We start from the raw sequence: 72,089 nt of genomic DNA, 5'->3' as shown, positions 1-72,089 counted from the left end.
GCTTGCAAGTTGCCTTCTGCCCTGGGAATGGAGTCCTCAAAGCTGGTCTTCTGTGCCACTAGCCTGCTGAGCCAGGACTATGAGGCCCCAGTTGCTGATCTGTGCTGTTTCTAAGAGCCTCCTGCTGCCTTGCCGGGACACTGTCTTGGCTCGGCTGTCTTCCCCTTTTACCCAAGTGAGACAGACCTTTCCTGAAGTCCTTCTAAGTTATCTTAAACTGCAAAATTGTTTCACTCCATCTTTTTATAGATTCTGTCACTCCAGAATCAGCTTAGAGGCTTGATTTAATGTTATTTATGAAGGAAACTGAGGACAGCTGAAGCAACATCCTGGCTTCTCTTTGCCTTCTTGGCTCTGCCTCCCAATCATATATTTCTTTTTTTAAACATATAGATTGCAGAAAGTGAAAAGACCTATTTAAAGAAATAAAGAGTGGGTTATTATTTCAGGAAGAGAATCAAGGTGAGGTAAGAAACTTGAAAGGACACTGCAATTCTCCATAAAACAGGAATCTTACAAATCTCTTGCCAATGAGGCTGCTCTTGGTCCTGGAGTCTTTTTTCTCTTACCTGTCACTCAACTTTGGTTGAAACTAATTAGGTGAAGGCAGTGGCAGGATTTAGGACAATCCCTTTCCCTTTTCATCTGTACAGTATTGAAGCTACAATTTTTCTTTTTCTTTTTCTTCTTTTTTTAAAATTTAATCTATTTATTTTTAGTTTTCAACATTCACTTCCATAAGATTTCAAGTTTTAAATTTTCTCCCACTCTTACTTCCCCTTGATGGTGTACAATCCAATATAGTCTCTACATATACATTCATGTTAAGCACATTTTCTTATTAGTCATGATGTAAAGAACAATTAGAACTTATGAGAGGAACCATGAGAATGAAACAATAAAAAAAAAACAACAACAACAGCAAAGGAAAAGGAGAGCAAATAGTATGCTTCTATATGCATTCAGACTTCATATTTCTTTCTCTGGGTGTGGATAGCAATTTCCATCATGAACCTTTTGGAGTTATCTTAGATTCTTGCATTGCTGTGAAAAGCCAAGTCTATCAAAGTCAGTCGTCACATAATGTGGCTGTTACTGTACATAATGTTCTCCTGGTTCTGTTCAATTCACTCTGCATTAGTTGACATAAATCTTACCAAGTTTTTTTGAAGTCTTCCTGCTCATCACTTCTTATAGTACAATACTATTCCATTACATTCATATACCACAACTTGTTCAGCCATTCCTCAATTGATGGGCATCCTCTTAATTTCTAATTCTTTGCTACCACAAAAAGAGCTGCTAAAAATATTTTTGTACATGTGAGTCTTTTTCCCGTTTTTATGATCTCTTTGGGATACAGACCTAGAAGTGCTATTGCTGGGCCAAAGGGTATGCACAATTTTATAGACCTTTGGGCATAGTTGCAAATTGCTTTCCAAAATGGTTGGATCATTTCACAACTCCACCAACAGTGTATTAGTGTTCCAATTTTCCCACATCTTCTCCAACATTTATCATTGTCCAGTTTCGTCATGTCAGCCAATCTGATAGGTTTGATGTGGTACCTCAGAGTCATTTTGATTTGCATTTCTCTAATCAATAGTGATTTAGAACATTTTTTATATGAGTACAGATAGCTTTAGTTTCTTCCACTGAGAACTGCCTGTTCATATCCTTTGACCATATATCAATTGGGGAATGATGCAATATTTGTAATTAAAATGGCAATGATCTGGTGTCCTTATCAACCATGATTTGGCTTTGCACATCTCTTGTTTCTCACAATATCTCAGCTCCTTCTCCCAGCGTGAGAACACACTGACCATTTCTGTTTCATCCTGCCATCTTATCTTTCTAGTCTATCTATCTCAGCTTCATTAAAATTTCTTGGGTAAAAAAGGGCTATATATAAAATTAGGAGATTGTCTCCTACCATTTTTACATCATGGGCCCCACTAGCAATCTGGTGAAGTCTATAGAATTCTCAGAATGATGGTTAAAAATATAATTAAAGGAAATGCTAAATTTCAGTTAAAGATTAGTAGAAATGAAAAATATATTTTCTCTGTCCAAGTTCATGGACTCCCTTGAAATCTAACTATATTCCTCTTTGGAACCTTAGATTAAGAAGTCCTGGCTCACATAATTTCTAAGATCTCTTCCAATTCTAATTTTATGCTCTTATCTATCGATTCAAGGGGAAAACGTTATATTTCTTCCTGAAAAATGGTGTGGGTCAATTTCCTTTCTCTTTCCATCTCTTTTCCAAGCATATTTCATTCATTCCTACAGAGTGAAAAATTTGAAAGTAAGTCATCTGGCATTTTCAGACTAGTCAGGATAACTATTTTTAATGACTAATTCCTGAAACTTAATATAGTATATTCCATTGAGGCTAGTGGTAATTTTTTTTTTTCGGTGGGGGAGGTCAGAGGAGAGGTTGGGGCAGATGCTGATATAGTAATAGGAGTATTTTTATTGATATAATCACCTTCATGATTTTATATATAACACATGCATACATATATATATATATATATATACATATATACACATATACATACACATATACATTTATACATACATACACACACACATACACGTGTGTGTGTATGCGTGTGTGTGTGTGTGTATCCCCAGGAAATGGGTAGGTAAGCTTCTCATTATAAAATGTTTTGAATTTGGCTCAATTGTTTTCCCTTAAAAACCAATCTACAGTTTATTCAGAATCTTCTATAGGCATTATGCTTTGATTGTTGCAATGTTTATTCTGAATATCTTATAAAGACATTTACTCTGTAGGATAACGTTTCTTTTCTTAAATGGCCTAGATATCTAATGTTATAATGAAGATAACATTTTTAACTAGTTACTATAATGTTAGCCCTCGAGCCAGGAAGATCTAGGTTCAATTTCTATTTGTTACGCATAATATTAGGTGACCTTCAGTAAGTCAGTAAATCTCTCAGTGTTCCAGATAACTCTCCAAGACTAAGTTACAGAGAAGATGCTGACCTTTATTAGTAGAGGGAGTTAACTCATCTTGGAGTTCCTTATATGATGAGATTCAGTCTGTAGCCCTTATATTTTAATTCCCCAAATTTATTTCCTTCCATTTTTATTAGAAATATAAGCACTTATCTGATACATGTGTATATATGTGTGTGTGTATCTATCTATCTATCTATCTGTAGACAGATAGATAGATAGATAGATAGATAGATAGATAAATAGATACACACACACAGACACACAGACACAAACACACACATCTATATGCTTATTTTTTATCGGGGGCAGCTGGGTGGTGAAGTCAGGAAGATTTATTTTCCTGTGTTCAAATCTAACCTCAGATACTTACTGCATGAGTGACTCTGGGCAAGTCAACTAACCCTGTTTGCCTCAGTTTCCTCTTCTATCAAATGAGCTGGAGAAGGAAATGGCAAACCACTCCAGTACCTCTGCCAAGAAAACCCCAAATGGGGTCATGAAGAGTTGGACAGAATTGAAAAACAACTGAACAAATTCTTATGACAATATTACTTTCCTTCCTGTGGAGATTTTTAAAAGGTATAATAGTTCTCTTTGAGCAAATCCTATAAAAACTTTAGCAGTTTCCTAGAGAATTATTGAACTTGAAATGACATCAATAAAGCTTTCAAGAAAAATAAAAATGAAGTCTACTTGCCTAAAGGAAAAACAAAAAAACAAACAAACAAACTTGGAATTCTATGGAAGGTAGATTGCTTGGAACACATACAAATACTAAGATAAACTAAGTAATGGAAATAGACTAGTTTATTAAAAATAAAGGATGGGGATAAAAATCTTCTCACAAACTCTCTCTGTCTCTCAGTCTCTGCTTCTCTCACTTTCTGTCTCTGTCTGTGTGTGTGTGTGTGTGTGTGTATGTCTGTGTGTGTGTGTGTGATCTTGTCTATATTGTTCTTTCAATTCTTCCCTTTTCTTTGTTACTCTAATGTATTATTGAATTTTTGTGGGAAATGAAATATATTTCTATTTTAATACAGTGAATGTTGAAGCTGATTAGAAAATTTGTTTCCTGGCTAGAGCCAGACACTAAATGTCTGAAAGGGAAAAATACAGAAGAAAAAATAAGATATGCTTTTGTAAATAGTTCTGACACCAATCAATAGTATTTTTCCTGAAATTTTGCTCAAAATAATTTCCTTTATACAATAAGATGATCATCACATCATTATATTACAAAGCACTGACTGATTTTCTTGTGGTTTCGAAAAGGACATACACATTCATTCATTCATCAGCATTTCAGGCCCTTCAGTTACCAAAAATGACTATCCTGTGGTCCTCCAGCACTTTATAACTATTTCTCATATTTAACTATTTGATGATTAATATTTTGTGGCAGGTCACTCATATAGTTGAAATTCAGTAATTCTTTTTTTCCCCCTTTTTTTTAGGCAATTGGGGTTAAGTGACTTGCCCAAGGTCACACAGCTGGGAAGTGTCAAGTGTTTGATTTGAGGCCTGATTCGAACTCAGGTCCTCCTGACTTTAGGGCTGGTGCTGTATTCACTGCACCACCTAGCTGCCCCTAATAATACAGTTCTCAAGGGTTACAAGTATCATCTTCCTTTGCAGGGATGTAAACAGTTGGCCTTATTAATAATATGTTGTTTCCTTCTGTCCCATTTACCTTTTTTGTCTCTCTTGAATCTTGTATTTGAAGATAAAATTTTCTGTTGAGCTCTTGTCTTTTTATCAGGAAGGTTTGGAAGTCCCCTGCTTCATTGAATATCCATCTCCTCTCCTGAAAGATCATGCTCATTTTCTCTGGGTAGTTGATCCTTGATTGTAATCCAAACTCCTTTGCCTTACAGAATATCATATTCTATGCCCTACCACCTTTTAATGTAGAAGCTGCAAGGCCCTGTGCAATCCTGACTGTGGTTCTGTGATACTTAAATTGCTTCTTTCTGGCTCCTTGCAGTATTTTCCCTTTGACCTGGTAATTTTTGGAATTTGGCTACTATATTCCTTAGTGTCTTCAGGTTGGGATCTCTTTCGAGAGGTGATCTGTGGATTCTTTGCATTTTACCCTCTAGTATGTTGCAGGATGTTTATCCACCTAGGGCCCCTTGGAGTGCTTCCTACAGTTTTGCTGAGGCACAGGGAGACCTGGTCACAGTAGAATGTCAAGGCACCTAGTGGTTTTCCAAGCTGGTTTCCACCAGTTCCTCTGCCCTCACTGAGGCACTTGGGGGTCCAGGTGTTGGTATTTGCCTGAAACCACCTGGGTTTCAGGATCTCCTCCTGTTGTGCTGATGTGGGACTTCCTGCTAGCTTGCTGAGACCTCTGCTTCAGTACTGCTCCCTTTATCCAGGGGAAGAGGGGCCTTTCCCATTAGTCAATCAAGCTACCTGGGCTACTAGACTGCTGCACCCCATCTTCCTTCTGGCTCAGCTATTCCAGAGTTTTTTCCTGGAGTGATATTTTCTGGGCTTTTACAGGTTAATAAGGGAGGGTAAGAGTGACTTACTTCTTACTCTGACATTTTGGCTCTCTTGTCTGTTTTATGTGAGATAATTTGCCCCATTTTACCTTTCCCTTTCTCCTTTTCCCAATATAATCCTCTCTCATCCCTTAATTTTATTGTCCAGATATCATTTTTTCATCTTCAACTCACCCTCTGCCATCTATTATCTATCTATCTATCTATCTATCTATCTATCTATCTATCTATCTATCCACATATTTTTTCCCCCTCCAACTACTCTAATACTGACAAAGGTCTCATGAGTTACAAATATCATCTTTCCATGCAGGAATGCAAGCAGTTCAACCTTAATAAGTCCTTTATGATTTCCCTTTCCTGTTTACCTCTTCATGCTTCTCTTGAGTCTTGTATTTGTCAAATTTTCTATTCAGCTCTAGTCTTTTCATCAAGAATGCTTCAAAGTCCTCTATTTCACTATATCCATTTTTTTTCCACTGAATGATTATATTCAGTTTTGCTGCACAGATGTCTCTTGGCTGGAATCCTATCTCCATTGACCTCTGGAATATTATATTCCAAGCCCTCTGGTCCCTTGATGTAGGAGCTGCTAAATCTTGTGTTATCCTGATTGTGTTGCCACAGTACTTGAATTTTTCTTTCTGGCTGCTTGTACCACTTTCTCCTTGACCTGGAAACTCTGGAATTTGGCTATAATATTCCTAGGAGTTTCCCTTTGGGGATCTCTTTCAGGAGGTGATCAGTGGATTCTTTCAATTTCTATTTTGTCCTCTGGTTCTAAAATATCAGGGCAGTTTTCCTTGATAGTTTCTTGAAAGATGATGTGTTGGCTTGTTTTTTTGATCATGGCTTTCAGATAGTCCAATAATTTTTGAATTACTTCTCCTGGATCCTTTTTCCAGGTCGGTTGTTCTTCCAATGTGATATTTCACATTGTCTTCTATTTTTTTCATTCTTTTAGTTTTGTTTTACAATGTCTTGATTTCTCATAAAGTCACTAGCTTCCATTTGCTGCATTCTAATTTTTAAGGAAGTATTTTCTTCAGTGTACTTTTGGACTTCCTTTTCCATTTGGCCAACTCTGCTTTTTAAGGCATTCTTCTCCTCATTGGCTTTTTGGACCTTTTTTTTTTTATTATTTGAGTTAGGCTATTTTTTTAAGGTGTTATTTTCTTCAGGATTTTTTGGTTCTCCTTTAGCAAGCTGTTGACTTGTTTTTCATGATTTTCTTGCATCACTCTTATTTTTCTTTTCAGTTTTTCCTGTACTTCTCTTACTTGCTTCTCAAAATCCTTTTTGAGCTCTTCCATGGCCTGGGACCAATTCATATTTTTCTTGGAGGCTTTGGATTTAGGAGCTTTGACTTTGTGGTCTTCTTCTTCTTGTATGTTTTGATCTTCTTTGTTACCAAAGTAAAATTCTATGGTCTTACTTTCTTTGCACAGTTTGCTCATGATCCCAGCCAAGTAATTGAGTTTTCAACTCTTTGGTAAGGTAGGGGTCTGCTTCCAATGTGGAGGATGTACTCTCCCAAGCTTTGGGGGTTTTGTGCTGCCGTTTTCAGAGATACTTCTAGGGAACAGTAAATTTTCAGTTATTCCAAGTTGGAATGATCAAGCATGAGGTGTTTACTCCTTTCCTGGCCTGTGTTGTGTTCTATGAGTGACCCCAAGCACTCTTTTCTGCCTGGTAGCTGTGAGGAGGATTCGCTCTTTACTACCACTACAAGTTCCACCACACCAGTGCTCCTCTTCACCCCAGGAACACCACCCAGAACTGTGACCCAAATACAAGAAAGGGCAAAGCAAGAGATTCCTGCCTCAGCACAAGCAAGAGATTTCTGCAATCCCCCTTTGATCAATCACTTGATTCCCCCTCAGTCTGTGGGCCAATAGCTCTGGAAGTAGCCACCAACCCAAAGTTGCGCTGGAACTGGGGCTGGGACTGAGCTTTTCTCCCACTGTGGTCACAGATCTTTCCTACTGACCTTCTAAGTTATCTTTGGTGTTTATGGGTTGAGAAGTCTGGAAATTGCCACAGCTCCCCTTTATTCAATCTCCTGAGGACTGCTCCAGGTTCACTGAGGCCAGTCTTTGCTGGTGTAGCCCAGGCTGAACTAAGCTCCTCTCCCAGCTTGGCTCAACAGACCTTTCCAAACAACCATCCAGGTTGTCTTGGGCTAGAAATTTGTTTCACTCTGTCTTTTTGTGGGTCCTGCTGCTCTAGAATTTGTTTAGAGCCATTTTTTATGTTATTTGGAGGGCTTTGGGGAGAGCTCAAGCAAGTTACTTTTACTCTGCCATCTTGGCTCCACCACCTGACCTCTAGTTTTGTGCTATCTATCCATCTCATAACATAGATTAGCATAGACATAGAATTATAATTTCCCCTGATTACTCTTTTTTTTTTTTGCAATTGGGGTTAAGTGACTTGCCCAGGGTCACATAGCTAGTGTATCTGAGGCTGGATTTGAACTCAGGTCCTCCTGACTCCAGGATCAGTGATGTATTCACTGGACCACCTAGCTGCCCCTTCCCTAATTACTCTTGAAGAATCATGACTGATTGGGATAAACAAAGGTTGCAGGCCAAAGACACCACTTGCCAAGTGTTTAGATATATTCATAGGAAACATTCACATTTAGTAAATAATTTCTTATCTCTCCACTTTGAGTAAATTCCATACCATTTTTTGATCTCTCCAATAAAAATTATTTATGAGGAAAGATAAAATCTTGATGAATTATACCTGACATTTTCCTTTATGGTTATCAATTTTTTTTTAATATAGAAGTAATGCTTTCTATAATTTATGTTGATTATTTAGTTTTTCCTAAAATATTTCTTCATACTATTTCAATGAGAGTTATCTAAAATGGCAGCATATTATGATGTTATTAATATCAGGGAAAATGCAAAAGGGCAGGTATATGCACTAGAAATTATCGTTACATTTTGTTTTTCAATTGGTAGCCACTCTACTAGAATGAGTGGGTAATTGAATATAAAATAACACTAAGCAGTCACTTTTACTCATGAACAGTAGCATCAAGAAAATCAAAGTACATTTGGATATGCAGCATGTGTGTATTTAATGGGCCCAAAGAGGTCATAGTATACAACCTGATTTTTCACTGACAATGATGGAAATGTAAATAACCTTCTTGGGATGGAAAAGGAGCTTTCTTTCAATTACAAAGGGCCCATTTATAGGTTAAGTGGATTTTTTTTTACGTTAGCAGATATTTTGTGGATCACAAATTGCCCGTCATATTCCACCCTCTCCCACTTATGTTATCTTCTATTATTTATAGGAAGGGTATAAGTTTACCATATGCTCATAAACATTACAGTCTAAAATCAGTCTCATCTTCCAAATTAGAATATATGTGCAAGAAAGTAAGCATTTTTAATAGCAATGTTCCAGTTTTCACTCCATTTCTTTGGGTGAAAGTGAATCAAACACTAAAAACCATTACTATTAACAAATATCAGGTAGAACAAAAATATTATCCCTTTTGAGAGCCTGTTGTGGCAGAAATATGGTCATAACTTTATATTAAAAGTATTAAATGACCTAGACATTTCCTATGATTAGACATCTCCTGTTGTATAAATATGTTATTCTCATCATGGCAGTGACACTTAAATGTTACTCTTCTTGAACAACTTCTTAAAGATTTCAGTTTCTTTTTAGGTAATAAGTGAAATAAATCCGTGTTTAATACTCTTCTTTCTGGACTTAATGTTTGATCTCATGATAAGTAACACATAAATGGCACAGGAAAAAGTCATGTTAAATTTTACATAATCTAGTAAACAGACATTAAACCTATTTTAGGACACAGCCTCTTTTTGTCTTCTTTATGTGGTACTATTGCTGTTAGTGTCTATTTCAGATGTATTAGGAAGTGTTTTTATTTTCTTAGATGGGCCTAATTGGATGCTGTTTATATTTGCTTTTTTTCATAGATTTAAAGAGCAAAAGGTGTTTAAAAGCCATCTAGTTCAAATTCATTATTTTAGATTTGAGGAAACAAGACTCATAGAGATTAAATAATTTGCCCAATGCTACATACATCCAAGCATTGGCAGAGAAATGATTGGAACCCAGGTCCTCCACTTCAAAAATCCATCACTCTTTTGATACCATCACATTTTCTCCTTTCAATTGAGTTCACCACTTTTTTTCTTTCTAAGCTTATAATGTTAGCTGCATAATGCTAGATATTTTATTCTTTCTACCTTATGCTATATAATGATCATTTTCAAATAAAAGTAGACTGGTAAAAAAAAAAATCCATACCATGGCCATGTGTTTCTGCCTGCAACCTAGATTGCAGGTGCAAAAAAATGAAATGTCTTTGTTCAAAGTGGCTTCTGTTCCTGAGAAATATGTAATAGGGACAATCTACATAAATAATGTACATTTGGCTCGAGTCTCTATATTGCCACAGTTTAAATGTGTACTTTCAGCTGTATTTGAATATGCACTTGAAAAAATATATGTACAATGTTGTAGATAAACAGAAGCACAACTGCTTTTCAATAAAAATTCTAGTTAATCCCAATGCACCTGACTTACTAAAATGCTTATGTTTATACTTCTAAGTTTGTATTTTTAAGGGAGCAATTTAAATACACTATTTCTTTGAAACAATACTTATCCATTATATGTAGGGTTGGGGAAGGAAACAGTCTTTGGAATATAGGATCACACTATGTAATTTCATTTCCTGGCTGTTCTAGATTTTTTTTCTTTAACTTTTATGACCTTGCTTTTAAATAACTGGTATGAATACATTGTTGGTGGAATTGTGAACTGATCCAACCATTCTGGAGAGCAATTTGGAACTATGTCCAAAGGGTAATCAAACTGTGCATACCCTCTGATACAGCAATACCATTGTTAGGTCTGTATCCCAAAGAGATCATAAGGGAAAAGGATCCACATATATAAAAAGATTTATAGTAGCAATTTTTGTGGTCACAAAGAATCAGAAATTGAGGAGATACCCATCAGTTTGGGAATGGATGAACAAGTTGTAGTATGTGAATACAGTGGAATAGTATTGTGCTATAAGAAATGATGACCAGGCAGGCTTCAAAAAAAAATTTGGAATGACTTACATGAACTGATGCAGAGTGAAGTGAGCAGAATGAGGAGAACATTGTACACAGTAGCAACATTCCACATCCAGAGAAAGAACTAAGGAGTCTGAAGGCAGATTGAAGCATACTATCTTCAGTTTTTTTTTTTACCTTTTCCCTTTTATTCTGTTTCTTCTTTTACAACATGACTAATGTGGGAAATACATGTACGTGATTATACATGTATAACCTGTATCAGATTGCTTACCATCTTGGGGAGAGAGGATGAAAGCAAAGAGAGAAAAAATTTGAAACTCAAAATCTTACAAAAAATGTTGAAAACTATCTTTACATGTAATTAGAAAAAAATGCTATTTAACCAAAAAAAAGAAAAATAGCTAAAAATAGATAGATAAATGCATAAACAAATAAATAACGTGTGTAATATAACAGACCCAGCTGTTTGATTGAACTGAGAGGACTGTTTCAATCCAACCCATGCACTATCACTTTCTACCTCTGTGATCTTGCTCTGTAAGCAAGACATTTCCTTGCTCTAAGCCTCAGTTTCTCATATTTAAAAAGAAAAAGGAGGTTGGACTAGGGTCCTAGACTATAAACTAGAAGGGACCTTAGAGGCCACATTGCCCAGATCCATCATTTAGAAATAGAAAAATCTGATAAACAGAATTATTAAGGAATTTGCTCAAGGTCACACAGGTTAGAAATAGGAAGCATCTACTTTCAAATTTATTGGTTTTTTCCGCTACATAATACAGGCTAGATGGTGTTTAAATTACAATTCAAGCCCTACAGCCAACACTCTTTTATGCACCGCGTCTATGGTGAGGAGAAGTTAAACAGTACATCTTTTGGTAAAAATGTTAATGATATCCCATAATTTAACCTCACAATAAAATGTGGTGGATGAAATTTGCACTTTCAAAAATTTTAATATATTCATTCAATTCAATCCAACTTAACAAGCATCAACTATGAGCAAATCACAGTGGTAGGTGCTAGGAATATCAAAGCAAGACCAAACTAGTCCTCAGGCTTGCATAACCTATATAAAGGCTGTATTGCAAATACTTAGGCACATGTTAGAGCTAGCTTATAAGATGATCTTCAAATTTTCACTATGATTATTAATACCTCAGAAATTGGCAAACCCTACAAGTGTGGTTTAATTTATTGTTTTTTTGATTATCTAGACTTAGAGTTATGGAACATATATTAATAAAGCGTATTAAACTTAAAAACTTGTAATGGGCACATTCTCTACCTCCCCCCATATGGTTGTTAAGCATCAGTTTCACAACATCTGATTGTTATTGCTATACCCTTGCCTTGTTCTGACATATACTCACAATGATCAGTCAGATTGGGTTCTAAGAAATAGGTTAATTAAGCTCCCCATCATGGTTCAGGGCAGCACTCCTGTAGGACAGGGGTAGTATCTGTTTTTAATGCTGTTGGCTCAAGCCCCCGTTATGGAATGCCTACTCCAATATCAATCATAAGTTAAAATTAATATCTCCCTTTCATCATGAATAGATTCTTGTGATTACAGGCTCAGTATTATTTAACCAATTAACATTAGTTAGCTTTTACAAAAGAATATTTTTTGAGATGATTATAGCAAAAACCAGAAGTTATAATTATCTATCCCTCTCCCTCACACACACCCAGGGACAGATTCTCTCCTATACTACTCCAAGCAATAGAAAGAGTGGGCTGAAACATAAAGCAGTTTCTATAAGTCATTTGCTCCCACCATGATTCCTTCCAAATGCAACATAATCTCAGCAACTAATGGACAGGGTAACTCAGGATTTCACTTCTCACTTTCTCAGCTTGCCAAAAAATCCATTACAAACTTGTCCTGGACTCTTGGTACCTTGCTTATCTTACCTTTTGAAGCTCACAAGCTTGCAACTGTCTCCGATAATCCTTTACATAAAGGAATCTATGAGGGGAAAAACAGGTTGGAGGTCAGCACGTAAGAAATGAGCTTTAAGGCCTACCCCATGAAGAACTTTGACAGGGACTCATCCAACAGGGATACCTCACTTGTCTATGAACTTTGTGGGATCAATGCTATGTCTGAATCCACTCTCCCTAGAAATTGAAGTATTAGGGTAGGGAAAGGTGATCCCCTAAGGTATTTGGGGGAAGTGTTACTGACTTCTATTCTTGCTATAAATTTGGAGTGGTTTTGTGGTTTTGTGGTTTTGTGGCAGCTAATCTATGTTAATTGGTTAAATGGAACTGGGATGTTAATCAATGGCAACTAACAGGGGTTTGAAACATGAGAGCAGAATCACCCCAACCACTCAGGAATGAGGGGAAGATTTGGTCACCTTTTCTCAGGGAAAGTGAGACTAGAGCTTAATCCACAGGAAAGACTAATTACAATAAAGACAGAAGCAACACCAGGGCCTTGTGTTTATGTGCCATATTGGCAGTGACACAAGTAGAGAGATAAATGCTGCAGTTCCTGTACCTGGTCAGGGGCTTACTGCTTTTCTTGCCTATTTCCTAGAACAAAGGCAAGCTGGAAAGAGAAAGAGGCTTGCTTTGGTCAGTTAGTGCCTTTTGAATGCATCACAGTTCAGGATCAACAGTCTATCAAAACTCCACATGTTGCAGTCTGGAGCCATTTACTAATTATTAACTAGAGTCACTATAGAGATTGCATATACCACACAAACTATACATCCTCATAAGGGCTAGGGCCCAGAGCTTCTTAAACTTTTTTCCACTGGTGACCCCTTCAGCTCTTCTTAAATCGTGGGTCACAACTCACAGTTTAAGAACCACAGTCAACTCTCTCTCTCTCTCTCTCTCTCTCTCTCTCTCTCTCTCTCTCTCTCTCTCTCACACACACACACACACACACACACACACACACACACATGCACTCACACACATTGTCAACTCTGAAAATAAATGACCAAAGAGTCACAGAAGTGACTCTTTAACAGCAATTGCTGTTCACTCTGAAAATACCAAAGAGCTCACACTGGTTACTACAACCACAGCTAACTCTGAAAATTAAAATAAAATAAAAACAAAATAAAATCAAAGAGCTAACACTGTTAGTAAGCAAAGAGCTTTCTTTATTCTATTGGAGGAGGGAAACTACACACATGTGCCAGGGCCTCCTCTGATACTGAGGACAGCAGCTTTAGGGTGGACAAATCTCAATACATGTATTCGTGGCTATGCAGTGAGCTGTAGCCCTGTACCCCTGACAGGGGTAACAGCAACAATGAGACAAATCTGATTCATAGCAAGGCTTCATGACCAGAACATGGGTACTACAGATGCTTGTCCAAGCTCAGAGATTAGCTGGTGCCGGTGTGAAACAATTTTGGTGTGGCTAAGTCCATCTAGAGGTGTAGGTGCAAAGGATTATTTTTATGCCAAGCTCGGGGCACAGCTTGCTTGCTTGACTTCAGCTTTGGGAAATGGCATTTTCTAATAGTAAAAAAAGAGTGGGAGTCTTGGCATAGGGATCCTGATATTTCCTCCTTTTGGCCAATACACACACACATACACACACACATACACATACATATATAGATACATGCATATATACATGGAGAGAGAGAGAGAGAGAGAGAGAGAGAGAGAGAGAGAGAGAGAGAGAGAGAGAGAGAAACTAAGACTGAACCAAAGGGCACATGCAGAAATACGCTAGAGAAAGCTTAATCTGCTCTTGAGAATCAATTGTGAAATTTACAGTGTGAGCATTTATTCCTGGGAAATCTGCAAATTATGCAAATCAAGGCTTGATTTATTGCTTAGTTGAATGTATAGACTTTTAAAAGTGATGGAGAAATTGTTAAAATTGTAAATTTACCCTAAAAGTGTGTATTTACAGAGCCAGTTGTTGAACATTCACCAGCACACCACTAGTGCATATCTAAACTTGAGGGCAGAATCTAGATAATGATCCATCAAGAGAGCTTATGAAGGACTAGTCCAAAAAATCGGAGAATCATTAGGAGAAATCAATGCTATGCAAAGCAAAGAAGAAATATTTTTCCAGAAGAAAATATTGTGGGATAGTCAGCCTTATCGAAAGCTATAAATAAGGAAAGAAGGATAAAGGGTAAAAAGATGTTATTTGGATATATCAGTCTTTAGGTGATAGGTAATCTTGGAGACAACAGTTTCTATGGAAAGGTGGAATCAAAAGAGAGACTTCAAGAGTCTGAGAAGAGAGTAAGAAGTGAGACAGTTGAGCCAGGGTCATTTTCAGATGTTTCATATGAAAAGAAAGTTAATATAAGATCATGGCTTGAGAAGATATCCAGGCTAAGTGAAGACTTTAAAGGGCATTGGATTTAGAGTCAGATAATTCCACAGCTAGGTTTGAGCTCTGCTTATTACCTATATAAATTTGTGCAAGTAATTTGCTCCCACCACCCCCAACACACATATACCTTGGACTTCAGTTTCCCCAGCTATATAAAGTAAGGGGGTTTAAGTGTCCTTGAGCCCTTACATTATGATCTTAAGATAAGAGAGGTCAGGATAGTGTAGACAACAAGGAAAGAGCCCATATATAAGGAGATAATAAAGAATAGAGAAAGGATACCAAGGACCTCTCAAAGGAAACAGAAAGAAATGGAATAGAGGGATGGAAAGGGAAATGACCACTTCTTTCTGAAAGAATGGAGTAAAAGAAGATTTATTGAAAATAATTAAGTAGCTTAAAATCTTGGCACCTGTATTGGAGAAGTCTTGTTTTGCCTAATGCTCTGCTTTCATTATCAGTGTAATAATAGTCCATATTTACATAGTTCTTTAAGGTTTACAAAACACTCTTTCTTCAATCAAGTAAATCAAATACTGTAAGTACCTTTAGCATTGGTATTTTACAAAAGCAGAAAGGAGAAGGTTTGGAAGGGTTAAGCAACTGGTGTGTGTCAGTTAGCTAACACTTGTCAGAGGCAAGATTTAATCCAGAATCTGTTTCTATCTTCCTGCTTTCAAAAAGATCGATTTCTTTAAAATTCCCCAACCTTGCAAGATCATTCAAAAGCTGAAAGACAAATAGAAGTCCCTACAACATCACCTCTAAATACAGTGAAGCAGTGCTCTCATCACTTACTAGTTATCTATGGATGGGTTCTCCAGTTCCTTTTGTACTCTAATATAAAGGTTATACCTGGAACTTGCCTGTCAAGGTTGTCTGCCAGCCACCTTCCCGGACTGCACATGATGCTTTCATCTCAGGAAAGAAGTTTGACAGCTGAGGTGAATCCTTCCCCTGTCAGATAATTCATTGCTTTCACCTATGAACACAATCTATGAAGACTCAGGAGAAATGGAAAATAGACCTTAATGTAGAGCTAATATTTTTAAGAAGACAAATGATCAACTGCTTTTATCTCCTTCGATTATTTGAGCAATACAGAAATCAGTCTCTGAATATTACATAAAGGATGCAGTACACCAAAGATAATTCAAACAACTAAAGAAAAGAGGCAAGGAGGTGAAGGAAAATTTTCTCTCAATGGATGACAAAATGTCAAGTCTTTAGAATGTACAGTCTATCCTCAGTTCCTGCTCTCAGGGCTGAGTATCTATCTGTGTCTTTAACTCATGCAGATGAATACTGATGATAGTTAAAAATAAGATGCCTAGAGAAGAGAAAATGTCTGAATGTAATTATAATGGTAGGACTGAGAGCTAGCTATACATTAGGCACTGAAAATATGTCAGTATCCATTAGAAGATACATGTTATGATGATCATGAAACAAACAAAAATGATCTTCAAGACTCAAATTTTAGTTAATATAATAAAGATTATTCAGATTCTATATTTAGATTAACTAGAGGGGCAAATAATATATATTATTCTTATAGTAGTTTAGTTTTAATTTAAGCTCTATAATAGTAAATTAACATGTATTCATAGAATGGAAATATTATAATGCTTGTTAAATAATTTTTTTTTTAGTAAATAGAAGAGAAATCTGTATATGGTCAGTCTACAGAGGATAAATCAACAGGGCAGAGCCGAGTGGAGTAAAAGCAATGATTTGCTTGAGCTCTTCCCCAAACCCTTCCAAATACCTGTAAAAAATGGCTCTAAAGAAATTACAGAGCAGCAGAACCCTCAAAAAGACAGAGCAAAACACATTTGAACCCCAAGACAATTTGGATGGTTGATGGGAAAGGTCTGTTGTACTGGCCTGGGAGAGGAACACAGTTTAGGGTGGGCTGCCCAGGCAAAGACCTGGCCTCAGCAAACCTGGAACAGGCCTCAGGGGATTGAATCAAGGGAAGCTGTGGCAGTTTCCAGACTTCTCAACTCACAAATGCCAAAGATAACTTAGAAAGTCAGTAGGAAAGGTCTATCGAACATGGGTGAGAAAAGAGTGTGTTTGACACAGCCTTGGGGTAGCAGCTGCTTCCAGAGCTTTCAGTTTACAGATGGTGGGGGGATCGAGCAGCTGATCAGAGGAGGATTGCAGGGATCTCTTTGCTGGTGCTGAGGTATGATTCTCTTGCTTTTTCCATGCTTGGTTCTGTGTCGCAGTCTTAGGTGGTGGTCTTGGGGAAAGGAGCTTGCAGTGGTACTGAAGAGAGAATCCTCCTCACAGTTCCAAGGCAAAAAAGAGTGCTTGTGGTCACTCATAGACCAGAGCACAAGCCAGGAAAGGAATAAACACCTCACCTTTGATCATACCACCTTGGAAGAACTGAAAATTTACAGGTCCCTAGACATATTTCTGAAAACAGCCGAACAAAACCCCCAAAGTTTGGGACAATATATTTTCCACACTAGAAGCATACCCCTACCTTAACAAAGAGTTTAAAAGCTAAGTAATTGGCTGGGATCATGAGCAACCCGAAAAAATGTCAGACCATAGAATCTTTCTTTTGTGACAAAAAAGATCAAAATGTACAAGTAGAAGAAGACAACGAAGTCAAAGCTCCTACATCCAAAGTCTCCAAGAAAAAATTGAATTGATCCTAGGCCATTGAATAGCTCAAAAAGGATTTTGAGAAGCAAGTAAGAGAAGTAGAGGAAAAACTGAAAAGAAAAATAAGAGTGATGTAAGAAAATCATGAAAAACAAGTCAACAGCTTGCTAAAGGAGACCCAAAAAAATACTGAAGAAAATAACACCTTAAAAAATAGACTAACCCAAATGGCAAAAGAGATCCAAAAAGCCAATGAGGAGAAGAATTCCTTAAAAAGTAGAATTGGGCAAATGGAAAAGGAAGTCCAAAAGCTCACTAAAGAAAATACTTCCTTAAAAATTAAAATGGAGCAAATGGAAGCTAGTGACTTTGTGAGACATCAAGAAATTATAAAACAAAACCAAAAGAATGAAAAAGTAGAAAACAATGTGAATTATCTCATTGGAAATACAACTGACCTGGAAAATAGGTCTAGGGGAGTTAATTTAAAAATTATTGGATTACCTGAAAGTCATGGTTAAAAAAAAAGGATCCTGGACATCATTTTTCAAGAAATTATCAAGGGAAACTGCCCTGATATTCTAAAACCAGAGGGTAAAATAGAAATTGGAAGAATCCACTGATCACCTACTGAAAGGCATCCCCAAAGGAAAACTCCTAGGGATATTATAGCCAAATTCCAGAGTTCCTAGGTCAAGGAGAAAATATTGCAAGTATCCAGAAAGAAACAATTAAAGTATTGTGGAAACACAATCAGGATAACACAAGATTTAGCAGCTTCTCCATTAATGGACCAGAGGGCTTGGAATATAATATTCCAGAAGACAAAGGAGATAGGATTACAACCAGGAATCACCTACCTAGCAAAACTGAGTATAACCTTCAGGGGAAAAAGTGGATATTCAGTGAAGTGGAGGACTTTCAAGCATTCTTGATGGAAAGACCAGAGTTGAATAAAAAATTTGACTTTCAAATACAAGACTCAAGAGAAGCATGAAAAGGTAAACAGGAGAGAGAAATCACAAGAGACTTGTTAAAGCTGAACTGTTTACATTCTTACCAGGAAAAATGGTATTTGTAACTAATGAAACCTTTCTCCAGTGGTTGGAGGGTGAAAATATATGTATATAAGTGTATATATATATATGTGTGTGTGTGTGTGTGTGTGTGTGTGTATGTTTGTGTGAATATGCATACATACACATGTATACATATACATACATATATCTATATACATATATATATACATATACATACACATGTATCTATATCTGTATATATATATCTATATCTGTATATAGATATATATATATATACAGAGGGCACAGGGTGAGTTGAAAATGAAGGGATGATATCTAAAAAATAAAATTAAGGAGTCAGAGAGGATTATACAGGGAGAAGGAGAAAAGAGGAGGTAGAATGGGGTAAATTATCTCATATGAAAAACAAGAAAAAGTTTTTACAGAGGAGGGGAAGAAGGGGAAGGTGAGAGGGAATGGGTTAATCTTACTCTCATTGGATTTGGTTTAAGGAGGGAAAAACATATGCACTCATTTGGGTATGGAAATTTATCTTACCCTACAGGCAATGGGGGAAAGGGTATAAGAGATGTGGGGATGATAGAAAGGAGGGCAGAATGGGGAAGGGGTATTCAGAAGCAAGCACTTTTGAGGAGGGACAGGGTGAAAAGAGAGAATAGAACAAATGGGGGAGTGGGATAGGATGAAGGTAAATATAGTTAGGTTTTTACAACATTATGGAAGTGTTTTGCATGACTATACATGTGTATCCTGTATCAAGTTGCTTGTATTCTCAATGAGGTTGGGTGGGGAGGGAGGAAGGGAGAGAATTTGGAACCCAAAGTTTTAAAAGCAAATGTTAGTAATTGGTTTTTTTTTTCATGTGATGGGAAATAAGATATACAGGCAATGGGGTATAGAAATCTGTCCTGCCCTACAGGAAAATAGAAGGGGAAGGAGATAAGAGAAGGGGGGCAGTGATAGAAGGGAGGACTGTTGAGGGGAAGGGGTATTCAGTATGCAAGGGGGAAGGGAAGAGATGGGGAGTAACTCAAAATCTTGTGGAAGTGAGTGTTGAAAACTAAAAATAAATAAATCAATTTTAAAAAAGAACAAATTAGTGAGTAAGAGAAAGTAATTCAAATTGTATCATAAAACCCATAATTCTGTGACTTTTGGAATGCTACTGAATTTTAATTTTTCTTTTTCTGATATGTATTTTTTATAATGTGCTTCCCCATTTCCCTTCCCCTTAGTCTACATCTTCAGTTTTCCAGATTTGACAAGATTCTAGATTTGTAATTGAAATAGAATGGAACAGACAATATAGGTAGAATTATGACCCTATATCCATTTGGAATTTTGCTAATATTTTTTCTATGAGATTTCCCTATTATTCAATTGCTCTTAAAGTAAAGAAAAGGTAAGCCAGTATTTAAGTTTTTTTTTAAAGAAGTCCTTTAAAACAGCATAATTCTTAAAAGTAAACAACTACTATATTATATACTTTCTAATATCTCCTTATTGGCTTAGTAGTGAACTAGTCCTTTCTTTAACTTTTTTTTTAAATTTTTGACCATTTTTTGACTATTGTATTCCTTTTTAGCATATTTAGGAGAGGTTGTATTATGGTTTCCTAGAGTCAAAAAGGCAAAAGAAAAGGATGAGATTAATTCTTATCGGAGAGAACATTTGTTGGAAGCTGTAGTTGACTACAGGGCAGGAAATTTAGGGATGGATGATGGATTAGGGTGTTGTTATTTTTAGGATATCCTGTATAATCATGTTGCTTAGCAGCTGAACTCCCATACCTTAAAAATAATGTTGAGAAATCAATGAATGTTAGCTTGGAGGGCATTATCTAGTAGCATGCCAACCGACTCTGTCCATGTTTTTGTCCTAATTAATACTTTTTTTAAAAAAGTAACTTGAATGAAGTTTGTAAATTTGTATCAAATTTGTAAATAACATATAATTTAGAAGGATACTTATATTGAAGTATAGAATGTATTATTTAAAGATTTCGAAGGCAATATGAGGCAAATTGAGTTACCAAATTTACATCAAATAAAAATACATAAGAAGGAGAGTTGGATAAGAAAAAATTTTGTGTGAAAATGATTTGAAGATTTTAGTTGAATGCAAGCCAAGGTGGGAAAACAGTACATGACTGCAGCCCAAGGTATTAATAATGGTAGCTTGATGGTGCAGTGAAATAAAGTTCTGGGCCTGGAGTCAGGAATAACAGAGTTCAAATCCAGTTTCAGGTACTTTCCAGTTGTGTGATTTTGGGCATCACTTAACCTCTATTTCCTCAACTATAAAATGGAAATAATAGCAACACCTACCTCCCAGGGTTTTTGTGAAGATCAAAGGAGATAATTGTAAAGTACTTAGCATAGTACTGCTACATAATAAGCACTATAGTAACCTAATTTTTATTACTACTATTATTGCAATCTTATGCAAATAATTCTGCAATCTCATTCTTAGGGGTACTCCCACCAAAGATTCATATTGCATCCCATACATCTGCCTATTTTGTGTTACTTTTGTCTTTTATTATTTTGCCATAGCATAGCCATAAAAATGTGCTCAGACAGTTATTTACTTTTGCTTGAGACTAAGGATTAAAATGAAGTACATAGAATCTTCACTTACATCTTACTCTTGCCATTTCACCAGTGCTCACTCATGTTTCTCTGATGATGTCATTTATACCATTTTTCTTGTATAATATCTATTTATAATGTGTTAGAATGAAGGGAATCCATAGTGTGAACTTATTCATTTCAGCTTCATTGTAGTTTTGCTTCCTAGAAGACTATAGCATAATAAAATATGCAGCTATATAACAACCCGGGAAGAATTTTAGCTATAAAATGATGTGCTTTTTTTCAGGAACAAATGTTGTTATTAAAATAGCTTCAATTTCACAAATTCAAATCAGCTTACTTTTTTCTTGTTCAATTTTCAATGTATTGCTCATTTTTAGTGTCTATTCAAATTCTCTCCCTCTCTCGCTCCCTGTCTCTGTTTCTCACTTCTCTGTCTCTCTGTCTCTCTGTCTGTCTCTCTGTCTCTCTTCTATCATCTTTACTGATACAAGTTTAGACTCTGTTAATGTGAATACAGTATGTAGAACGAGGAAGGTATTATCTCTTACTCTACATTGGTCTAACCACATGTAAAATATGTTCAATTTTAGGTAACACATTTTAAGGGATTCATAAAAGAATAAACAAAACTGAAATGTGTCCAAAGGGAGGGGAGGGAAAGGATTTTAAAAAGCCTTGAAATTAAATTGTATCATTGTTTAATTGTTTTCAGTTGTGTCCAACTTGTCATTTGGGATTTTGTTGGCAAAGGTACTAAAGTGGTTTACTTTTCCTTCTCTAGCCCATTTTCCAGATGAGGAAACTGAGGCAGAGTTAAGTGATTTGACTTGCATCACACAGCTATTAAGTGTCTATGGCCAGATTTGAACTCATTAAAGATGAGTCTTTCTGATTCCAAGCCCAGTGCTCTACCAACTGTGCTACCTAGTTGTCCCCCAAATCATATTACAACAGTTAAAATGTATTTTCCTGGAACAAAAAATTGTTCTAGTGTTTGAATGGGAGAGGGGGAGAGTTGATACAATTATTTTATATTTGAAGGACTGACTTTTGAAAAAAAGGAATATAGTTATTCTTATTATTCCCAGATAGCAGACCTAAGATAAGAGGTTGATGATATTTATATATTCCCTTTTGCTAAGCCAAATAATTATTAGTAATTAGAGCTCTGTCCCAAATCATAATTATATTTGATATTTGTATAGCACATTTAGATTTATAACCCACTTTGCATACATTATCTTATTTGATCTCCAAAAAGAACTCTGAGAATACGTACTATCAGTATCAATGCTTATGCAGATAAGGAAGATGAGGTTCATTGATTTTACATGGCTTGCATATAGTCACTGAACTAGTACGTTGCAATAAGAAAGATTCAAATCCAGTGCTGTCCTTGCTCCAAGTTCAATGTTCTTTCTACTGTATGAGATTTCCCGTGAGTTTGGACAGCATACCTTGTGAACTAGTGAGTTAGTTGTCTCTGAGAGTGTTAAGTCTCCATTGTCACCTGTAAAGAATCTTATAAAAATGATTTTTGAATGAGATTGAAGATGGGACTACATGATTTCCAACCTTAAGACTGTGATTTAATTACAAAACTTTTGCTTTGTTCTTGTTGTTCAGTCGTTTTTCAGTTGTGGCCAACTCTTCACGAATTCACTTGGGGTTTTCTTGGCAAAGATGCTGGAGTGGTTTTCCATTCCTTCTCTAGCTCAATTTACAGATGAGGAACTGAGGCAAACATGTTTAAGTGACTTTCCCAAAATTATATAGCTAGTGTGAGGCCAGATTTAAACTTAGGCTTTCTTGACTCCAGTCCTGGTGCTCTATCTACTATGCCACTTAGTGATTTTGGTAAAGAATGTTTAAGACAAACCTACTCCTAGATCTTCTAAAATAAAAGAAAAAAATATAAAATGCTAGATGTCTTTAGATAGCTAGGTGTTTATTTACATTTATAGAAAACTACTTAAATGTGCAGTACAAGAGAAAAAAAATTGGACTTATAATCAGAGGGCATGACATTGAATCCTTAAAATCTAGTCCGACTCTAAACTGGAGATTCAACTAAATGGCCTTTGGGTCCATTTCAAATTCTAAATATGTGATCTTATGATCTACGAAGTCAGTTCACCTCTCTGAGTCCTCATTTTTCTCATTTGAAAATGAAAGAGTTGGACTAGATGACCTCTAAGGTATGATCATAATAAACCTCTTGAGATTTAACTGCTGTATGTCATTAGTTTCCTAATTGCATAACTATATAGTATTTTTCATAATGGGTTATGTAAAAGGTCACTGAAATAAGAGTCAGCATAGCATAGAAAAAATAGATCAGGCTTGGATTTAAGATTGTCTGGTTTCAAGTCTTCTCTCTCAAACATACTAGACATATAACCTTGAGAGAGTTAACATCTTAATGTCCACAAAACTGTCAAAGACATTAAACTATAAATGAACCATGCATTTTCATTGGTGGAGAGATTATCCATGCTCTGTGTTCCTTACTCTAATAAACTGCCCCTCTACCTAGGCTGCAATTTTTTATAAAATGCTGTATGGAAAGTACAAATTGGGAACGATAGACATGTACCCCACAAAAAAGTAGAAATGACATTTTGTGGACAGAGATCGTGAATCATTAAAAGTTTTATGTTCCTTGCTCAAGATCAGCCTGTATGTCAGCCAGAAGACCCATGGATTTCACTTAGAGTCGCTTATGGCAAAATTGATTTTATATAATTTTATAAAATGAACTTCTTAAAGGAGATCAGTAATTTTAGAAGGTACAAGGTAAAATCTCCTGAGAAATATATCATGAAAAGTTGGTTATTTGAACATACTGTATCCAGTTAAGTGATTAATTTATTCATAAGTTAAAATTTATAAACAGAATTGCTTAGATTAAAAACAAAGGTAAATTAAATAATACTTCATTAATTTTGATATAATTTATTTACAATACCTGAGCATTTGACTTAAGCTGTGAGGTGTGACAAAGTTCAAATATGAATTACTTGTATAAGAATGATTCATTAAAAATGAGCAAATTAATAATGTAATGAAATATATTTTCTTTATAATTACAGAGAGTGCTTTGAGTTCCATAAGTGTGAAATACACAATAGGCTTAATGCCTAAACTATAAAAATTAAGACAATTTGATTCAATGATCATTTGTTGTAATGACACTGAATTAAGACTTATAGGGTGGCTATTGAAATTAGTGAAGGAAAATAAAAGTTAGGGTTTCTTTCTCAAGCAATATAGACTAGGTTAAGCTCTTGATCAAATAAGAATGGCAAAATTGTAACCTATTCATATATGGTTCTGTGTAATTGACTAAATTATGTCAAAATATGAGCATATGCCTTTCTTTCATCTTTCCAAAGGAAAAAAAAAGATGGTGCTAACTAAAGACTTTTTGCCAATCATTCGATCAATTTATCAGTATGTATTTATTCAATTTCTACTGTTTTCAAAACTATACTACATGTATTTGGGAGTCTGGGTAAGAGATATACCTTTTGTGTAATCAGGTGTTCTCCACCATGCCAAGCTTTCAGATGATTGTTTATGTTTTTCACATATCATTTAGCTATCTAGCACCCTACATATACAGATTTAATGTCTTGCTGAGCTAAATAAACTTCTCTGTTAAGACTTTACTATGTACAAATACATCCACTAGTCAGTTCCTCTCACACACAGAGAAAAACAACAGGACACTAGTTCAATGCAGAAGCACATTACAATAATAATTAAGAGTTATTCTGTGACAAAACTAAATGATCTTAAGTCAAGTACTGTATTCATACAGTACACAACTTTAATCCTTCAATGAAATAACTACTAAATTTTATGTAGTTTTATGCAGGAGTCTTATATTTGTAATGGATACTGTCTAAGCTGATTAAAATTATTTGAATTGTTATTTAGGATATAGGATGTCTAAATTGCAATGTCATTATAAAATATTTTTTACAAAGATGTAAAAGGACATTTCAAATTGAGAAAAGAAAAAAACATAATTGGAGTGTTCAGTCATGCATGGAAGCAAATGGAACAGATTAACTCTAGGCTTCAAAGTACTTTACGGAAGCAGTAACAAAAAAAAAAAGTTGAGCAAGTGCCCCTTGCTATAGCTAAGGGTTTTACTTTTATTTTAAAAAGTAAATAAAATATATAAATAATATCCAGTCTGAGAATTATATATATATATGTAATGAAATGAACTATGAATTTAGCCAGTGCCCATCTAAGGAATGAGAGATATTTAGGAAATGATTTGACTAATGAACTAATTCTTGCAAGGATATATTCATTACTAAGAAAGCATTTTTCCTCCTTTTCTCTCTTCGCCTCTTTTTTTCCCTCTTCTTCCCTCTCTAAAGGATTGCAAACTATTAATAACCATGAAAGAATGCTCTAGATAACTATGTAGTCCCCATCCCCAAAAGCATTGTTAGGGGACTTTCCTTATTGGTAAAGATAAAGTCCCTGCCCTGCAGGGTGGAGATGGTGAGAGATGAGACAGCTTAAGCTTTTACCAGTCTTTCTTTAGAGACTTTCAAAGTGAGGCTCTTCTCTGAGCATCCAGCTGCCGTCCAGCATCTAGAAACAAGATGGAGGAGGCCAACACCTTTCAGGCTGCTGAAAGAAAAGATTCTGAGAATAGAGACATGATGGGCACTGCCCCCTTCAGTGCATTTTCAGAAAGTCCTAATTAATAGGAAATTCCTCTGTATACCTAACCTGAATTTTCATCTCTGAACCTTCTCCCCAGTTCTTCCCTCTGGGATTGAACAAAATAAATTGTGTTCTTCTTCAACACTGAATCTCAATTATATGAAGCTGATATTTCTGTGTTCCACATCCACCAATTGCCTTGCAAATTTTTCATTTTCTATGTGCCTTTTGCCTTCCTAAATCATAGGACTATAGTGAAAATCAAATTAAATAGCGCATAAGAAAGTGTTTGATATTTTGGCTTACATCTGTAATCTCTACTGCTGGTGAATCCTGAAGTTGGTCTACTACCTGTGTATGAAGCTCTGAGATACAGTAGGGCTAAAGGCAATTTCTACACCAAATCCAACACTAATATGGTGAACCTTTGGGAAGAATCTTTTTTCTCTGTCTCTGTGTCACTGTTTCTGTCTTTTTCTATGTCTCTGTGTCTCTGTTTCTTTCCCTCTTTCTTTTTTTCTCCTCCTCTTGTCCCTACTATCCCAGGAAAAAGTAAGCTATAGTCACACTCTATTCTGGACTGATTAGATCAGCAGTGTTGCCACATGGCCAGCTCATCATACCTACTACACTGATGTTGATGAGCAGAAACTCCTAAAGAATGGTCATGGTTTTATGGATTTCATTTCCATTAGGAAAATCAGGTTATAATTTATTTTTAGTCCTTATTTTAATTCAGGTTTAATTCCATGGAACTCTATTTTTTATGGCAGATTTGGGGGTATTATTTGTTATTCAGTTTGTAAATGATCCCTCAGTGTCCTGAAATAATAATGACTCCTGGAAAGATCATCAACTTACTTATGCTTATTATTAAACTTTGGGCATTTACAGTATATGGCAAGACATAGCACAGAGTAGTCAAAAGAATATTGAACCAGAAGCCAGAAGACTTATATCATAAGGTAGCACTATTGGTAACAGGTTATCTGGATTTTTGTGTCATAGAAAAATCTCTGGGCCTTAATGTAAAGGAAGTTTGGACTAGATGAGTATAGGATCCTCTCTAAGACTAAATTGCTATGAAATATAACCTTTTGTGATGGCTTTTATTTTGATATTCTAAGTATTTTATATATATATATGTGATATATAATAGATCTTAGATTTATTAAATATTATATACATATTTATGCTATATATTAGATATCACTTACATAAAATAAAGGTGTATGAGTGTGTGTGTGTGTATATATATATATATATGTACATGTGTGTATAATGTATTTATATATATATATATATATGTACATGTGTGTATAATGTATTTATATGCATGAGTATATGTATATGTTATAAGATTAGGCCCAGTGTTCTTGACAACACCAATATGGTCTCCCCTTAACGGAGGCTATAACATTATTCTCATGGAAAAATACTGGCAATTATATGTGCATGTATCTGTGTGTGTGTGTGTGTGTGTGTGTGTGTGTGTGTACATGGTTGTGCCAAAGAAAAGAAATATCAACCACCAGTTTGTTTTTCTCCCTAATATGGAAAATCTTCTAGCTATTGGAAAACCCAAACTCTAACAATTATACATGATTCAACAAAACAAAAATTTATGGCTCTGTTATTTTTTCTATGCTGGGGGATTTTTTTACATACATACACACACATATGTGTGTTTGTGCTTATGTATGTATATTTGTGTATGCATGTTTCCCTCTATGTTTCAATAATACATCCTATTACTCAATATCTTTTAAAATTAAACTTTATGTAAATCATTTCTTAATAATAGAACAAAAGAGCATGTATAGTGTATATGTGTGTATATATACATATGCACATATACACATACATACACAAATACATGCATGCACTTTTGTTCTATTATTAAGAAATAACTTACAGAAGTTATCCTTTTTAACAAAAATACATTGAATAAAAGAATGCATTATCAAATAACAGGAAGAAAAAAGGTGATGGGTTCTCATGGAGAGCAGACAAAATCATAGAACAAAGATTCAATCTTGCTCTGATTTAATCGTGTGGTTGTCCAATTCTAAGAAGCAGATTTCTGGTATAGTCTGCAGTACCGAAAATGCTGATAAAATTGTTTCATAGACAACGAATTACAGTTATAAATGAATGATATGGTGGAGGTTTGAAACAAATGCTATGTGCCTCAAAGGCATGACAGTAAAACATTTTAAGTCCATATTACTGATCAGATTCATAAGCAGCAAATACTTTTGAAAGCTTGGCACCATCAAGGGGAAGGTTATTTATCATAGAATATCCTATATGTGATGTTTCATACTTTAAAAGGTCACAAAATTTCATTGCTTTGGTATTCCTACACTGATGAATATCACATATCCTCCATGCCTTAATACATAGTCTTCATCAGCTCTTGTTATTCCCCTTCCCCTGCAACCTAACTTCAAATACCTAGGATTCAATCTTACAGGGATGAAGATCTAAAAATATTAATAGGATCATTCCTGGGAAGATAAACATAACCCATCGCTTGTCTGTACTCTAAGCCTTTTCAGCTTAGTGGATTTATCAATACTTGTGTTTTATAGCCATCACCTTCAAGGAATTAGGCCAATCTTCTTATACTGACAATTCATAAGAATAATTATTTTAGGGGATCTAGAAAGAACGTATGTGCAAAATAAAGTGTATTTTATGTGTAAATAAATGTTTATATATAATATGTATATATAAGCATATATATATGTATGTAGAAGATTTTGTCATATATTACTTGTAGACATTTTCATCCCCTTTAATAGAAAGAACATTCAAGAAAGAATTCTTTAAATTTGCTTGGGTCTTCAATACTATGGGTTTTTTTTTTGCTATTATAATTATTGCACCAGGCTTCAGAATACTTCTCAGTTCAGAAAACCTTCTGAATAAGATCCATAATTACTCAAAAGAAATTGGCAAAAGCATCCACAAGCAAAAAAAAAATCAAGTGGATAAAAAATGATAACACAATGTAATAGAAGAAATATCATACAAAATCACATGTTTACTTGATTTTTGGAATTTCATGTGCTAAAATATCCTTGTCTATCATTATTGATACCCTAAATATACGTCTATAGAGATAGAATGCATGTTAATGTATGATACTCAGAATTAATGTTGGCAAGAGAAACTGCCCAATGTAAGAAGCCTATTCACTTACAGCGGGTTGTGATTTTGCAATAAATGATCTAAGTGGAACTACTATTTGAATAAAAATAGACTATAACCCAACAAAGGTGGGTTATGTTATTTGTAAAAAGGGTCCAATGCCTCACTTTCTTTTTAAGAACTCATCACAAACATATAAAATTAAAGAACAAGAATAGTATTTATTTTACATAACATAAAATATTAGTCAATTTAATAGGGAATACAATAATCACAGAAAAAATTCTTTCATATAAATAATATTTTCATGACCATTATAGCAATCCAATTTTTATAAATTCAGACTTATTTCTACCTTAACAAATCAAAAAGTTAAATAATGCCTTCATCATTATTATGGTTTTTAAAAGTGAAATTTAAATGGTTTTGACAAAGGATATTTGAAGAGTCTCTAGGGGAAATTTTGGATGATGATACTATTTTTGTATTCTCATTAAGGAAGTTTATTTTGTGGCCTCTTTTTCTCATTGTAAATGTCCTTATACTAAAGGAAAGCAGTTGAGGCATTGTTCTTGGTGTGTTTTCTATGCTCAGATTTTGGAGTAAATTTTTAGGATTTGGGGTGCATTTCTCTTCTTATTGTTGCCGCGGGCTATACTAGAATGCTGCAGCTTGAAATTGGACCACCACAAGATATAATCAGAGCAAGAATGAATCTCTGTTCTATGATTTATATATATATATATATATATATATATATATATGCATATATATGTATATATATACATATATATATAATATACATGTTCATAAAATATGTATATGCTGTAACAATAACAAAAGCAATTTCATATATACATATACACATATATATGTATATATATATATGAATGCCAAAAGTAACATGAGTGTAATAGGTAAAACATTGGGAGAAGCACTATAGGTCAAATTTGAAGGGTGTATGTGTGTGTGTGTGTGTTGTGTGTGTGTGGTGTGTGTGTGCGCAGCTAGATGAGAGAGTGAGTGATCAGGAGCCTCCTGATTAGGAGCCTGAGATTGGTACATCTCTTGAATTAGGGCATTCTAGGCTAAAGCTGATCTACCGTCTAAAGGGTGTCTGGAACCAATATGATGAGCTCTAAAGAACAAAGGGCCACCACATTGCATAAGGAGGCAAAAGACAGGCAGGCAGGGAGGAAAGAAGGAGGGTAAGAAAGGAAAAGAAACTATATGAATCAATGTGATTCGGTTTCATGCCTTGGCACATTCTTTTTTCATTTATTTATTTTTAGTTTTCAACATTTACTTCCACAAGATTTTGAATTTCAAATTTTCATCTCATCCCTCCCCCCACACCAAGATGGCATGCATTCTGAATATCCCTTCCCCTAGTCTTCCCTCCCTTCTATCTCTCCGGTCTTTCTCTTATCCCCTTCTCCTACTTTCCTGTAGGGCAGGATAGATTTCTGTACCCCATTTCTTGTATTTCTTATTTGCCAGTTGCATGTGAAAACATTTTTTTAAACATGTGTTTTTAAAACTTTGGATTCCAAATTTTCTCCCTTTCCTCCCTCCCCACCCACTCTCATTGAAAAGGCAAGCAACTCAATATAGGTTATACATGTGCAGTTTTGCAAAACACTTCCATAGTAGTCGTGTTATGAAAAACTAACTCTATTTCCCTTAATCCTATCCCACCCCTCCCTTTTATTCTATTATTTCTTTTGACCCTGCCCCTCCTCAGAACTGCTTGCTTCTGATTACCTCCTTTCCCAATCTGCCCTCCTCTCTATCATCCCCCTGCTCTTGTCCCCTTCTCCCCTATTTTCCTGTAGGGTAAGACAGATTTCCATACCCAATTGATGTGTATGTTATTCCCTCCTTAAGCCAAATCCTATGAGAATAAGATTCACTCATTCCCTCTCACCTTCCCTGTTTCCCCTCCACTGTAAGACTTTTCTTTTCTGTTTTTTTGTGAGATAATTTACCCCATTCTACCTCTCCCTTTCTCTTCTCCAGTATAATCCTCTCTCATCCCTTAATTTTATTCTCCAGATATTACCCCTTCATCTTCAACTCACCCAGTGCCATCTATCTATCTATCTATCTATCTATCTATCTATCTATCTATCTATATCTATATATACATACATATAATTTTTTTCCTCCAACTACCCTAATACTGACAAAGGTCTCATGAGTTATAAAATCATCTTTCCATGCAGGAATGTAAACAGTTCAACCTTAATAAGTCTCTTATGATTTCTCTTTCCTGTTTACCTCTTCATGTTCCACTTGAGTCTTGTATTTGAAAGTCAAATTTTCTATTCAGCTCTTTTTCATCAAGAATGCTTGAAAGTCCTCTATTTCACTGAATGACCATTTTTTCCCCTGAAGGATTATACTCAGTTTTGCTGGGTAGGTGATTCTTGGTTGTAATCCTATCTCCTTTGCCCTGGAATATTATATTCCATGCCCTGGTCCTTTAATGTAGAAGCTGCTAAATCTTGTGTTATCCTGATTGTGTTTCCACATACTTGAATTGTTTCTTTCTGGCTGCTTGTAATATTTTCTCCTTGACCTGGGAACTCTGGAATTTGGCTACAATATTCCTAGGAGTTTTCCTTTGGGGATCTCTTTCAGGAGGAGATCAGTGGATTCTTTCAATTTCTATTTTGCCCTCTGGTTCTAAAATATCAGGGCAGTTTTCCTTGATAATTTCTTGAAAGATGATGTCTAGGCTCTTTTTTTGATCATGGCTTTCAGATAGTCCAATAATTTTAAATTCTCTCTGGATCTATTTTCCAGGTCAGTTTTTTTCCAATGAGATATTTCACATTGTTTTCTAATTTTTCATTCTTTTGGATTTGTTTTACAGTGTCTTGATTTCTCATAAAGTCACTAGCTTTCCATTGCTCTATTCTAATTTTTGAAGAAGTATTTTCTTCAGTAAGCTTTTGGACTTCCTTTTCCATTTAGCCAGTTTTGCTTTTTAGGCATTCTTCTCCTCATTGGGTTTTTGGACCTCTTTTGCCATTTGTGTTAGGCTATTTTTTAATTTTTTAATTTTTTTTTGGTTCTTCTTCAGCCAGCTATTGACTTGTTTTTCATGATTTTCTTGCATCACTCTTATTTCTCTTCCCAGTTTTTCCTCTACTTCTCTTACTTGCTTCTCAAAATCCTTTTTGAGCTCTTCCAAGGCCTGAGACTGCTTCATATTTTTCTTGGAGGCTTTGAACATAGGAGCTTTGACTTTGTTGTCTTCTTCTGGTTGTGTGTTTTGATCTTCTTTTTTACCAAAAAAAGATACTATGGTCTGACACTTGTTGCGTAGTTTGCTCATGATCCCAGCCAATTACTTGAGTTATAAACTCTTTATTAAGGTAGAGATTTGCTTCCAATGTGGAGAATGTATTGTCCCAAGCTTTGGGGATTTGTACAGCTGTTTTCAGAGATAGTTTGTAGGGATATGTAAATTTTCAGCTCCTCCTAGGTGGTATGATAAGGGGTGAGGTGTTTACTCCTTTCCTGGCCTGTGCTCTGGTCTATGAGTGACCAAAAAAGCACTCTTTTCTGTCTTCGAACTGTGAGGAAGATTTCCTCTCTACAAGCTACACCAAGCCAGTGCTCCTCCCAGAACCGCCCCTCATAACTGTGACCCAGATCCAAGCACGGACAAAGCCAGAGATTCCTGCCTCAGCACTGGCATAAAGGTCCCCTGCAATCCCCCTCTGATCAGCCACCCAATTCCCCTTCAGTCTGTGGGCAGAAATCTCAGGAGGCAGTCACTGCCTCAGGGCAAGCTTGCTTGGGAACTAAGGCTAAGACTTAGCTTCTCTCTCACTGCAGAAACAGATTTTTCCCACTAACCTTCTAAGTTGTTAAGCTGTCTTTGGAGTTGGTGGGTTGAGAGATCTGGAAACCATCACAGCTGCCTACAATTCAGTCCTCTGAGGCTGCTCCAAGTTCGCTGTGGCCTGCGGGCCCACACAGTACTCTGCTCCCCACCCAGTGCAATATAACTTTCTAATCAACTATCTAGGTTGTCTTAGGCTGGAAATTTGTTTCACTTTGTCTTTTTGTGGATTCTGCTGCTTTAGAATTTGTTTAGAGCCATTTTTATAGGTTTTTGGAGGGGTTTGGGGGAGAGCTCAAGCAAGTCACTGATTTCACTCTGCCATCTTGGTTCTGCCCCTCACCTTGGCACATTCTGCAGCCTGTGCATTCACTTAAACATGCAACCCAAAAGTATTTTGTTTTGTTTTGGTTTTGCATAAACTCATGGGAACTTAATATTTTTCAGTATTGAAAAACAAAACAAAACATAACATGTATAGAAAAGTGTTTAACAGATACCAGAAAGTTGTTTTCTTTTTCTTTTAAACACAATTGCTAGAAATTTTTAATTTGAAATTATCTAAGGTAAAAATCAACAGTAGAATAAAGTTAATAATGTGGTTCTTCTATGGTTTTCATTAAAAAGTTGACATTTATCTTATCAATTGTCATTTACCTTAGCTCCATTCTAAGAAATAATAGGAAGGCCACAATTCATAATAAAATGAATATTGTGAAAAGATCAATATTAAACTTATAATTAAAGTCAGAATTAGAGTTTACATAGGGAGAAAGAAAGATAAAAGTGGTTAGAATGAAAAGAAACATTTCGAGAGGAAAGGTTCTGCCAAGTCAATTCATTTGTTGTGTTACTGTGTTCACAAAGGAATCTCAAAAATGATCCAAACAGCAAATGATATTTCAATAGCAAATATTGAAGGACCTAAAAAAATTAAATTTTAATTCTATATTATTCAATAAAGGTCAGTATGAAGAGGAAAAAATGATAATACATCAGATGGTCAGAATTTTCAACAATGTCCTCATTAGAAAAGGTCAATATAAAATTATTTTACTCTTGTTCTCAAGAAAGTAAAGGTTTAAGTGTAAGAATCTTCTTGTTTCAGCTATTTCAAGGAAAATGTACCTCATATAAAAATAACATTAAGCTTTGTAGAATGAAATTTCTTCCAGATCTTTAACATGCAGGATGAGCAACTAAACACATTGGGGAACCTGTGAAAATTTCTTCTGAAAAGAAATTAAAGGGAATATATTCCCTTTTCTTTTTTAATAAATTGTATTGTAAGTCAGCTGTAAAAAGTAAAAAGATGATTAGAGGGCAACTACTCCAGTTGAACATTAATAATTAATCTCTGTATACCTGCTGTGAGCTCTCAACTTCAAAGGCAATCTCTCTCTCTCACTCTCTCTCTCTCTCTCTCTCTCTCTCTCTCTCTCTCTCTCTCTCTCTCTGTCTCTGTTCTATAAGTGCTATAAAATTTTCGTTAAACATTTTTGAGCTTTTCAGGTTACTGCCCACTAACTCTTTATTACCAAATCATTGTAAGATATTGAATATTATTTGCTTTAAATACATTTCAGCTGTCACAATCCTCATTGTAGGATCCTAAAAACTACTAAAACTTCTATAGTTTACAATGATTTTTTTTTTACATTTCTCTAAGCATTGTTTTTGAAACATTTAGCACTTGGTAGGTGGGTGTAGGCTGCATGCAACACATTTCAAATGAAATGCCTGAGAAAGAAGTGACATAGAAGGTGTCATCAGAAAGCTGCATGACCAGAAAAAAAAATGATTTGGTCATGTGGCAAGAGCAAGGAATATCTACATGTAGTCTGATCAAGCCAAAACACAGTGTAACTATAGTTTACCTCTTTGTAGATTAGAAAGGGAGAGAGAGGGAGAGAGTGACAGAGACAGAGAGACAGAGACAGAGACACAGAACGACAAAGACAGAGAGAGAGAGAGAGAGATAAAGACAGAGAGACACAGAGACACAGAGACAGACAGAGAGACACAGAGAGACAGATAGACAGACACAGAGAGAGACAGAGAGAGAGAGAGAGAGCTTCCAAAGAGAAAGACCTGGATTTACCCACCTCTGACACACATTGGCTGTGTGAGCCTGGGCAAGATAGTCAACCAGAAAGATTCCTAGGCAACTCTTTAAGAATATAATTTCCAGAATCATTGCTGATCTGTATTGGTAGGGGAATTTCTTCATTGGGTCCACCCTATACTGATGAAAAGACAGTAAGATAGTTCTGGGCAAAAAACAAACAAACAAAACAAAACAAATAAAAAAACCTATTAATCTAGTCTAAGCATAATGCTTTGATTGGCTTTTCATACTATCGATTCATGTTGTTCTTGAACTCTAGATCTTCCACTCTCTTCTATTCATTGAATTTCTTTTTTTGAATCCTAGTATGATGTTTTATTTCATTCAGACTATATTTCATTTTATTATATTTGGTCCATTATTAAAGCCTGTCAAAATCTTTTGAGATCTTGATCTGTCATTAGATACATTAATTGTCCCTTCTAGCTTTGTGTTATCTGCAGATATGCAGGCTTTGTTGATCTTGTTGGTAATCATGGGTAAAAATGTTGAAAGGATCAAAGACAGATCTCTGAGGGTACTTGCCTTCAGGTCTTTTAGTTTGACACGAATCCATTAATCATCAGATTTTGCATGGAGTCATTCAACCAGTTCTGAATTTACCTAACTGTACTGTGACCTACATACATCTTCCCATCTTGTACACAAAGATGTAATGAAATATCTTGACAAATCCCTTACTGAACTGCAGGTATACTATGTCTACAACATTCCTGTTTTCCATTATTCCATTTACCCCATCAAAAGCAGAAAATAAAGTTAAACTAGTTTATCATGTTGGCTCTTGGTGATCATTTAGTCTCTTCTAAATGCTTACCAATCATTGTTTTGATCATACATTGTTGAGTACCAGCCTTTAGTATAAATATTGTATTGTCTTCCCTTTTTGAAGAACAGGTAAATTTGCCCTTCTCTAGTCTTCTTTTCCTTACTTTCCCAATTTGTTTTTTAATAGATTACTGACAAGAGCTTAGTAGAAGCATCTACAAGTTCTATTTACTATGAAAGGAGTTTTTCTTGTTTTTCTGGGTTTAATACTTGGAATACATTGGAGCAGTTAGGTGTTCTCTTACTATCTCTTAACTTATCTTGGTTTTCATTTACCTAGTACCAATTTTTGTTCTATATTGCCATTTGTAGGTCATTTTTCCCCTTTTATAGGACAGAAGGAAAATAGGAATTGATTAGTTCTGCCTTTTCTCAGTTTCCTATTATCTGGTTTCCATTTACCCTGAGTTGTAGCATTCTTATTCTTTCTTTGATCTTCCTTTTACCCCCAGCAGAGCAAAAAAGACACTTTATGTTGTCTTTTACATTTTTTGCCAGCCTTTTGAAAGCCTTGCGTTTAGCATTCCTAACACATCTTACAGTACTGTGGTTCTTTCCTCTTCATACTTAATTACCACTTACCCTTTATGAAATCTACTCTCTCTCTCTCTCTCTCTCTCTCTCTCTCTCTCTCTCTCTCTCTCTCTCTCTTTATATATATATATGTGTATATATATATATATACATATACACACACACACACACACTCATATATATATATATATATATATATATATATATATATATATATATAGAGAGAGAGAGAGAGAGAGAGAGAGAGAGAGAGAGAGAGGTATATGGTGCACTTACATGTGCAGCCACATTCACACATATGTGTGTATGTTGCATATTCATGTTTCTATGTATGTATGTGTGTTTTTATACTCACATAATAGGGATAATGATAGCATCTATATCACAGAGATTTTGTATTGGTCAAATAAGCTTTCATTTGTAAAGAACTTTTCAAACATTAAAGTTCTATATGTATGCTACTTATTAATATTATTTTCACTTTTCTTATAAACTTGCTTTCCAGTAGAATTTCAAGCCATGGTACCTTACCTACTGTTTCTCTGAATTTTTAGGCAGTGTGAGATAGTGGATAGAGGGCTAAATATGGAATTAGGAATTCCAGGGTTCAAATCACATTTCTGTTCCTGTGATTTTTGGACAAGTCATCTAAATCTATGAGTATCCATTTCCTCATGAATAAAACAATGGGATTGAATTAAATGGCTTCAAAGTTCCCTTTCAATTTAAATCTATGATTCTAACATTTTTTTTATTAACTCTCCCTAACCTGATGTGTACATCAGGCTATAACTGGCTTCCCCTCTGTATCTATCAGAAACTCTAAAGTTCCCATCATTTCTACTTCAGTAAACAATTCCTACATGCTGATCAGAATCAGGTCCAGAATGTCAATTTTTTTCCTCCTTGCTTCCTTTAACCCACAAAAAAAGAATTATCATCAAAATAAGTAAACAATTTATCATCTGTCATACTTTTAGCAAAGAAAAAGCTCTAGCTGAATCCCAATTATTCCAAACTTCCTCAGGAATATCAAAAATCCATTGTAATCTATTTTTTCAGACAAAGCCATTTTTGAGGACTCATTTGATGGAGTGAAAATTTTCTCAGAACTGTTAAGACCCAGAAAAAGTTGTCAGGGATGAGGTGCATTTGTGTAAGAAAAAGATATGTATTTAAAAATTAGTTTTATTCATATATTTGAAATAGTTTCAGCAGGAAGTAAGGTATCCCACCCCCAACCTTAAAAACTAAGTAGGGGCCAGTGACAATAACAAAGAAATTTTTTAAAAAATTGTTTTCATTTTGCTTGGCAAAGACAATATTCAGTATAAATGACCAATGAATTAAAGGAAAGGGCAGGTCAGTGTGTGTGTGTGGGGGGGGAGTGAGTGAAAGGGGAAGTGGGATCCCAGGGCAGGATGATTTTGACTGAGTAAACTCCATATTACTCATGTCATCACTGAACTGAGGAATTTGGAAGAATATTAGGTATCTTCTTATCAAATTTCTTCTCTTTATACATATTAACACTGAGTCCTGGGGATTGGAAAGGATTTCCCTAATTTCTCTTAAATAGCAATTGATGTATCCCAGATTTGAATCCAGATTTTGTACTCTAATTCTTGTACTCTTTATACTATGCTACATTTTTTTAAAGAGAAATACTTCTAATTCTGGACCATGGAACCCTGAAGGTCTCCAAGACTGACTCAGGGGTTCTTGAGTTCAAAATTATTTTTAAGATAATGTTGATGTTATTTGTCTATTAAAACTTTCCTCCATTTTCCAACCATATATCTGCCTGAAACCAATTTTTGTATGTTTCAACAAAAACAACATATCACAACAGCTTGAATGCAGAAATAGACATGATAATTTATCTTCTATTAAAGTAGACATTAAAGAAATTACAAAAACAAATATATAAAACTGTCAATATTCTATTTTTTGTGTTGGAAAATAAGGTTATTCTTTCATAAAATGTTACTTTTGTTAATGCATAATAGGTTTATTATTATTTTAAATTAACATTTTAAAAAATTATCATGTAAAATTTCTAATATATATATATATATATGCTAGCCCACATGAAAAACAGCTTCTTGTGTTGCTCAATAATTTTTAAGAGCTTCAAGGATTCCAGAGATCAAAACGTTTAAAGAACCAAACCTTTAGAATCATTTTTTGTTCCGACAACAGTAAAAAAGGAAACAAAAAGCCCTGATTTCTCTGGTATTACTACATCATGACTACTTATATTTCGCTTCCAAAGAATATCATGAAAAGTGCAATGAATGTAGAGTTAGACAAGTTGGATTTAAATCCTAATATTGCCACTTTCTCCTCATGAGACTTCGGGCAAGTCAACACTTCTATACATCTGGTTATTCATCTATAAAACGAAGCAGTTGGACAAATGGCTTCAAAAAGTCTTCTCTAACTTTAAATCTGTGATCAGTTATGGTTTATCCCCTTAAATTCCTTGAAAGCAGAGATTTTGGATTATCATCTTTGTCTCTCCAATGTTATTGACTTGAATTTAATTTTGGACCTTTTCATCTCTGTGCCTCACCTCACTCTCTCAGCTGAGAACCTTGCTTCAAATTTCACTGAAAGAATTGAGGCCATTTGCCAAGATCTCTTTCCTACAATCTAATTTCACATTATTCATATATCTTTCACCACCACCTCCTCCTTCAATCCTATCTTACATGAAGAGGTGGCCCTTTTCGTTTCCAAGACTAACCTATCCATATACAAAAATGATCCCATTGCATACTATTTTTTCATCAGTAGATTGCTTCCTTCCATCATCTCTACTCTTTCATTAATTTTCAATTTATCCTTCTCTACTGGTTGCTTTCAAATGGCCTACAACACACTTAGGTCTCCCTTAACCTCAAAAATCTCTCACTTGATCCAATCATCTCCATAAACTAGTCCGTGTTCAATTTCTCTCCTTACTTTTGTGGCTAAATGCCCTGAAAAGGGTATCTCCTTAACTCTACAAGCTGGCTTCTGAATTTTAACTAAAATTGAACCTAAACTTTTTCCACAGTTATCAATCATCTTTAATCACTAACTCCAATGGCCTTTTCTCAGTCCTCATCCTTTTTAACCTCTCTGCAGCCTCTGACATTGTCATTCATCCATTTCTCCTTGATACAATCTTTTATCTAGCTTCTTTTTAAAATTTTTTTTTTTTTTTAGGCAATTGGGGCTAAGTGACTTGCCCAAGGTCACACAGCTAGTAAGTGTCAAGTGCTTGGTCTGAGATCAGATTTGAACTCAGGTCCTTCTGATTTCAGGGCCAGTGTTCTATCCACTGCGCCACCTAGCTGCCCCCTATCTAGCTTCTTATGACATTATTCTTTCTTGGTTCTCCTCTTATTTCTTGAATTCTCAGTCTCTTTTACTAGATCTTTATTCAGGTCATATCCACTGCCTTTGGATGTACCATAGGCTTTGGTCCAGACCCTCTTCTTTTCTCTCTTTCTACTCTTTCATTTGGTAATCTCATCAATTATCTATGCTAATTATTCTAAAATCTATTCACATGCTGACCTCCAATCTTACATTTCTTATTGTCTGTTGGATATATTGAACAGGATGTCACGTGGACATCTTAAACTCAGTATGTCCGACACTGAACTCACTATTACCTCCACATACCCTCCACTCTTTGCAGCTCTTTTGTTAGTCTCAAAGACACCACAATCTTCCTGACATCCTTAACTCCCCACTGTCTCTCATTTCCCATGTCCAATCTGTGACCAAGTCCTCATGATTTTGCATCGGTAATATCTTTCATATATTTTCCCCTTTCTCTCCTCTGATATTGCCACTACTCTGGTGCTGGCTCTCATCACCTTATGCCTAGAGTATTGCAATAGTCAGTTGGTTATTCTTCCTGACTTGTCTTTCCTCACTTCATTCCATCTATCACTCTGCTGTAAATATGATCTTCATAAAACACTGCATTTTGACCACATCATCCTCTACCCAATAATTCAGGGGCTCTCTATCACCTCTAGGATCAAATATAAACTCTTTTGGCATCCAAAACTTTTCTCAACTTGCACCCCTCCTATTTTTTTTTTTTATACCTTACTTCCCTGACCCGGTCCCTCCCCCAACCCCTGCCTCCTATCTACTTTGTTATCCAGTTATGTTGTCCTGCTTGCTCTTTTTAATACAAGACATTCAATTGCCTAATGAGGATTTTCACTGCCTGTCTTCCATCCCTAAAATTTTCTTACTCCTTATCTTCGCCTCCTGGCCTCCCTGGCTTTCTTCAAACTCTATCCCAATTTCACATTTTCCTACTGTCTTCCTTCTGTTGATTATCTCCAATTTAATCCCCTATATATCTTGTTTATACATCTTTGCATGTTGTTTTCTCCATTAGATTGTGAGCTAATGGAGAGTAGACATTGCTTTTTGTTGTTTGTCTGTTTGTCTTGTATTGCTAGCACTAAGCACAGTCCTTAGCACATAGTAGACGCTTAATAAATCTTATTGCTTTAAAAACTAGAATGATTATAAACTAAACAAGTAGAGAGTTAAAATAAGTGTTAACAACTGATAATATGAACAATTGGGGGTAAGGTATGCATCTTATTCATTTTCCATCTCTCTCAGTACCTAGCCTCGTGTTTTGCATGTATTAAATGTTCAATAAATATTGAATAATAAGTATTTTTTTTTAGGTTGTTAAGCTGATAGCTGGTCATTCTCTTACTTCTTAATATTGCTATAAATTGTATACTTCACCCTGAAGCATCTCTTCATAAAATAAAATTAACTAATTCACTTTGCTTTAAAAACGATTTTATTTTCTATTGAAAAATGGCACTCAAGTAACAAACTTTTTTTGCCTCAGTTTTCTCATCTGTGATATGGAGATGGTTACAGCATCTGCCTTCCATGCTTGTTGTGAGGATCAAATGATGTAATAATTGAAAGTGCTTAGTGTGGTGGTTGGTATATAGTTGCACTATAGAAACATTAGTTGTTATTATTGTTATTATATTATAATCTCCATTTTCCCACCTGGAAAATGAGATAGGCACATGAACTGTGCTACTTGTTCAGCCTTAACCTTTCTGCTGACCTTCAGTCTTACATCTCCAACTGTCAATTAGATATCTCAAACTTTATATTCCATAGATATCTTAAAAACACATGTTTCAAACAGAACTCATTATTTTCCTCCCAAAAGCCTCCCTTCCTCCTAACTTCCCTATACTGAGGGTACAACCATCTTCCCAGATACTCAGGCTCTCAAAATCATCATAATTGACTCCTCAGTCTTTCTTAACAACCTCCTCATCATATCTAATCTGTTGCCAAGACCTGTTGATTTTGCCTTTGTATCACCTCTAAAATATGCTCCCTTTTCTCCTCTGACACTGCCACCACCCTGGTGGAGGCCCTCATCACCTCAATCCTGAATTATCACAAATGACCTGCTGATTGTCCTCCCCGCTACAAGTATCTTCTCACTTCAGTGCATTTTCCACTGTCAAAGCGATATTCCTAAAGCAGAAGCCTGACTCCTCTCCCATTCAATAAAATTCAATGGCTTCTTATCAGGGTTAAATATGAAATACTATATTTGGCACTCAAAGTCCTTCATAACTAGTCCTCTACCCACTTTTCCAGTCTTCTTACACCTTATACCTTCACCCCATTTATTCTTAGATCCAATGACACTAATCTCCTTGTTATTACTCTAAAAAGGTAGTCTATCTCTTCACTCCAAACATTTTCACTGATTGTCGCCCATACCTGGAATGTTCTCTGACCTCATCCTCACCTGGTTTTCCTGGCTTCCTTCAAGTCCCAGCTGAAATCCCACCTTTGACAGCTAGCATTTCCTGATTCTCCCTGAATTGTAGTTCCTTCTACCCACTGATGACTTCCAACTTTCCCTGCATATAGGTTATTTGTATATAGTTTGCATTTTGTGCCTCTAATTAGATTGTGAGTACTTTGAGATTAGGAAATCTGTTTTACTTTTCTTCGTATCCCTAGTATATAGCACAGTGCCTGGCATATAGTTGGTGCTTAATAAGTGTTTATTGGCATAACTAAAGACAACACCACGGACCTGGCGCCAATTGTCAGAACTGTAGACAATATCTGAGAGGAAATAATCAGTCTCTTGAGCAGGGGTTCTTATCCTAGAGACCATGGATCTCTAAGAGGACCAAGATAGATTTCAGTGTATATGTGACCTGAGAAGAGGGGGAATCTATACATGTGTGTGTATATATATATATATATATATGTATATATATATATGTATATATGTATATATGTATATGTATATATGTATATATGTATATACATATGTATGGATGTATATATATGTGTGTGTATGTATGTATATACATGTATGTATGTATATATGTATGTATATATACTTTTATTTTCACTGCCTTTAACTGAAATTTAGCATTTCTGTCAATTATTTAAAAAACATCATTCTTAGAAGTAATTCATAGACTTAATTAGCCTTTCAAGGGCTGTATGACATACTCCAATACTTAAGAATCCCCACACTCCAAGGTACATCTTTCAATTTACATCTTTTTTTTTTTAATGAAAGTGAATGTCACAGTAAACATTGGTAAACCAGTTGAGGGAGTGACAAAATATTCTTAAGGAACTACAAATTTATATCCAAGAGAAAATGGTAAGTTCTGTTTTATTCCTGGTTCCTTATTTTTTTGTTTGTTTTACTGGCAAGAATGAGAAACAAGAGGAGATGGGGGAAAAAAGTATTTTCCTAACTAAAATTATTTCCACTTTCTCATAAGTGGGTCTGTAATAGCAGCACCCGCACCATAGAGACATACAAAGCCAATATGATTTTTATCATCCAGCACCTAATATGTATCCAGGACCATACACCTTAAAGCCACAGAAATAAATATAATGATATTTTAGTCTTTGTAAGACATTTCTCAAGTTAACAAACTATAGAAGGCTATGATTTTTAATAGCCATTTTTAAAAACAAAAAAGATGAATTGGAGTATGAGATAGGATAAAAACAAGTAAGAATATCATTGCAGTCAGTGAGGCATGGTGGATTTAAGGCCTGTATGTAGATGTAGTAATGCTACTGCTTTGTGCATAAGATGAAACAGGAAATGAACTGTGCCAAACATGTGACATTACAGACTGAGGTGAGGAGACATCTTTTATTATCACCACATTAACTATGAGGGGGCAAATACAAAGCTATGAAATCATTTATTTTTATGTGCAGCCATAAAATATTAAATAACATGCTAACCTTTCCTGCTTTACAGCATGTGGATTACATTTGTAAAAGGCGGACACATGCAGTATGTACTATTCCTGACTCTCTCTTTCTATATAAGGGCAATGGCTTTTGTTTTGTTTTTTGTTTTCTTAGGCAATTGGAGTTAAGTGACTTGCCCAGGGTCACACAGCTACTGAGTGTGAAGTGTTTGGCCTGAGGCCACATTTGAACTCAGGTCCTCCTGACTTCAGGGCTCTTTCCACTGTGCCACCTAGCTGCCCTAGGGCAATGGCTTTTAAACGTACTAAAACCATGGGAAAGGTTGGTGAAACACTTTGTAAAACTTAATTGTAAAGTTCTATCTTAAATATTCTTGATGGAAAATAATACTTTCCACATAGTAGGCTCTTAATAAATCATTGTGTTGTGCTTTAACTGAAATAGACAGGTTTTCTTTTTATTTTTCTTCTTCAGTATTCAAACTCCAAAGAATTACAAACCACTTTTGAAAATGAATTAAAGCTCCTTCTTAAACAAATAAATAGTTATTATACCAATTATCTAGAATCAGAATATTACCAATACTGATACAGTGCTATCTAAGATAGTTCCTTGGGAAGTTAAGGGAAAGAAAAATGCAAGTAAGAAAGAGTGGTTTATGAGCTTAAGACATAAAAGCTAAAACCACAGTGACATACAGAGAATTAAAAACAACAACAACAACAACTTGTTTCCAAGGTTAAAGATACCATTATCAGAATGAAGTGTGATAAATTGAAAAACAAGAAGAAAGGAGATTTGTAAATGGTATCGGTGTAACAAATAACAATAACTTTCTCTTCTCTGCAAGTGTGCCTCACTTAAAGAAAACTAATTTTCAAAAAATCCATGCAAACCAACCAAATAAATTATTAAAATTACTTAACTCACAAAATGATTCTTTATTTTATAAACTAAAACAGTATAACTCCTAATAACTCATTTGGTTTAACTATTAGTGTATGGCTATAGGAGGCAAACTCCTCATAAAAATAAGCCCATCTTGAAGTTACTTTATCTGTACTTAGTTTTCAAAAATTCACGACTTTTAATGAGGCATGCCCTTATTTTTACTCCTGTCAAAAACATAATTCTTTATTTGCTGGTGTTGAGATTGGCCATTGAAACTCATCTCTGTGTAGGTTACCATTTTATATCTCTTTTATTTACATTATCTATAGTTAATATAGCAGAAAGGCATCCTGAGAAAGAAACAAGAGGCCGTGTGTGCCAGACCACTGAAACTTCTTCCATCACCTCCATATGACCTCCCACAGACTTATGTCAGGAATAGTCTAAGATCCTCTTTCCAAGACCCTTGGTAATAGATGAAACTTCCAGACCACTAACCTTGCTTCTAGCTCAGGTGTCACACTAATCACTGAGGAGAAAAGATCCACCTTCTTTACAACACCAACTCCTGACCAACTGTTATGAACAGTTTTGTAAGTCTAATAGTACTTGGAGTGTCAGCACCCTCCAGATCACTAGTCGAACTTCTAGCCTTGCCCCTGTAACCATTATACAGGGAAGAAAAACCTAATAAATGGGAGCAAATAACTGCTTCTACAGGCACTGAAGCCCTGCCACCTAATCAGTAAAGAGTTACTAAAGATATGGAAAAGAAAGTTCTCATTGCTTTAATACTTGGCATTGTCAAATGTTTCAATATCAGAAATAGATATGATTTTATTAGAAAAAAATAGCATCAAAGAACATGCATTACCATTTACTTTACTGCTAAACCTTGAGGACTATGGGATCTTTTCATATGACTTTCAACTGAAACCTCTTAAATGTACTCCCTCAGTTTTCCCCTCTAATGTGAATGTGAGCTCTTACAGATCATTTGCTTTTCTATTCGTATCCCCAGAACCTATTACAGTGCTTTGCAAATGGTACATGTTTATTTTTTTCATACATCCATTCATTCAATAATCTTCTAGTTCGATGTCCTTGCTTTATGTATCATTGACTCCTTGCATACCATCTTCTTGTCTCTGATGCCCAAGCACCTGACTATTCCTAACTACTTGAAATTGGCAACTTGGTTGCAACATTGACTGGAGGAATCAAATAGAAACATTACTAGACCTGAGATCACAAGGCCAGGTTTCAAATTCTACTTAAGCCATTTATTAACTTTTTAACTTTGAACAAATAATTTGTCCTGTATGGAGCTCAGTTTACTCATACCTATCATTTCCTCATCTGTAAAATTAGGTTTTTGAAATAGATGATATCTAAGACTACTTCCATCTCTAAAACCTGTTAATCTCATAATAAAGGAAGTTCCTCTGGTTCTATGTTAAACTAAGTTTCGATAAACAGCCATGGATGATGATCTAACAAAAAAACTGAGTAAGTCAGTTGGGTAGGTGAACTACTTGAAAGCCCAGAGATTAGAGTATGCTCAGGTAAAGAGGTAGATCAGCAATATAAATTTCTTGAAGGTAGAGAATGCTTCCTTTTTGTCTTTGTATCTACTTAACTTAGGGTTTACAGGATAGATTTCTCTGTCAAAGACCAAGCCCTAAATCCAATTCACTCTGGAGTTCATAGAAAGGACAACAAAAGGTCCTTGTGCAAGCACCACTTAATGGTTATTTTTTGAGCCCTTCTGGCTCAGAGTGAATATAAATAGTATCATTTCTCTTTTTGGCCAGCAGCCCTCAGGGTCTTCCCCTCCCAGTTTTGTTCTGTTTTTTAAATGATTATAGGTGCCATCCCTTGACAGACTTCTTAAAGAGGCCTATTCACTGAATAGTCATTGCCTCACTGAAAAAGTGAGAACCTGAAAAGACTTTAGCTTAAAAAGGCTAGGGTCTGCCTTTGCATCCTGGGCCATCTCCAGTCCTGCTTTGAATACCTGGCCACTGGAACCAGATGGCTCTGGAGGAGAAAGTGAGGCTGGTGACTTTGCATAGCCCTCTCTCACTCAAAACAAAGTCAATTGCAAGTCATATCATCATCTTCCTGATGTCATGGTCCTCTTCAAGAATGAAGGACAAACACAATCTCCAGGCCTTACTACAGCATTATACATGTGACATGAACCTAATAAATATGTGTTGAATTGTTGTTATTTTACCTCACTATCACCTATTTTGGCCCTCTGAAGCAATACAGAACAAGTCTCCTTGGTTTACTGTAGTTTGAAGAACAAACATAATGTATAACTGTAATGTAATTCATTTATCCTTAAATAATTGTATAAATGTTCCATTCATGTAGCTATATCAGAATTATACTGGATTCAATTACTTTGGGTGATTATAATGAAAGCCATGTTATCATGTGATTTATATTAGTTGATGAAGTAAATATGGTTAATATGTATAAATACAATATTAATTTGAGAAACAAGCTATCATAGAATATTTGGCAGATTAATCTTACAAAGAAGTATTTAACTACCTTCTACTTTGAGGTTCTCAAACAACATTGCAAAGCATAACATTCAGTTTAAATAACACATAAATCTTCCTTTATAACATGCAAAACTAAAACAGTGAACAATATTCCATATAAAATACAATAGCTTTTATTTACTCCCAAAGCTTGAGCATTCTAATCGAATTTCCTTTAATCTAGCTCTGAAATACTATGAATTTGTGGATCCTATGTTTATAATTAAAGCTGATTAGATAAGAAGTTTTCAATTGGTTTCAGATTTTGAGAAAACTGTACTGGATAGTTTAAGCTTACATGAATGTAAAATAATTTGTTTCAAAAGGGAAACAAATATAATTTATATAAACAAATATATAAATAAATATACCTGAATGTAAATCTCCTATGTACCTTCAAACATTATGAAATTATATTTCTCATTTTAAAAAAGCCTCAGCTACAAAATAAATGGATACATACACATATTTCCCAAATTGCATATTTTGTTAAGCTACATCGGGATATCTTACAATGTTATAAATGTCGTGGAATTTTATGAGGATGTGGAAGCAACAACATCAGTGTCCATAAATGCATGTTGAGTTGTTTAAATTCTGTCTGACCCTTGGTAACCCCATTTGGGGTTCTCTTGGTAAAGATATTAGAGTGGTTTACCATTACCTTCTTAAATTTTATAAATGAGGAAACTGAGGCAAACAGGGTAAATGACTTGCCCAGGGTTACACAGCTAGTAAGTATCTGAGGCCAGATTTGAATTCAAGAAGATGAATATTCTTTACTTCAGTCCTGGCATTCTGTCCACTGTGTTACCTAGCTGCCCTAAATACATGTATATGTGCATGCAAACATACATGTATGCATGCATACACAGGTAACGCCAGTGGATAGTGTTATAAAAAGTAGTTGATCATATCAATTCCTATCACACTTCAGGCAGGAGATGGATCTGAATCTTATTAGGACCTCACGTGTTTCTGCATAGCCGCTTTTCCTTTCTCATATTGGAGGCTTGATAGTTATACACATTTAAGTTAGCCCAGATACAATGTACAATGGGCTTCAGGTTCATTTTGTTCTTTTCTCTGCTTTTATGATATTAAAAAAAGACAAAAAATAGTATTACTATAATCACAGTAACTCAGAATTCTCAGGAAAATCACTAACCTTCAGACAAATTGACCCCTTTCTCTAATTTAATATTTAGGTAACTCCAGTAAATCCTTGACCTCTCTGTATTTCAGGCAAAACGAAAACTGGGCAATATTTAGGTAAAGAAGTGAGCATGCAATAGTACCTGTTAGTAGAGAGTCATAGGCAGGAAAAGTTTGGGGAAAGAAAGATTTTTTCTGGGAACTTTTTTCCATACTTGAAGAGGCAAATACAATTGATACTTTTAGCTTGAGTCACCTGTTTGGAGATCATTTTGACCGCCCAGTTGCCTACCTTATTCTCTCTATTCTCTGTGGTAGCTCACAACTTTCAGTTTCTTGTTTTCCTGTTGCCCCTAAGTTGCTGATTCTTTCTAGTTCAGCTCATTAAATCCTGGGTGGATCTGGACACTTCAAAACTCTAGTCCTAACTTAGTTCTCTTAAAGGGTGTGTGCATGTGTTATGCATGTGTGTGTGTGTGTGTGTGTGTAAACTATTAAGTAGGTCTCAATCCCCCTTCAGGTTCAAACACTGTCAGGGTTCTGAACTACAGCTCCCAGAATTCCAGTCAGATCTCAATACACTATAAAACATACATGCATTACATAAGTTATCTAACTATTTAATGGGACCAATTAACCAAAGCATGGTAAAACATGCCATAAGGAATGATTTGAGAGACCTTAATATAATTTTAATAGGCTGAAATAAATTTAATATTAGAATTTATTTAGGTGTACAATCACACACTGTCTGAGAGTATTACATGAACAAATAGCACACGGTCTGTCTCAAATTCCATATCCCTTTTTCCAGTCACAGAAATTATTTATAATATTATCTCCTAAAAACTATTCTTATCCAGCTTGTCCTCTAAGCTGTCCTGAAACTCATGGGCACAAGAGACATTTCATATGATTCACAAATCCCTCAAGTTTTGTTTATTCTGTAGCTATTATGATGATTTGTCCAAGAACCATTCTAAGATGCCCCTTCTGAAGTTCCAGATCATGACATTAAAAAGCAGTGACAGTTAGCCTGAAGGCATGCAGCTGCTGTCTCCCTCCTTCTGTTAGTGTGAACATTATGAACTATACCCATCATCCATTTTCATTCCCTCTAAAGCAGTGCTTAGAGTGAAGGGAACCTTTTAAAAATATCATTGGATAGCTTCTACTCAGACCCCCATCACTAGGGCATTTACAAGGTCAAAAGTAGTGTGAGTATGAAGCAAGGGGAAGTCTGAGAAATTTGACTGCATATAGTCATGTTCTCTTGACTTTATGCATCAAGATTAGGAAGAATAGATAGCTTAGATTTAATGACAAGCATATATATGTATACATACATGTGTATATGTGAATAATTCTGCAAATAAGAAATGATTTATAAAATTCCAATCTGCTTTTTAATAAAGCTGACTACCAATGGATAACATGTATTATTATCTACTATAACAAAAAACCCTAATTCCAGAAGTACAGAAAAATAGAGGAATTCAACAGAAGCATAAAAGAATTGAAATTGGTCAACACTATTTGCATTCAGGCATGTTCAGCACCTAGTCCAAATATTTCTTGCTTTCCTGAAAGTGCATTCAATTTCACTTTTAATGGAAATGCATGCTTCTTGTCAGAATTAGGACAAGTCATTCCACATTTCAATACCAGCTTAAAATATTTTTGTCCATATATGGGATTCTATTTTAGGTTCATTTTAATAGCTTTGCATTGTGGTTGTGACTGATAATAAAATACTATTTACTTATTATATTATTCATTGATAATATCCGTTTTCTAGAAGAAAAACAATTATTGAAAAGTCTTGGCCTCTCATTTGCCAAAGTAGATTTTTTTTTAACTTTATAAAAGCATTAATATATCAAGGCAATTTGAAAATAAAATGCTAGCTCATCACAATATCATATGAGATGAAAACCTGATTTAAATTTTTTTTTTTTAGAATTGAAGTTGTTGCTTTGGAACTAGGATTACAATCCAGTAGTTCACAGATAATTGGCCACATTTATAAGGACCATATTTCTAAACTAAAAATCAGACACAGAGTCTGACAAAAACTATTTCCTTTACAAGTCTCATTAAAAGTATCCTTGGGAAAAAAGTTGGGACTGCCCCAGAAAACGTAAGGCATTTGTCCTTTTATAATTCCTGAGGCATTTGTGCATGAGTTGTATAGTACATTTTCCTTAATTTAAAAATCTAACTATATTATTTTAAAAGGAAATGGGATCATTCTGTTCCTATGCTATCTTTGAAATGTCTTAGATGTATAATTTGGAGGTAGTGAGATGAATTCAATGGTTTTTGAAGGGAACCGTATGTACCTGATTCTGTATTTTCTCTGAAAATGTCTTTGTGGGTGTTCTTTTAGAAGTTTTTATTGGTTACACTTATCTCTCCATCTAGTACAAAGGCAATGACTGACCAAGAATGATTAAAATCTTGCATTATGACTTTTCACTCTCTCCTCACTAATGAAACAAATAGTACAGGAACAGCCTATAGAAATAGGAGTATAAGAAGATTTATAGACATGAAATCAACTAAAGAATTTATGAAATAGCAATTCTTAGATCATATATTTAGAATTTGAAGGGCCTGTAGATATCATTTAGTTCATTTAATAGGAGATGAAACTGAGGCCTAGAGAAATTAAGTGGCTTTTCAAGCCCAACACAATAAACTCTGATTCATCTGACTCCAAGTTCTGTGCCCTTTCCTCTATACTTCACTTTTTGTACACTTAACCAAAATGCCAGGACAAATCAGTGTTAGGAATTTATTATTCCAGGAGTGATAGAAAAAAAAAAGATATGCAGCAGAAAGAAGGGGAAGATGACATTACTAATCTGAAGCTGATATGTTTAATTTTTTAACATTTATCTTTTTAAAATGCTGAATTCCAAATTCTCTCTCTCCCTCCAGTCGTTACCCCATCCATTGAGAAGGCAAGCAATATAATATCAATTTTATTTTTTTATATTTGAATAGGAAATAACTTATTTTATGCCACAGAAAATTTTAAAAAAAAGACTCACAGAACCCATAAGTAGATACAGAAAAGAACTAATAGGAACACAAACACACAAATATACAAAACTATTAAAAGGACTCATAGTAATTCCCCTCAAAATGAATGGAACTTGGGTTTGCCTCAGGGCAATACTCTAACCTTAGTGAATTGCAGTCCTCCCACAGGGTCCTTTATGGTCCTTCTCAGATGTAGAGGTTGGGGCTCATCTCCTATCCAAACATACTCTGAGGCTATTTCATAGAAAATCTTCCTTTCCATTCTACAATAACCATCATCAGTTCCTGGGGAGAGGAGGCCATTTACATTCACAGGTTCCACCCCACCTTCACCTGTGATGAACACTGGTACATTCTGAATAAGAAAAAGGTAAAAATGGGAAATGAACAAGAATTTTCTCTTTTACAGTCTGACAAAATGAACCATTTCTCTGATTATAATGTGGCCTTCTAAGTTCTTTTTTCCACTTAATAATACTTTTTCCCCAATTATATGTAAAGGTAGTTTTCAACATTAACTTTTATATTATTTTGATTTCCAAATTTTTCTCTCTCCCTTCTTCTCCACCCCTCCCCAAGACAACAAATAATCTGATGTAGGTTATACATGTACAATCATGTTAAATATATTTCCAGGTTAGTCATGGTGTGAAAGAAGAAACGGAACAAAAGGGAAAAACCATGAAAAAGAAAAAACAACAACAACAAAAACAAAGTGAAAATAGTATTTTGATCTGCATTCAGACTCATAGCTCTTTTTCTGAATGTGGATCATATTTTTCATCATGAAATTTTGGAATTATCTTGGATCATTGTATTGCTGAGTTGAGGTAAACCTATCATAGTTGATAATTGTACAGTGTTGCTGTTTCAGTGCACAATGTTCTCCTGGTTCTGCTCACTTCACTGAGCATCAGTTTCTGTAAGTATTTCCAGGTTTTTCTGAAATCTAACATTTCTTATAGTACAATAGTATTCCATTACATTCATATACTACAGCTTGTTCAGCCATTCCCCTAATGAGGGGTATCCCCTCAAGTTCAATTCTTTGCCACAACAAAAAGAACTGCAATTCATATTTTTGTACTTGTGGGTCTTCTTCCCTTTCTTATGATCTCTTTGGGATACAGACCTAGAAGTGGTATTGCTGGATCAAAGAGTATGCACAGTTTTGTAGCTTTTTGGCCATAGTTCCAAATTGCTCTCCAGAATGGTTAGATGAGTTCACAATTCCACCAACAGTGATTTAGTGTTCCGATTTTTCCATATCTTCTCCAACATTTACCATTTTCCTTTTGTGTCATACTAGCCAATCTAATAGTGTGAGGTGGTACCTTGAAATTGTTTTAATTTGCATTTATATAATCTATGCTGATTTAAAGTACTTTTTCATATGACTATAGATAATTTTAATTTCAACTGAAACCTGCCTGTTCATATCCTTTGACCACTTATACAAATTTTACAGAGAAGTCATATAAAACATATTTCATTTCAGTTTTGTTGCAAAAATAAAAGCAAGAAGAATAATAAGGTGAAAAAAACATTCTTTAATTTGCCTTTAGAGTCAAACAGTTCTTTCTTGGGAAGTGGATAGTATTTTTCATCTCGAGTCTTTTGGAACCATCCTGGATCACTGTATTCATCAGATTGGCTAAGTCTTTTACCCTTGATTGTCTTTATAATATTACTCTTATTGTGTACCGTGTTCTCTTGCTTCTGATAACTTTACTTTGTATCATTTAGTCTAAATCTTCCCAGGTTTTTCTGAAACCATCTTGCTTGTCATTTCTCATGTCACAATAGTATTCCATTATAATCATATTCTATAACTTATTCAGCCATTTCTCAGTTCATTAACAGCCCCTTAATTACCAATTCTTTACCACCACATACATACACACAAAAGTGGTTCTCAATATTTTTGTTCATATAGATCTTTTCCCCTTTTATTTGATCTCATTGACATACAGAACTAGTAGGGATTTTGGTGGGGCAAAGGGTATGCCAGTTTTGTAGAACTCTGGCCTTAGTTCCAAAAGTTTCTCCACAATGGATGAACCAGTTCACAACTCCACCAACAGTACATTATTGTCCCAATTTTTCCACTCCCCCCCCCCAGGATTTATTGTTTTCCTTCTCTGTCATGTTAGTCAATCTGATAAGTATGAGGTGGTACTTCAGAGTTGATTCATTTTCATTTCATTCAATATTCTCTGTCAGTGATTTGGAGCATTTTTTCATATGATTACTGACATTTCTGATTTCTCCTTCTGAAAACTGGCTGTTTATATCCTTTGACCATTTATTGATTGGGGAATGGCTCTTATTTTTTTTTTTATAAATCTGGCCTAGGTTCTTATATATTTGAGAAATGAAGACCTTTATCAGAGAAATTGCTCTAAATTCCTTTCCCCAGTTTCCTGCTTTCCTTCTATTTTTTATTTTTGGCTGCATTGTTATTTGTGCAAAATCTTGTTAGTTTTATGCAATTAAAATTATCCATTTTATTTCCTGTTATGTACTCTATGTCTTCTTTAGTCATAAACTCTGCCCTTATCCATAGATCTAACAGGTAATTTCCCCCCATGCTTCCATAATTTCCTTATGATATTACTCATTATGTCTAAATCATTTACCCATTTTGACCTTATAGTTGGTATATGGTGTCAAATCTGGTCTATGCCTAGTTCCTACCAGACTGCTTTCTAGTTTCCCCAGCAGTATATGTTGAATAGCTTGGATCTTTGAGTTTAGCAAACATGAGGATACTATGACCATTTACTTCTGTATATTGTATATTTAATCTATTCCACTGATCAACCACTCTATTTCTTATTAGCTTATGCACTCTAGATCTATTCTGTGAGGGCACAACTGTCACAGGTAGTATAAAAGTCAGTATAACTCTGTGGTATTCTTTCAATATTCATTTTTTTTTATGTAGAAAGACCAAGAACTGAGAGGAAAATCCAATAGTTTAAGAAACAGGAAAAAAGCTTGAAAGATTTAAAATAAGATAATTTAAATAATTAGACCAATTAATGGGAAAATAAAAAAAAATCTTTCTATAATGTTAAGTCACTAAAAGGAATTTCTTCTGAGAAGCATGGTAGGAAGAGAAGCATGGTAGGAAGAATTCTACCTTTAAAATGCTTTTATAAATAACTTTATAATTTACCTCTAGTATAATAATGAAGATAATTATTAGCAATTAGATGACATAGCAAAAAAGAATGCATAACATAATAGATTTTAAAATAGACATTAAAGTATTTGTGTATTATTCATCTTTCAGTTTAATTTATAAGAATATATAAATTCCTATACCTTAATAGTCATATATTAATGGATAAACATATTCCCATATTTTTACAAAAGCTATCCAAGGCTAAGATTTGTGATTTATTACTCACTGAAAGATATCTTTATAAAGCAATATTATACTAATCCTGTTGTGACAGATAGATGAGCTGAAAGTCTTAACCAATCTCAGGAGATTAGTCCTTGTGAATTTAACTTAATTGACAAAGTAACACCATAAAATAATTATTTGGTGATAATGTCCAACACTACTCTTTGCCCTGTCAAGAACCTTTAAGTATGACTGATTTCACAATTTTTATAACTATAGTGAAAATTGAGTACTCTTGGAAAAAAAGCTTTATTTTGTCACTTAAAAACATACTTTATATTTAGCAAATATTTATGATTTATCCTGATAATCCATGAGTATGGTAAAAGGAAAAAAAAAAGACATGTAAAGGAATATTGGATTTGGCCACTTTTCATTCCAGGATGACATGCATGTTTTTGTTCTATGCAAAGAGGCTGAAATATACTCTGAAATATACCCTTTGCTAAAAAACATGTACAACCCAAGCCCCTGAGGCCCAGAGGCTTTTCTGGTTGTACATTTTCTTTAGCAAAGGGCTAAACAAGTGTCCTTCCTCATGGAGACAAATCATGCATGCCCAATTCCATGGGGAACATTCCAATCCTATTCCCCTGCCACAGAACAGTCACCCTCCATGGCGATGCAAGTTCATTTAGGAGAGAAATCATATCTTATGTAATGATATAGTCTCATTCATTGCTTCCCATATGAACTGCACACAGTAAATACTTAATAAACATGTGCTCAATGTTTGCTGAAGTGGCAGGTGCAGAAAAAAATTGGAGAGAATTTACTTTGGAAATCTTTCTTCAGCATCTATATTGCTGACCATACTTCAGAAACTCAGACTTTTTTTTTGGCTCCTACACAGTATGTTTACTACTCTATCCTAATCTATTTCCAATCTGATTGAGCTCAATGACTGCTTCAGGCCTTTTCTACTCCCTTTTTGTATCCTTCTATACCTCCAAATCCCTTAATTAGAGCAAATGAAATAGTTTCCTATTTTACTAAGACTAACTAGCTATGAACTCTTTCATCTGACTCTTCCACTATTCAAATAATGGAAAATAAATATTTCGAAAGGTAGAGAGGAGGAGGGAATCCATTCTAGACATGGACAATTGTTTATGCTAGTGCACAGAGGAATGAGAAAGAAAGTTTAAATCTGGGAATAGTTTGTAATCAAGTTTAGCTGAAATATAAAGCATATGAAGGGCAACAATGTGAAATAGGGATATGAAGGTAAGTTGGGAGCCAAATTCTGGCTAGCTCCTTACATAAGTGCATTTAAAGAATTCTAATAAATAAAGTATGATTGCATTTATATATTTAATTCAGTAAAATATGGAATTGGTAAGTTGGAAATTGGTAAGACAGACAATGACTTTTGAGTTTTCTTGAACTATTTAATTGTTTGGTGATTAATATTATAGGCCTGTCATTGGAATTCTCTCTGTTATCACTCTTTCCATATGGATCTGCTTGTAGCCATCCCTACCACTTTGTGCCACACCTAGATATTCTCTTTTCAGAAAAGTTTATGTAGAAATAATGAAAAAAATCCATTTCAGATAAGTTCATAGGATCATAGATGTAGATATACGAGGGTTTTTTGGGGTTTTTTTAGTGATCATCTAGTCTTAATCCTTTATTTTCTAGATGAAGTAACTGAGAATTAAAGACTTTAAGAGACCTAAGTCAGAGTTAATAAGTAGCAGAACAATAATTTGAAGCCAGGTTTTCTGACTCCTACTCATAAACTCTTTCCAGTGCAAAGCTTTTTATTAGCCTCTTATCATCATGCTTTCATACTAATATATGGTACGTATGCTAGGATCCAGTATTACACATAGCCTTTCTCAGATCAAGTCTCCATGCTCAAAGGCATATTTGTAATACCCCCAACACTGATCTATATCTCTGTCTGTCTTTATTTTCTCTTCTTCTCTTCCCTTTGTCTAGCTCTCTCTCAATCCCCCTCCTTGCACATATATAAACACTGTTCACAGAATCCTTCCCTTTAAACTTAATCTCCCTCTTAGTGTACTGTTTTCTCCATGTCATACCCAGAGAATTTTAGGCTCCCAAATAATCTCTTGGGATTACCTCCATTACTGCTGCTTCACTGACCTCCTTTATTTTTAGCCTCAGTAACACTGAGAGATTAACTGACCAAAGCCTCCATGTTAACTGTGACTTACTATATGGTCAGCACCGAATTTTTGTTCTCCACTACATAGACTCTGGATATCACTCATTGTCTGTCTTTAGCATCCTGCCATCCCCATTTCCTTTAGTCCCATAGTCAACCCTGTTTCTGAGATTGTAATCTGATGGCTTGTGGGATGAATATAACAATCTATATAGGGCAAAGTTCTTTGAAAGGCAGTGTTAGTATTATCACTTAGTCCAAGCTTCAAAATCTGTTCTTGGGTACCTAAATCAACTTTTATATATTCAACCTCATTTAGGTGGTGTAACACATATCTTGTTCCCTGCTTCATACTCAGCGTTGATCTTGAACTATCAAAAGACACTAAAAGATCTCCCAAAAATCTGTTTCAAAATGTTGATAGATCTCTGTAACTTAGCTGTCCTCCATTAAATGAAATCGACATGCCAAAGCAGTGAATTTGAGTTGATGTTGTTGTTGTTGTTGTTTTTTAGGTGTATAAGCTACTTGGCTCACCTAAGCTGCAAATATTTGGGTCTGAAACAGGGTGAGATATATTCTCCAAAAGTGTCCATCTCTGTCATTAAAGATTTTCTGACAGTTGTTTAAAAATGGATTTCCTATTTAGAGTAAAATTTTCCAAATATTCAGATTTTCAGGTTATAGTTTATCAATTTCATAAAACTATGAATACCACTAAATTTCACATAAATAGCCCAACTATTCACATAAAAAAACCCTAGGGGATGAAAAATTCATATTTCTCAGCAGTGGGTATATACACATATAACAAGAAAATGTGGTGCAGACTTCCAGGGGCAAAGTCAAGTTTGGCAGAGTAGGGAAAGCACTCAGCAGACCACTCCCAACATTTCCCTCTAAACTTTAAAGTAACATTTCAAATTAAAATCTGGAGTGGCAAAGCCAACCAAAGGTCAGGGTGAGACATTTCCTAGTCCAAGACAACTTAAGAGGTCAGAGGAAGAGGTCTGCAATATAGGGGTGGAACCTGGTCCTGAGCCCATGGGGTGCAGCATGAATGGTAAGACTAGAGGGTGGGAGACAGAAGCAGCAACACCTAATGGAGCTCTTAAGCCAGAGATGGTAAGGGGACCAGGCAAGTAGCCAGAAAGAGATTGCAGGCTATCCCTGTGCTAGGAGTGGATGCAGGACTGGAAGCTGTTTGGCAACTTTATTGCCTGTGCCTATAGTTAAAAAGTTGAGAGGACTACTTTCAGTTACAAGGGAGTAGGAACTCTAAGGAGCAGTATCACTTCTCCTCTTAAGGGAGAAGGGCCCTGAGGAATATTATCAATTGCAATCCCAAGAGATCAGAGAAATTTCCTGGATAAGATCCAGAACCCAAATCATGAGAGCAGTACCTATACCTTTCTCCAGATTTCAACCACCTTGGAAGCACCCAAAACTTCGAAACTCCCAGAACTATCTCTGACAACAGCAGTGAAAAAGAAAAATGAAGCTTGTACCAATTTCCTCCCCACAAACACACACACTGGTCAGAGATCTCACTTTAACACAAATCCAGAGTCAAGAAATAGGATGGAAAAATGAGCAGACAGAAAAAAAAATAGAACTTGATCATAAAAAGGTACTATGGTGACAGGGAAGGTCAAGAACAAACTCAGAAGATAATGAAGTCAAAACGGCTATAAACAAAGCCTCAAAAAAAAAGCAAATTGGACATAAGCCCAACAAGAACTCCTAGAAGAGCTAAAAATGATGTTTAAAATCAGAGTGGTAAAGGAAAAAAAAGTAAAAAAACATTACAGTGAGGTAAGAAAATTATGAAAAGAAAATTAATAGCTTAGTAAAGAGAAGCACATACTGAATGCTAAAGGAAATAAATCCTTAAAAATAGAATTGCCCAGATAAAAAAAGAGGTACAAAAATTGACTGATGAAAAGAACTTCTTAAGAAATACAATTGACAAGTGGAAAAAAAAAGAGGTATAAAACCACACTGAAGAAAATAATTACTTAAAAATTAGAATTAAGCAAGTGGAAACTAATGATTCCATGAGACATCAAGAAACAATAAAGTCAAAAGAATGAAAAATAGAAGAAAATGTGAAATAACTCACTGGAAAAAAAACCCTTTACTTAAAAAAATACTTTGAGACTTGAAATCTTCAAAACCTTCTGAATTGTGGGAAGACATTGGATTATAAGATCTTAAATTTTTGATTATGACATGATATAATGTTAAATTTAATTAATGATTATAGAGTTATGTTATCTTAGAGATCAACAAAGCAAAAGAGAAATGCCAGAGTTGGTGCAAGTGCCCAAGTCTTTTGATTTCATGTTTAGCGTTCTTTCCACTACACCACACTAATAATGATAATGAAAGTCCCACTCTGATAAAATTGGGTTCCTACCAGGAATTTGGGGCTGATATATTAGGAAATATATCAACCTAATTGATTATATCAATAACAAGGCAAAAAAATGATTATATCGATTAATGAAGAAAAAGCTTTTGACAAAATATTACACCCATACCTATTAAAAACACTAAAACATAAATAAGTCACTGAAGCCTTTCATAAAATAGTAAGTAGTATCTATTTAAAATAATTTGCAAGCATTATCTGTAATTGGGATAAATTTGGAGTTTCCTCACAAAGGTCAAGGGTTAAGTAAAGATGTCAACTGTCACCATTATTACTCAATATTATATTAGAAACTGTAGCTACAGTAATAAGACACGAAAAATAAGCTGGAAGAATAAAAATATGGAATGAGGACACAAAACTATCACTCTTTGGAGATCATATGAAGGTATATTTAGAGAACCCTAGAAAATCAAATGAAAAATCTAGTGGAAACAAATTCTATTTAAAATAACTGCAGATAATTTAAAATACTTTGGAGTCTACCTGCCAAGACAAATCTAGGAAGTACGTGAACACAATTATAAAACATACTGTACACAAACAATTTTTTTCCCTTCAAATAATTGAAGAAATAACAATTGTTCATGGGTAGACCAAGTGAATATAATAAAAATGACAATCCTACCTAAATTAATTTACTTACTCAGTGTCAAACCAATCAAATACCAAATAATTATTTTTATAGAGTTACAAAAATAATAACAAATTTCATCTGGAAGAAAAAAAAGATCAAGAATATCTAGGGAATTAGTGAAAACAAATGAAGGAAGCTGGACTAGAAGTACCAGATTTCAAACTATATTACAAAGTGGAAAAGTGCCTATTTGTAAAAAAAAAAATATTTATAGCAGTTCTTTTATTGTGGTGGCAAAGAATTAGAAATTGAGGGTATGTACATAAATTGAGGAATAGCTGAAGAAACTGTGGCACATGATTGTGATAGAATATTACTGTGCTATAAAAAAATAATAAGATGGTTTTGCAGAAAACTTGGGAAGACTTACTTGAACTCATGCAAAGCGAAGTTAGCAGAACCAGAATACTGGGCACAGGATAATCACCTGTGGAAGAGAGCTGCTCTGATAAAGGAAATGATCCAAGACAATTCTAAAGATCGATGACGAAAAATGATATCCAATTCCAGAGAGAGAATTGATGAACTCCAAGTGCTGACTGAAGCATACATATTATCTTTATTTTCTTCTTGTGTGTGTGTGTGTATGTATATATGTTTGTATGCACTTCTGTGCATAATTTCTATTGCAACATGGCTAATATGGAAATATCTTTTGCATGACTTCAAATATATAGTGAATATCATATTGCTTGCCTTCTCAAGGTATGGGGGAATGGCAGGAAGAAGGGAGAGTTTGAAATTCAAAAATTTTAAAATGAACATTAATTTTTGGGAATTATCTAATATAAATAAATATATTTAAAAATAAAAAGTGGTTATTAGACATTGAACTAGTTTGTTTTGTTTTGTTTTGGCTAGGCAATGGGGTCAAGTGACATACCCAGGGTCACACAGTTAGTAAGTGTTATGTTTCTGAGGCAGGATTTGATCTCAGGTCCTCCTGAATGCAGGGCTGCTGCTAGATCCACTGCACCACCTAGCTGCCCCCAAACTAGGTTTTGAACTGAGAAAAAGGAGATGGTAAGGTTTGATCACACACATTTGGGGAAATGTAACATTTTAATGCTTTCAAACCAATGTATGATGCTAATATTCTCCCAATAATGTTATATGGTAATATTATCATGACATTAGATATAGTTTTATCAGAGTACTGAAAGAAGTAAACTTGTCACAAATAGTCTCTGTACTTTTAGCACAAATGCTTGGGAGATATGGCAAAACACATATGCAACATATCATCAAAAACCGGAAAAAATAGATGATATTATCCTGATGCTAGAATGAGAGAGAAAAGATAAAGAGTCCTCATGTTTAATTGACATGACACAGATATTAAACAAAGAGGAGAAAATGCTGTAGTTAATTCTGTGGGTCCTTTTTGAAGGATTTATGGAAATATGTAGACAAAAGTTATAAAGGCTGATTAAGTCATGAAGAACTGTGATATGTAGCAGTGAAAGGGTTACTAAATTACTGATCCCTCCACCTGGTGAAGCAATTGAGCAGGGAGGACAGATAAAAGGACAAAGCCCTGGCAAAAGGGATGTGTTAGAGTTTGGGTCTACATTGGTGAATCAAAGACCATCATTCTATTTATCCTAAGGCTTGGCTCCATAGATACCTTGTAGATTTTCTTTGGTGACAGGCAAAGTGGGACTCAGATTCAATTTGAAATTATGCTTTTCCTAAAGGAAAGAGACCAGGATGAACAGACAACCTTGCAAATGATTTTATGAATCAGTGAAAAAAAGTCATAGATCTGTTGTTTGATTGAATTCTACAACAGCCAAAAAGAAGAAAAAAATCCTATTTTTCAAATAAATAAATATAAATAAAATTTTAAATAAAAATATTGCTTTTAAAATTTTATTTAAATGTAGACAAATAGTAATTTTTAGCTTATTCATTTTCATTTTTCTGTTCCAGATTTAAACATTTGTAGAGGAAAAATACACAGTACAACCTTGCTTTTAATTATTAAGAATAGTTTTATTGTGAAAAGAGATTCATTCTTTATTTAAAAAGAATATATCTTAACCTCAAGGGAAAAATCTACTAAAATGCCTCTTTTTGGTTTTTCTTTGATTTTTCTATACTAATTTCCTCTCCTTTCTTATGAAACAGCTGCTGAAAACATGGACAATCTCTTCTCATTTTGCCTTAACCTATGAGAGATGTTTGTTGTTGTTAAGTAAATTCATTTCCTGAGGAAACTTAATGGATAATTCAACAGTGATTTTGTGAGGTAAAAAGAAGAATAGGTGGACAGCAAGCAAAAGGAGAAAATAATGGTTGAATGATTCTAATTGTTGTTAGAATTTCCAGCGTCAAAAGAAACAGGCAAGGTAGACTGAGAAACTTCTTATTCCCCAAACTCTAATAATCCAATATTACAATCTACCCTACATTAATACTCTAGGGAATTCAATAACTTTTTTGAGTAATCCTCTTCAGTAATTTTTTAAGTCTTAACTCTGTAACCAAAAAACTTGAAATTTCCAGAAGACTATCACCTAGAAGGTCTAATTATGGATGGTAATTATTGAGCGATGTAGTATTGTTCTCAGAGTGCCGTGCTTGTTCTTTGAGGCAAGCTAGTTGATTTAAAAATATGGGTACAAGGAAGGTATGTCATAACAATCAAATGCTTAAACACTGTTCTTCACATTGCAGGATCTCAGCAGATGTTATTGACTAATTAAACATGGAGTGTACTGGTATACCAGAGAAGCACATTTAAGGCTGTTAAAAAAAAAAAGGTAGCATTTCAGAAAAGGAAACATGAAAACAACTGGGCAAACATAAAGAAAATAAAATCCATCATAGCACCTTCCCTAAAGTGTACAATTATATTAATATGTTAACATGTTACTTTCATAATTTTAAACACATAAGAGCCAATAGTGAATTAATTTCATTTTAAAATAATAGCAGGCTTTTTTTTTCCTCTTAAAGCTTTATTTGTAGGCAGAGCTTTTGATTCACAGAAAGGTTTATTCAAGAAAATGTATCTCAGAAGATGAGATGATGATGAAGAGGAGGAGGAGAATGATGATGATGATATTGGCATTTCTATAATGCTTAAATGTTTGTACAGCACTTTACATACATTATTTCTTTTGATCAATACAACAACCTTGGGAGGTAGGTGCTGTTATTATCATTATGTTACAGATGATGAAACTGAAGCAGACAGAGGTTAAGTGACTTGCCCAGAATCACAGTTAATAAATGTCTGAGTCTGGATTGGAATTCAGGTCTTTCTGAATCCACCACCAATTCTTTATCCACTGACACATATCTGCACATATGTGCAAAATTGGTACATAGTTCCTAAATTTCTGAAATTAAGAATATTTTTGGCCTCAAGATAATGAAACATTTATTCCTAGAAAAAATGTATTCATAAAACAGCTAAAATTCCTTTATACTGAGGCTTTTTTTTTTTTTGCAGATTTCTCAAGGATACATTTCCTATTATGGGAAAAAAATGTTGTAAGTCACAAAAATTCAGAATGATTATGTGAACTTAAGAGAGCAAAAAAAAATTGAAGCTCATCTGGTAGTTTTCTGATCCAAAAGATCAGAATCAGATCTCTAAATTTAGATTGTGAGTCTGTTTGCAGCCCACCTCCCCCAAGCCTCCCCTGTATTTTTTTCATTTTTGCGCACTCTAATTGCACACACACACCCCGCTGCTTTCTCCTGTCACCACTAATTCATGGAATGCCTTCTTCTCAGTCTTTCCTACCTGTCTATTCTTTGAAGCCCAGTTTGAGTCCTACCTTGTTCATAAAGACTTCCCTGACCACTGCCGAATTTATATTGTACTCAAAACCTATTCTACTCTTGCAGGCTTTATGTTATATTTTCATGTGTATTATCCCCATGTAGAATATAAGCTGCTTGAAATCAAGGAACAAGTTCAGTACTTTTTTGTGCCCTCCACCAGGGTCAAGTCCATTTTTTCCCACATACTGGTCACGCAAGAGCTCTAAAATCAATCAGTTTTAGGCAAATAGGAAGAGCCTTGAAATATAATAAATTATGATTATGGAATATATCATTACATGGTTCCACAGAAAGAATATGTTATACAGTGCTTTCATCTCATGGAATCTTTTTTCCAAAGATAGTAAAATGTCAGGACAGCTAGGCCTAGCAGCTATGTGTCTGGACCTGGAGCCTGGAAGACCTGAGTTCAAATGTGGCCTCAGAAACTTACCAGCTGTGTGATCCTGGGCAAGTCACTTAACTTCTTAGTTATTATTACTGCAATTTGGACCTGATAAATGTAAAGTTTTTAATGTACACCAATAAAAGATAGACTGAAGGCTTAGAGCTTGAATCCAGAGGTCAGATTGAATTAATGGATAAAGGTGATACTTATGAATACTCTAGTTTTCTCTGAGCAAGATAGGTTGAGAAAAAAATACACCAAGGAAGAGGCTGTAACAATATTTTAAGATACTAGCATCCTGAATTCAAAATTGAAAGAGAAGAATCTTGGTACATTAACTAACAATTAAGCAATATCATTGTCAATGTCTACTTTTGAAACTGTATGAAGGATCACACCAGACCTGGAAAATAGTCTGACAAAACTCATTTATAAAGAAACACAGGGCCCATTACCTAAGGCAGCAATAGAAAGAAATAATAGCATTTCTTCACCAAAAAAGGAAGGAAAAGAATTGATGGGAAGTCTTGGAGCACATGATAAACAAGTGTAAAGCCCATAAAAATCCTTTTGGAACAAGTAGACATCACTTCACTATGAATAGTGAAGGCTAAAAACAGAAAAAAAACCCATTAGATTTACTGAATGAAACTAAAAGTAGTTTGTCTTGAGATGTGACCTGTGAAATATCCAAGATGTCAGAATGGAATAAAAAAGCATGACATTAATGATTTTCCAGTGAAATCAACCTACAACATGTAGACAATGTAGTACAGAATAAATGGATGAGGCACTTGGACTTGTTTATGGAAACTGAGGGGTTTATAGTGTAATTCAGGACTAAGCAACTGCCATCAGAAATTTTGGGAGATTTCCCTTTAAGGCACAAAGATAGTGATCAAGGTAGATTATGGAAGGGAATGTTAAGAGCTGCATCTCTCTCTCTCTCTCTCTCTCTCTCTCTCTCTCTCTCTCTCTCTCAATTACCCTCTCCTGTACCTACTTTCTCATTCCCCTGTTACTTTCTCCTTCCTCCTCTCATATATACAGATGCAGTTACATCTATATATTCACATGAAGAGAGAACTCTAACTGTGTCAGAGTGTTTTTTTTTATATATAATAGTAACTAATGTTTAGGTAGTGCTTTAGGGGTTTTGAAAAGTCCCTAATATTAGTCTGTTTGGTTCTTACATTACAGAGGCAGTGTGGTGTGAAGGCAAGAGGGCTGATCTTAGAGTCAGGAATACCTGGGTTCAAGTTTCAACCATAAAGGTTGGGTGACCCTGGGGTTTAACATCTCAATGCTCAACATTGTAAGACTATAAATTGAAGAAATGGGAATTCTCTAAATCAATGAAATCGCAAGTCGAATCTATCCCTTCACAAAGTTACTATGAGTAGCTATTGTGAAACAATAATTGTTTTGTGAGTGACACAAGGCTAGCAAACTAGTGTACCATCAGAGACAGAATTTAAATCTAAGTCTTCCTAACTTGGAGTCCAGCTTTCTCTCTTTCCCAGCACATTTGCCAACTCAAAGGCCTACTTTCTGTCTATTAAGCCAAATTCCTAGTTTGAATATGAATAGATAGGGGTGGCGATTAAAAATTATCCCCACAAATGAAGAAACTGAGGCTCAGAGAAGTTAGCTGACTTGCTCAAGGTTACACAGCTAGAAAACGGTGAAGCTGGGACTAAAACTACAGTTTTCTGACTATTCATGTATCTCCTTTTCCAATCAATACACCATAGCTAATTAACATCTTTTATTTCTTTCCTTTGAAAATTATGTAAGATTATAAAATTCATTTTGCAGTTCTCTATACAAAGCAATAATAAAAAATTGATTAAATTGGTTTTATGTTCATAATTGTGAAAGGCAAATATGCCTTTAAGAAATTCCATTCTTATGCAGAGCTAGGATCATTTATTGACTTAATTTATGGCTTATCATTAAGGTATAAAGTACAGGTTCACATTTCTATTTGTTCCCTGGAAAAATCTTCACTTTCAGGAACTATCTTTAAGAGAGGGTTTCTCACTATATGCAGTTTTATTTGCTTGCTTGTAACCAGTAAAGCAAGACATATATGATGGAATGGTGGTTCTAAGCCTTTTTTATTTTATTTTTTTCTGTATTGCAATTCAAAGTACTATATTCCATTTATTGAATAGTTACCTAAACTAGCTGAAGCATTCAGTTGTGGCAGAATCTGGTTTATTGCAGCAGCTATCATTAACAAAGGACAAGCTGTCGATCTAAACAGCCAGACCAGTCAATTCAGAGGATTGACTTGTTCCCAGAGCACTTTGATGTTAGGAATCTATCAACAAGGATTTGTTGAGTGGCTAGTTGTAAGCAGAACATGCTTTCAGGTGCTGTGGAAAGAAACCTAAAGAAATAAATGTCAAAATCCCTATCTACTCCTTTTCAGGAACTTAAACTCTATCTGAGGAGATCAAATGATAACATTTAAGCACTTAACAATATTAAAAAATTACATTATATAAGGCAAAATTATACCATACAATATAGACATAAGAGTGTTGGGGACAGGCTAAATCAGGTTAATCAGGAAAGACTTCCTGAAGGAGGTGAATTAGAAAATATGTTTTGAAAGAGTTTAAAGAGGTATATGGAAACATAATGAGGAAAAGTCACATGGACGTTATCCCCAACGTTGATATAGAAAAGCTCTTTATCTAAATGAGAATAATTAATCACAAGAAAATTAGATATTTTAACACTAAGTAGAAAATATAAACTAAAAGCTGCTTATGGAGTTATCTATACACAAATAAAATGCCTTTGGCATTTTTCTGAAATTTCTTCACATATTTCTACTCCTTTCATCTTCTATGGCCAGTATTTGTCCCCTCATTAGAGAACACTCCTTTATATTTCTCTCTGCTACAAATAGCTTTGAACATATGCTTTTCTAGAAATTTTCAGTCACTGTTAAGCTTATTTTGCCACAGTAACAGAATCATAGGATGTCATATTAGCAAGAAATTCTAGTTTAAAATATATAGGAACTTCATCTATATAATTTTTGGGAAGAGTAATCCAGCCTCTTTTTAAAATCCTTCAGTGATTAAAAAAAAAATCCACTAAGCCCTTCCTTTCTTCCTCCATGTGCTTATTTTGTATTTCTGTTTTTAAAGGTGCAGTTATTTACACTTGCCTTATTCCCTCAGTAGTCTAAAGTTCTATAAATGTAAGGATCTTGTAATTTACTGTAACCCTGAACCTTCTCCATCTACTGAACCTATGTAACTCAGAGATCCTTGCTCTTCTATATTCCAATTCAGAATCACAGATTTAGAAATGGAAGGACCCTAGTCATCTCTGGCTCTCGTTTTATAGATAAGGATATTGAATTTCAGAGAAGTTAAGTAACTGGGCCAGGGAGACAAAGGTAATAAATACCTGAGGTGAGATTTTTGACTGGAAGTCCAGGTACCTGCTCTATTGCACCAGAACCCTTGATCTTCTCCAGGTGTAATGATTAATTTTGAGTTATCAGAGTCTAAAATCTGGGTCTGAACCTCCAATCTCTGTTCCAGATAATATTCACTTTTGAACATTTCTAAGTGTTAGGAACTTTCCTATCTTCAATAACAGATTTTTACTACCACAACCATAGACAGCTTAGAGTAGTTTTGTAAAACCTAAAAAAAAAAAAAGCTAAAATTAGTCAAAACATTGAACCAGAAATTCGTTAATTAAAAAAAAAAAACCTTTTCATTAAATGGAGCTAACTTGTTTGCCAAGAAGGTTATGTGTTTGTTTAACAACTTCACTATTTCTTTCTAGCTGTACCAGAACTTAAATTATATTGTAAAGCAGCAATCGTCAAAACTACTTGGTACTGGCTAAGAAATATAGTGGTGGATCAATGGAACAGGTTATGTATGCAAGACATAACAGTCAATGACTATACTAACCTATTGATAAATCCAAAGACTCCAGGTTCTTGGAAAAGAATTCACTATTAAAAAAAAAAGCTGGGAAAACTGGAAAAATGTATGGTAGAAGCTAGGCATAGACCAACGTCTTATACCCTATACCAAGATAAAATCAAAATGGATATAGGATTTAAATATGAAGATTGATACTATAAGCAAACCAGAAGAGCAAGGAGTAGTTTACCTTTCAGATCTACAGAGAAGGAAGAATTTATGACCAAACAAGAGATAGAGAACATTATGAAATGCAAAATGGATGAATTTGATTACATTAAATTGAAATGTTTTTGTACAAACAAAGCCAATGCAACCAAGATTAGGAGGAAAGGAGAAAACTGGGAAATATTTTTTATAGCCAGTGTCTGATAAAGGCCTCATTTTTAAAATATATAGAGAACTGAGTTAAATGTATAAGAGTACAAGTAATTCCCCTATTGATGAATGGTCAAAGGATATGAACAGGCAGTTTTCAGAGGAAGAAACTAAAGTTATCTATAGTTACATGAAAAAATGTTCTAAAACACTATTGATTAGAGACATGCAAATCAAAATGACTCTGAGGTACCACATTATACCTATTAGATTGACTAACATGACAAAGCAGGACAATGATAAATGTTGGAGATGTGGAAAAATTGGAATACTAATGCATTGTTGGTGGAGTTGTGAGCTGATCCAACTGTTTTGGAGAACAATTTGGAACTATTTGTGAAAGGGCTGCAAAATTGTACATACCGTTTGACCCAGCAATAGTACTTCTGGGTCTGTATCCCGAAGAGATCATAAAAATGGGAAAAGGACCATATGTACAAAAATATTTATAGCATCTCTTTTCATGGTGACAAAGAATTAGAAACTGAGAGGATGCCCCTCAGTTGGGGAATGGCTGAACAAGTTGTGGTATATAATTGTAATGGAATACTATTATTCTGTAAGAAATGATGAGCAGGCAGACCTCAGAAAAATCTGGAAAGACTTACATAAACTGGTGGAGAGTAAAATGAACAGAACCAGGAGAACATGTACACAATAACAGCTACATTGCGATAACTGACTTTGATAGACTTGACTCTTTTTTTTAATGCTTTTTTTAAATTTCTTTTTTTTTAGGCAATTGGGGTTAAGTGACTTGCCCAGGGTCACACAGCCAGTAAGTGTCAGGTGATTGGTCTGAGGCTGGACCTGAACTCAGGTACTCCTGACTTCAGGGCTGGTGCTCTATCCACCATGCCACTTAGCAGTCCACTAGAGTTGACTCTTCACAGCAATTCAAGAATCTAAGACAACTCCAAGACTCAAGATGGAAATTGCTGTCCAAATCCAGAGGAAGAACTATAGAGTCTGAATGCAAATGGAAGCATACTATCTGCTCTCTTTTTCCTTTGTTGTTTTGTTTTGTTGCTTCATTCTCGTGGTTCCTCGCCATTAGTTCTAATTGTTCTTTACATCATGACTACTGAGAAAACATACTTAATATGAATGTATAAGTAAAGCTTATATCAGATTTCATGCCATCTTGGAGGGGGGAATTTAAAACCCATATGGAACTGAATGTTGAAAACTAAAAATAAATTAATTATTAAAAAAAGGAATTCACTATTTCTTTGAATAACCTTCTTGTCATCTAGTCCCCCATTTGGTATGCTTTGTTACTTTGAACTCTCCCATCTCATTCACCTCTAATATTCAGTTATTTGCAAAAATCTACTAATTTTACCCACCCACCCTCCTCTCTCTCTCTCTTTCTTTCTCCACACACAAGTGCATGTATGTATATATGCACATGTAAGCACACATACACACATATACATGTATATATATACATATATACACATATACATACATACATACATACATATATATATATATACACACACACGTGTGTATGTGTATAATGTTTTTCCTGTGCTTGCAAAGTTGCATTCACTTTTGAATTCCTAGATAATTCCTTGATGACGATGTTGGGGGGCTCTTTCCTTCCTCAGACCTCACATAATGTTTTGTCTTTTTCTTCCTTTATGAACTCATCTTTTTGGTCTATATCTGTAATCTCCTTGGTGTAAGGAACTTTGAATTAATAAACTTCTACCAGATAATACTGGTAGCTCTCTTACTCCTGACAGTGTTAAAGTTGTATGGAAAATTGAGAGCTTAAGTGTCACATAATCTATATATTTCAGAGGCAAGACTTTAGAAAGGATTTTCTGAATTACTGCATTTCCTTTCTAACTGACATCTTTTCTTCAGGTATAACTTATCTTGAATTACTACTACACAGAGTTGACAGACTGATATAACTAATGCACAGGACTAGCCTCAGCTCAAAAAACACCGCTATTACCTCTAGGACCACAGGTCCTACTACATCAAGAAATTTAGAAAGCACTCCTTAATCTCAATATAATACCAGTACATGGACTCTTTTTCATTATTAAAATTCAGATATTTTACACATGTGCCATTGTATGCTAATGTCAAACCACAACTGGTTGGTGCTCAAGCCAATTTTCTACAACTTGTAGATTCTTTTATTCTCTCTTTCTTGAAAATTTGGGACATAAGCTATTCTCAATTATGTCTCTTTTCCTTTGGGTACCAGAGGATATGAGAGTCAGGTAATATATTCTCAGACACTCTCTTATTATCTTAATATGTATGTTGAGTATTAACTCTTAATCAGCTTTTTTTTTTTGCTAGTGTCAAACCATAATTGCTGGGTGGGCAAGCCAATTGTCTACAATTTGTTGACTCCTTTTTATTCTCTCTCTCTCTCTCTCTCTCTCTCTCTCTCTCTCTCTCTCTCTCTCTCAAATTTGGGATGTAAGCCATTCTCAATTATACCTGTTTTCCTGTTGGTATCAGAGGATAAGAGAGTCAGGTGCTATGTTCTCAGACACTATCTTATTATATTACTATTTATGTCGAGTGTCAACTCTTTATTAGCTTTTTTTTCCAAACCCAAACATGATGATCTTTGTTGGAGGAAAAAAAGAGGCAATAACAGGCTTGATTAACTACTTCTTTCCTCTGTCAGTTGTTATTTTGGTCCAATACATCCAAAACACTAAGAATCTCTTCTTTGATCCTCTCCTTTATATAGCAATATAGATAGTATATTTGTGTGTATATACATATATACATATATATGTGTATGTATATATATATATATATATATGTACATATATATATGTACATATATAAAAACCACAGATCAAGAATGGTATGGCTGACGATCTAGCAAAGAAAACTAAGACAGGTGGCCTGACAGGTATGAGTAGAAGCAAAAGAATGTATTAATGAAAATATAGATAGAAGGCAGCATCCAGAAGGGCAAGATCATATACTTCATCACTTTACATATAACAGTGTTAAATGAGTCAAGAGTGGTCAAGAAGGATGACGAAAAAGACAAGAACATTTTATTTTGCAACTAAGAAATCATTGGTTATTCTGAAGACAGTAGTTTCAGTGAAGTTATGAAGTCAGAAACCAAAGTGCAAGGAACAAGTAAAGGGAAAGGAAGGAGAGGGAAAAAAATTAAGGAAGGATATTTTTGTTTGTTTGTTTGTTTTCACTATAAAAAAGCCGAAAAATAATAGTCTGAAACATTAGTGCTTTCATTTTTTTAGGGGTGAAGGATAAAGAGAGATCCATATTGGCAGGAGGGAAGGAGCCAGGTGAGGGGAGATTGAAGATTTCATAGGGGAGGGAGATGAGTTCAATCGTCTCCTCTTTAAGGTTCTCCAGCCCTGATGCTACATGTCCCTATTCACTCACACCTATAATGGCATTCTTCTTTTTTCTTTTTCATTTCATCCAGAGACAAGGTTTATTAAAGATCTGCCATATTAGCCAGACTCTTAAGGAATCTAAGAATCTGTGAACTATTGGCTAGATTGTAAGAATCTGAGCGGCTAGATTTTAAGAATCTGAGCACCTTAATGGAGATAAGATGGACCTTATATACAGAAAGACTGTGGGAGAGATCTAGGATGCCCAAGTAGT

Source organism: Phascolarctos cinereus, unplaced genomic scaffold (genome assembly GCF_003287225.1).
Source record: "Phascolarctos cinereus isolate Bilbo 61053 unplaced genomic scaffold, phaCin_HiC Scaffold_7;HRSCAF=346, whole genome shotgun sequence".
Lineage (NCBI taxonomy): Eukaryota > Metazoa > Chordata > Mammalia > Diprotodontia > Phascolarctidae > Phascolarctos > Phascolarctos cinereus.
This window is presented reverse-complemented; position numbering follows the sequence as displayed.